We start from the raw sequence: 72,089 nt of genomic DNA on the forward strand, positions 1-72,089 counted from the left end.
TAGCTAAAATTTGATGGTTTCGTTGCACTTTCCGAGCCCGTAGGGTATCTGAGTGGCTTAAAAGTACAAGAAAACACTTCAAAAGTGACGTTTCAGAAGAATTTTAACAGTTTTCTTGTATCTACGAACGCCAGAATGCATAAAATTGACCTAAACGTCTCCTTTTCCTATTCTGAGTCGATTCTGCATGCTTTAAGTGTGTTTGGTGGCTCAGAACCATCAAAAAACCTTGAAATATAGTTCAAATTCAATAAAAATTGACAAAAATACAGTTTCTAGCTAAAATTTAATGGTTTCGTTGCACTTTCCGAGCCCGTAGGGTATCTGAGTGGCTTAAAAGTACAAGAAAACAATTCAAAAGTGACGTTTCTGAAGGATTTTAACAGTTTTCTTGTATCTACGAACGCCAGAATGCATAAAATTGACCTAAATGTCTCCTTTTCCTATTCTGAGTCGATTCTGCATGCTTTAAGTGTGTTTGGTGGCTCAGAACCATCAAAAAACGTTGAAATATAGTTCAAATTCAATAAAAATCGACAAAAATACAGTTTCTAGCTAAAATTTGATGGTTTCGTTGCACTTTCCGTGCCCGTAGGGTATCTGATTGGCTTAAAAGTACCAGAAAACACTTCAAAAATGACGTTTCTGAAGAATTTTAACAGTTTTCTTGTATCTACGAACGCCAGAATGCATAAAATTGACCTAAACGTCTCCTTTTCCTATTCTGAGTCGATTCTGCATGCTTTAAGTGTGTTTGGTGGCTCAGAACCATCAAAAAACGTTGAAATATAGTTCAAATTCAATAAAAATCGACAAAAATACAGTTTCTAGCTAAAATTTGATGGTTTCGTTGCACTTTCCGAGCCCGTAGGGTATCTGAGTGGCTTAAAAGTACAAGAAAACACTTCAAAAGTGACGTTTCTGAAGAATTTTAACAGTTTTCTTGTATCTACGAACGCCAGAATGCATAAAATTGACCTAAACGTCTCCTTTTCCTATTCTGAGTCGATTCTGCATGCTTTAAGTGTGTTTGGTGGCTCAGAACCATCAAAAAACGTTGAAATATAGTTCAAATTCAATAAAAATCGACAAAAATACAGTTTCTAGCTAAAATTTGATGGTTTCGTTGCACTTTCCGAGCCCGTAGGGTTTCTGAGTGGCTTAAAAGTACAAGAAAACACTTCAAAAGTGACGTTTCTGAAGAATTTTAACAGTTTTCTTGTATCTACGAACGCCAGAATGCATAAAATTGACCTAAACGTCTCCTTTTCCTATTCTGAGTCGATTCTGCATGCTTTAAGTGTGTTTGGTGGCTTAGAACCATCAAAAAACGTTGAAATATAGTTCAAATTCAATAAAAATTGACAAAAATACAGTTTCTAGCTAAAATTTGATGGTTTCGTTGCACTTTCCGAGCCCGTAGGGTATCTGAGTGGCTTAAAAGTACAAGAAAACACTTCAAAAGTGACGTTTCTGAAGAATTTTAACAGTTTTCTTGTATCTACGAACGCCAGAATGCATAAAATTGACCTAAACGTCTCCTTTTCCTATTCTGAGTCGGTTCTGCATGCTTTAAGTGTGTTTGGTGGCTCAGAACCATCAAAAAACGTTGAAATATAGTTCAAATTCAATAAAAATCGACAAAAATACAGTTTCTAGCTAAAATTTGATGGTTTCGTTGCACTTTCCGAGCCCGTAGGGTATCTGAGTGGCTTAAAGGTACAAGAAAACCCTTCAAAAGTGACGTTTCTGAAGAATTTTAACAGTTTTCTTGTATCTACGAACGCCAGAATGCATAAATTTGACCTAAACGTCTCCTTTTCCTATTCTGAGTCGATTCTGCATGCTTTAAGTGTGTTTGGTGGCTCAGAACCATCAAAAAACGTTGAAATATAGTTCAAATTCAATAAAAATCGACAAAAATACAATTTCTAGCTAAAATTTGATAGTTTCGTTGCACTTTCCGAGCCCGTAGGGTATCTGAGTGGCTTAAAAGTACAAGAAAACACTTCAAAAGTGACGTTTCTGAAGAATTTTAACAGTTTTCTTGTATCTACGAACGCCAGAATGCATAAAATTGACCTAAACGTCTCCTTTTCCTATTCTGAGTCCAGTTTTCTTGTATCTACGAACGCCAGAATGCATAAAATTGACCTAAACGTCTCCTTTTCCTATTCTGAGTCGGTTCTGCATGCTTTAAGTGTGTTTGGTGGCTCAGAACCATCAAAAAACGTTGAAATATAGTTCAAATTCAATAAAAATCGACAAAAATACAGAGAAAACACTTCAAAAGTGACGTTTCTGAAGAATTTTAACAGTTTTCTTGTATCTACGAACGCCAGAATGCATAAAATTGACCTAAACGTCTCCTTTTCCTATTCTGAGTCGATTCTGCATGCTTTAAGTGTGTTTGGTGGCTCAGAACCATCAAAAAACGTTGAAATATAGTTCAAATTCAATAAAAATCGACAAAAATACAGTTTCTAGCTAAAATTTGATGGTTTCGTTGCACTTTCCGAGCCCGTAGGGTATCTGAGTGGCTTAAAAGTACAAGAAAACACTTCAAAAGTGACGTTTCTGAAGAATTTTAACAGTTTTCTTGTATCTACGAACGCCAGAATGCATAAAATTGACCTAAACGTCTCCTTTTCCTATTCTGAGTCGATTCTGCATGCTTTAAGTGTGTTTGGTGGCTCAGAACCATCAAAAAACGTTGAAATATAGTTCAAATTCAATAAAAATCGACAAAAATACAGTTTCTAGCTAAAATTTGATGGTTTCGTTGCACTTTCCGAGCCCGTAGGGTATCTGAGTGGCTTAAAAGTACAAGAAAACACTTCAAAAGTGACGTTTCTGAAGAATTTTAACAGTTTTCTTGTACCTACGAACGCCAGAATGCATAAAATTGACCTAAACGTCTCCTTTTCCTATTCTGAGTCGGTTCTGCATGCTTTAAGTGTGTTAGGTGGCTCAGAACCATCAAAAAACATTGAAATATAGTTCAAATTCAATAAAAATCGACAAAAATACAGTTTCTAGCTAAAATTTGATGGTTTCGTTGCACTTTCCGAGCCCGTAGGGTATCTGAATGGCTTAAAAGTACAAGAAAACACTTCAAAAGTGACGTTTCTGAAGAATTTTAACAGTTTTCTTGTATCTACGAACGCCAGAATGCATAAAATTGACCTAAACGTCTCCTTTTCCTATTCTGAGTCGATTCTGCATGCTTTAAGTGTGTTTGGTGGCTCAGAACCATCAAAAAACGTTGAAATATAGTTCAAATTCAATAAAAATCGACAAAAATACAGTTTCTAGCTAAAATTTGATGGTTTCGTTGCACTTTCCGAGCCCGTAGGGTATCTGAGTGGCTTAAAAGTACAAGAAAACACTTCAAAAGTGACGTTTCTGAAGAATTTTAACAGTTTTCTTGTATCTACGAACGCCAGAATGCATAAAATTGACCTAAACGTCTCCTTTTCCTATTCTGAGTCGATTCTGCATGCTTTAAGTGTGTTTGGTGGCACAGAACCATCAAAAAACTTTGAAATATAGTTCAAATTCAATAAAAATCGACAAAAATACAGTTTCTAGCTAAAATTTGATGGTTTCGTTGCACTTTCCGAGCCCGTAGGGTATCTGAGTGGCTTAAAAGTACAAGAAAACACTTCAAAAGTGACGTTTCTGAAGAATTTTAACAGTTTTCTTGTATCTACGAACGCCAGAATGCATAAAATTGACCTAAACGTCTCCTTTTCCTATTCTGAGTCGATTCTGCATGCTTTAAGTGTGTTTGGTGGCTCAGAACCATCAAAAAACGTTGAAATATAGTTCAAATTCAATAAAAATCGACAAAAATATAGTTTCTAGCTAAAATTTGATGGTTTCGTTGCACTTTCCGAGCCCGTAGGGTACCTGAGTGGCTTAAAAGTACAAGAAAACACTTCAAAAGTGACGTTTCTGAAGAATTTTAACAGTTTTCTTGTATCTACGAACGCCAGAATGCATAAAATTGACCTAAACGTCTCCTTTTCCTATTCTGAGTCGATTCTGCATGCTTTAAGTGTGTTTGGTGGCTCAGAACCATCAAAAAACGTTGAAATATAGTTCAAATTCAATAAAAATCGACAAAAATACAGTTTCTAGCTAAAATTTGATGGTTTCGTTGCACTTTCCGAGCCCGTAGGGTATCTGAGTGGCTTAAAAGTACAAGAAAACACTTCAAAAGTGACGTTTCTGAAGAATTTTAACAGTTTTCTTGTATCTACGAACGCCAGAATGCATACAATTGACCTAAACGTCTCCTTTTCCTATTCTGAGTCGATTCTGCATGCTTTAAGTGTGTTTGGTGGCTCAGAACCATCAAAAAACTTTGAAATATAGTTCAAATTCAATAAAAATCGACAAAAATACAGTTTCTAGCTAAAATTTGATGGTTTCGTTGCACTTCCCGAGCCCGTAGGATATCTGAGTGGCTTAAAAGAACAAGAAAACACTTCAAAAGTGACGTTTCTGAAGAATTTTAACAGTTTTCTTGTATCTACGAACGCCAGAATGCATAAAATTGACCTAAACGTCTCCTTTTTCTATTCTGAGTCGATTCTGCATGCTTTAAGTGTGTTTGGTGGCTCAGAACCATCAAAAAACGTTGAAATATAGTTCAAATTCAATAAAAATCGACAAAAATACAGTTTCTAGCTAAAATTTGATGGTTTCGTTGCACTTTCCGAGCCCGTAGGGTATCTGAGTGGCTTAAAAGTACAAGAAAACACTTCAAAAGTGACGTTTCTGAAGAATTTTAACAGTTTTCTTGTATCTACGAACGCCAGAATGCATAAAATTGACCTAAACGTCTCCTTTTCCTATTCTGAGTCGATTCTGCATGCTTTAAGTGTGTTTGGTGGCTCAGAACCATCAAAAAACGTTGAAATATAGTTCAAATTCAATAAAAATCGACAAAAATACAGTTTCTAGCTAAAATTTGATGGTTTCGTTGCACTTTCCGAGCCCGTAGGGTATCTGAGTGGCTTAAAAGTACAAGAAAACACTTCAAAAGTGACGTTTCTGAAGAATTTTAACAGTTTTCTTGTATCTACGAACGCCAGAATGCATAAAATTGACCTAAACGTCTCCTTTTCCTATTCTGAGTCGATTCTGCATGCTTTAAGTGTGTTTGGTGGCTCAGAACCATCAAAAAACGTTGAAATATAGTTCAAATTCAATAAAAATCGACAAAAATACAGTTTCTAGCTAAAATTTGATGGTTTCGTTGCACTTTCCGAGCCCGTAGGTTATCTGAGTGGGTTAAAAGTACAAGAAAACACTTCAAAAGTGACGTTTCTGAAGAATTTTAACAGTTTCCTTGTATCTACGAACGCCAGAATGCATAAAATTGACCTAAACGTCTCCTTTTCCTATTCTGAGTCGATTCTGCATGCTTTAAGTGTGTTTGGTGGCTCAGAACCATCAAAAAACTTTGAAATATAGTTCAAATTCAATAAAAATCGACAAAAATACAGTTTCTAGCTAAAATTTGATGGTTTCGTTGCACTTTCCGAGCCCGTAGGTTATCTGAGTGGCTTAAAAGTACAAGAAAACACTTCAAAAGTGACGTTTCCGAAGAATTTTAACAGTTTTCTTGTATCTACGAACGCCAGAATGCATAAAATTGACCTAAACGTCTCCTTTTCCTATTCTGAGTCGATTCTGCATGCTTTAAGTGTGTTTGGTGGCTCAGAACCATCAAAAAACGTTGAAATATAGTTCAAATTCAATAAAAATCGACAAGAATACAGTTTCTAGCTAAAATTTGATGGTTTCGTTGCACTTTCCGAGCCCGTAGGGTATCTGAGTGGCTTAAAAGTACAAGAAAACACTTCAAAAGTGACGTTTCTGAAGAATTTTAACAGTTTTCTTGTATCTACGAACGGCCAGAATGCATAAAATTGACCTAAACGTCTCCTTTTCCTATTCTGAGTCGATTCTGCATGCTTTAAGTGTGTTTGGTGGCTCAGAACCATCAAAAAACGTTGAAATATAGTTCAAATTCAATAAAAATCGACAAGAATACAGTTTCTAGCTAAAATTTGATGGTTTCGTTGCACTTTCCGAGCCCGTAGGGTATCTGAGTGGCTTAAAAGTACAAGAAAACACTTCAAAAGTGACGTTTCTGAAGAATTTTAACAGTTTTCTTGTATCTACGAACGCCAGAATGCATAAAATTGACCTAAACGTCTCCTTTTCCTATTCTGAGTCGATTCTGCATGCTTTAAGTGTGTTTGGTGGCTCAGAACCATCAAAAAACTTTGAAATATAGTTCAAATTCAATAAAAATCGACAAAAATACAGTTTCTAGCTAAAATTTGATGGTTTCGTTGCACTTTCCGAGCCCGTAGGGTATCTGAGTGGCTTAAAACTACAAGAAAACACTTCAAAAGTGACGTTTCTGAAGAATTTTAACAGTTTTCTTGTATCTACGAACGCCAGAATGCATAAAATTGACCTAAACGTCTCCTTTTCCTATTCTGAGTCGATTCTGCATGCTTTAAGTGTGTTTGGTGGCTCAGAACCATCAAAAAACGTTGAAATATAGTTCAAATTCAATAAAAATCGACAAAAATACAGTTTCTAGCTAAAATTTGATGGTTTCGTTGCACTTTCCGAGCCCGTTGGGTATCTGAGTGGCTTAAAAGTACAAGAAAACACTTCAAAAGTGACGTTTCTGAAGAATTTTAACAGTTTTCTTGTATCTACGAACGCCAGAATGCATAAAATTGACCTAAACGTCTCCTTTTCCTATTCTGAGTCGATTCTGCATGCTTTAAGTGTGTTTGGTGGCTCAGAACCATCAAAAAACTTTGAAATATAGTTCAAATTCAATAAAAATCGACAAAAATACAGTTTCTAGCTAAAATTTGATGGTTTCGTTGCACTTTCCGAGCCCGTAGGGTATCTGAGTGGCTTAAAAGTACAAGAAAACACTTCAAAAGTGACGTTTCTGAAGAATTTTAACAGTTTTCTTGTATCTACGAACGCCAGAATGCATAAAATTGACCTAAACGTCTCCTTTTCCTATTCTGAGTCGATTCTGCATGCTTTAAGTGTGTTTGGTGGCTCAGAACCATCAAAAAACGTTGAAATATAGTTCAAATTCAATAAAAATCGACAAAAATACAGTTTCTAGCTAAAATTTGATGGTTTCGTTGCACTTTCCGAGCCCGTAGGTTATCTGAGTGGCTTAAAAGTACAAGAAAACACTTCAAAAGTGACGTTTCTGAAGAATTTTAACAGTTTCCTTGTATCTACGAACGCCAGAATGCATAAATTTGACCTAAACGTCTCCTTTTCCTATTCTGAGTCGATTCTGCATGCTTTAAGTGTGTTTGGTGGCTCAGAACCATCAAAAAACTTTGAAATATAGTTCAAATTCAATAAAAATCGACAAAAATACAGTTTCTAGCTAAAATTTGATGGTTTCGTTGCACTTTCCGAGCCCGTAGGGTATCTGAGTGGCTTAAAACTACAAGAAAACACTTCAAAAGTGACGTTTCTGAAGAATTTTAACAGTTTTCTTGTATCTACGAACGCCAGAATGCATAAAATTGACCTAAACGTCTCCTTTTCCTATTCTGAGTCGATTCTGCATGCTTTAAGTGTGTTTGGTGGCTCAGAACCATCAAAAAACGTTGAAATATAGTTCAAATTCAATAAAAATCGACAAAAATACAGTTTCTAGCTAAAATTTGATGGTTTCGTTGCACTTTCCGAGCCCGTAGGGTATCTGATTGGCTTAAAAGTACAAGAAAACACTTCAAAAGTGACGTTTCTGAAGAATTTTAACAGTTTTCTTGTAACTACGAACGCCAGAATGCATAAAATTGACCTAAACGTCTCCTTTTCCTATTCTGAGTCGATTCTGCATGCTTTAAGTGTGTTTGGTGGCTCAGAACCATCAAAAAACGTTGAAATATAGTTCAAATTCAATAAAAATCGACAAAAATACAGTTTCTAGCTAAAATTTGATGGTTTCGTTGCACTTTCCGAGCCCGTAGGGTGTCTGAGTGGCTTAAAAGTACAAGAAAACACTTCAAAAGTGACGTTTCTGAAGAATTTTAACAGTTTTCTTGTATCTACGAACGCCAGAATGCATAAAATTGACCTAAACGTCTCCTTTTCCTATTCTGAGTCGATTCTGCATGCTTTAAGTGTGTTTGGTGGCTCAGAACCATCAAAAAACGTTGAAATATAGTTCAAATTCAATAAAAATCGACAAAAATACAGTTTCTAGCTAAAATTTGATGGTTTCGTTGCACTTTCCGAGCCCGTAGGGTATCTGATTGGCTTAAAAGTACAAGAAAACACTTCAAAAGTGACGTTTCTGAAGAATTTTAACAGTTTTCTTGTATCTACGAACGCCAGAATGCATAAAATTGACCTAAACGTCTCCTTTTCCTATTCTGAGTCGATTCTGCATGCTTTAAGTGTGTTTGGTGGCTCAGAACCATCAAAAAACGTTGAAATATAGTTCAAATTCAATAAAAATCGACAAAAATACAGTTTCTAGCTAAAATTTGATGGTTTCGTTGCACTTTCCGAGCCCGTAGGTTATCTGAGTGGCTTAAAAGTACAAGAAAACACTTCAAAAGTGACGTTTCTGAAGAATTTTAACAGTTTTCTTGTATCTACGAACGCCAGAATGCATAAAATTGACCTAAACGTCTCCTTTTCCTATTCTGAGTCGATTCTGCATGCTTTAAGTGTGTTTGGTGGCTCAGAACCATCAAAAAACTTTGAAATATAGTTCAAATTCAATAAAAATCGATAAAAATACAGTTTCTAGCTAAAATTTGATGGTTTCGTTGCACTTTCCGAGCCCGTAGGGTATCTGAGTGGCTTAAAAGTACAAGAAAACACTTCAAAAGTGACGTTTCTGAAGAATTTTAACAGTTTTCTTGTATCTACGAACGCCAGAATGCATAAAATTGACCTAAACGTCTCCTTTTCCTATTCTGAGTCGATTCTGCATGCTTTAAGTGTGTTTGGTGGCTCAGAACCATCAAAAAACGTTGAAATATAGTTCAAATTCAATAAAAATCGACAAAAATACAGTTTCTAGCTAAAATTTGATGGTTTCGTTGCACTTTCCGAGCCCGTAGGTTATCTGAGTGGCTTAAAAGTACAAGAAAACACTTCAAAAGTGACGTTTCTGAAGAATTTTAACAGTTTCCTTGTATCTACGAACGCCAGAATGCATAAAATTGACCTAAACGTCTCCTTTTCCTATTCTGAGTCGATTCTGCATGCTTTAAGTGTGTTTGGTGGCTCAGAACCATCAAAAAACTTTGAAATATAGTTCAAATTCAATAAAAATCGACAAAAATACAGTTTCTAGCTAAAATTTGATGGTTTCGTTGCACTTTCCGAGCCCGTAGGGTATCTGAGTGGCTTAAAAGTACAAGAAAACACTTCAAAAGTGACGTTTCTGAAGAATTTTAACAGTTTTCTTGTATCTACGAACGCCAGAATGCATAAAATTGACCTAAACGTCTCCTTTTCCTATTCTGAGTCGATTCTGCATGCTTTAAGTGTGTTTGGTGGCTCAGAACCATCAAAAAACGTTGAAATATAGTTCAAATTCAATAAAAATCGACAAGAATACAGTTTCTAGCTAAAATTTGATGGTTTCGTTGCACTTTCCGAGCCCGTAGGGTATCTGAGTGGCTTAAAAGTACAAGAAAACACTTCAAAAGTGACGTTTCTGAAGAATTTTAACAGTTTTCTTGTATCTACGAACGCCAGAATGCATAAAATTGACCTAAACGTCTCCTTTTCCTATTCTGAGTCGATTCTGCATGCTTTAAGTGTGTTTGGTGGCTCAGAACCATCAAAAAACTTTGAAATATAGTTCAAATTCAATAAAAATCGACAAAAATACAGTTTCTAGCTAAAATTTGATGGTTTCGTTGCACTTTCCGAGCCCGTAGGGTATCTGAGTGGCTTAAAACTACAAGAAAACACTTCAAAAGTGACGTTTCTGAAGAATTTTAACAGTTTTCTTGTATCTACGAACGCCAGAATGCATAAAATTGACCTAAACGTCTCCTTTTCCTATTCTGAGTCGATTCTGCATGCTTTAAGTGTGTTTGGTGGCTCAGAACCATCAAAAAACGTTGAAATATAGTTCAAATTCAATAAAAATCGACAAAAATACAGTTTCTAGCTAAAATTTGATGGTTTCGTTGCACTTTCCGAGCCCGTTGGGTATCTGAGTGGCTTAAAAGTACAAGAAAACACTTCAAAAGTGACGTTTCTGAAGAATTTTAACAGTTTTCTTGTATCTACGAACGCCAGAATGCATAAAATTGACCTAAACGTCTCCTTTTCCTATTCTGAGTCGATTCTGCATGCTTTAAGTGTGTTTGGTGGCTCAGAACCATCAAAAAACTTTGAAATATAGTTCAAATTCAATAAAAATCGACAAAAATACAGTTTCTAGCTAAAATTTGATGGTTTCGTTGCACTTTCCGAGCCCGTAGGGTATCTGATTGGCTTAAAAGTACAAGAAAACACTTCAAAAGTGACGTTTCTGAAGAATTTTAACAGTTTTCTTGTATCTACGAACGCCAGAATGCATAAAATTGACCTAAACGTCTCCTTTTCCTATTCTGAGTCGATTCTGCATGCTTTAAGTGTGTTTGGTGGCTCAGAACCATCAAAAAACGTTGAAATATAGTTCAAATTCAATAAAAATCGACAAAAATACAGTTTCTAGCTAAAATTTGATGGTTTCGTTGCACTTTCCGAGCCCGTAGGTTATCTGAGTGGCTTAAAAGTACAAGAAAACACTTCAAAAGTGACGTTTCTGAAGAATTTTAACAGTTTCCTTGTATCTACGAACGCCAGAATGCATAAAATTGACCTAAACGTCTCCTTTTCCTATTCTGAGTCGATTCTGCATGCTTTAAGTGTGTTTGGTGGCTCAGAACCATCAAAAAACTTTGAAATATAGTTCAAATTCAATAAAAATCGACAAAAATACAGTTTCTAGCTAAAATTTGATGGTTTCGTTGCACTTTCCGAGCCCGTAGGGTATCTGAGTGGCTTAAAACGACAAGAAAACACTTCAAAAGTGACGTTTCTGAAGAATTTTAACAGTTTTCTTGTATCTACGAACGCCAGAATGCATAAAATTGACCTAAACGTCTCCTTTTCCTATTCTGAGTCGATTCTGCATGCTTTAAGTGTGTTTGGTGGCTCAGAACCATCAAAAAACGTTGAAATATAGTTCAAATTCAATAAAAATCGACAAAAATACAGTTTCTAGCTAAAATTTGATGGTTTCGTTGCACTTTCCGAGCCCGTAGGGTATCTGATTGGCTTAAAAGTACAAGAAAACACTTCAAAAGTGACGTTTCTGAAGAATTTTAACAGTTTTCTTGTAACTACGAACGCCAGAATGCATAAAATTGACCTAAACGTCTCCTTTTCCTATTCTGAGTCGATTCTGCATGCTTTAAGTGTGTTTGGTGGCTCAGAACCATCAAAAAACGTGTAAATATAGTTCAAATTCAATAAAAATCGACAAAAATACAGTTTCTAGCTAAAATTTGATGGTTTCGTTGCACTTTCCGAGCCCGTAGGGTGTCTGAGTGGCTTAAAAGTACAAGAAAACACTTCAAAAGTGACGTTTCTGAAGAATTTTAACAGTTTTCTTGTATCTACGAACGCCAGAATGCATAAAATTGACCTAAACGTCTCCTTTTCCTATTCTGAGTCGATTCTGCATGCTTTAAGTGTGTTTGGTGGCTCAGAACCATCAAAAAACGTTGAAATATAGTTCAAATTCAATAAAAATCGACAAAAATACAGTTTCTAGCTAAAATTTGATGGTTTCGTTGCACTTTCCGAGCCCGTAGGTTATCTGAGTGGCTTAAAAGTACAAGAAAACACTTCAAAAGTGACGTTTCTGAAGAATTTTAACAGTTTTCTTGTATCTACGAACGCCAGAATGCATAAAATTGACCTAAACGTCTCCTTTTCCTATTCTGAGTCGATTCTGCATGCTTTAAGTGTGTTTGGTGGCTCAGAACCATCAAAAAACTTTGAAATATAGTTCAAATTCAATAAAAATCGATAAAAATACAGTTTCTAGCTAAAATTTGATGGTTTCGTTGCACTTTCCGAGCCCGTAGGGTATCTGAGTGGCTTAAAAGTACAAGAAAACACTTCAAAAGTGACGTTTCTGAAGAATTTTAATAGTTTTCTTGTATCTACGAACGCCAGAATGCATAAAATTGACCTAAACGTCTCCTTTTCCTATTCTGAGTCGATTCTGCATGCTTTAAGTGTGTTTGGTGGCTCAGATCCATCAAAAAACGTTGAAATATAGTTCAAATTCAATAAAAATCGACAAAAATACAGTTTCTAGCTAAAATTTTATGGTTTCGTTGCACTTTCCGAGCCCGTAGGGTATCTGATTGGCTTAAAAGTACAAGAAAACACTTCAAAAGTGACGTTTCTGAAGAATTTTAACAGTTTTCTTGTATCTACGAACGCCAGAATGCATAAAATTGACCTAAACGTCTCCTTTTCCTATTCTGAGTCGATTCTGCAAGCTTTAAGTGGGTTTGGTGTCTCAGAACCATCAAAAAACGTTGAAATATAGTTCAAATTCAATAAAAATCGACAAAAATACAGTTTCTAGCTAAAATTTGATGGTTTCGTTGCACTTTCCGAGCCCGTGGGTATCTGAGTGGCTTAAAAGTACAAGAAAACACTTCAAAAGTGACGTTTCTGAAGAATTTTAACAGTTTTCTTGTATCTACGAACGCCCGAATGCATAAAATTGTCCTAAACGTCTCCTTTTCCTATTCTGAGTCGATTCTGCATGCTTTAAGTGTGTTTGGTGGCTCAGAACCATCAAAAAACGTTGAAATATAGTTCAAATTCAATAAAAATCGACAAAAATACAGTTTCTAGCTAAAATTTTATGGTTTCGTTGCACTTTCCGAGCCCGTAGGGTATCTGAGTGGCTTAAAAGTACAAGAAAACACTTCAAAAGTGACGTTTCTGAAGAATTTTAACAGTTTTCTTGTATCTACGAACGCCAGAATGCATAAAATTGACCTAAACGTCTCCTTTTCCTATTCTGAGTCGATTCTGCAAGCTTTAAGTGTGTTTGGTGGCTCAGAACCATCAAAAAACGTTGAAATATAGTTCAAATTCAATAAAAATCGACAAAAATACAGTTTCTAGCTAAAATTTGAATGTTTCGTTGCACTTTCCGAGCCCGTAGGGTATCTGAGTGGCTTAAAAGTACAAGAAAACACTTCAAAAGTGACGTTTCTGAAGAATTTTAACAGTTTTCTTGTATCTACGAACGCCAGAATGCATAAAATTGACCTAAACGTCTCCTTTTCCTATTCTGAGTCGATTCTGCATGCTTTAAGTGTGTTTGGTGGCTCAGAACCATCAAAAAACGTTGAAATATAGTTCAAATTCAATAAAAATCGACAAAAATACAGTTTCTAGCTAAAATTTGATGGTTTCGTTGCACTTTCCGAGCCCGTAGGTTATCTGAGTGGCTTAAAAGTACAAGAAAACACTTCAAAAGTGACGTTTCTGAAGAATTTTAACAGTTTTCTTGTATCTACGAACGCCAGAATGCATAAAATTGACCTAAACGTCTCCTTTTCCTATTCTGAGTCGATTCTGCATGCTTTAAGTGTGTTTGGTGGCTCAGAACCATCAAAAAACTTTGAAATATAGTTCAAATTCAATAAAAATCGATAAAAATACAGTTTCTAGCTAAAATTTGATGGTTTCGTTGCACTTTCCGAGCCCGTAGGGTATCTGAGTGGCTTAAAAGTACAAGAAAACACTTCAAAAGTGACGTTTCTGAAGAATTTTAACAGTTTTCTTGTATCTACGAACGCCAGAATGCATAAAATTGACCTAAACGTCTCCTTTTCCTATTCTGAGTCGATTCTGCATGCTTTAAGTGTGTTTGGTGGCTCAGATCCATCAAAAAACGTTGAAATATAGTTCAAATTCAATAAAAATCGACAAAAATACAGTTTCTAGCTAAAATTTTATGGTTTCGTTGCACTTTCCGAGCCCGTAGGGTATCTGATTGGCTTAAAAGTACAAGAAAACACTTCAAAAGTGACGTTTCTGAAGAATTTTAACAGTTTTCTTGTATCTACGAACGCCAGAATGCATAAAATTGACCTAAACGTCTCCTTTTCCTATTCTGAGTCGATTCTGCATGCTTTAAGTGGGTTTGGTGTCTCAGAACCATCAAAAAACGTTGAAATATAGTTCAAATTCAATAAAAATCGACAAAAATACAGTTTCTAGCTAAAATTTGATGGTTTCGTTGCACTTTCCGAGCCCGTGGGTATCTGAGTGGCTTAAAAGTACAAGAAAACACTTCAAAAGTGACGTTTCTGAAGAATTTTAACAGTTTTCTTGTATCTACGAACGCCCGAATGCATAAAATTGTCCTAAACGTCTCCTTTTCCTATTCTGAGTCGATTCTGCATGCTTTAAGTGTGTTTGGTGGCTCAGAACCATCAAAAAACGTTGAAATATAGTTCAAATTCAATAAAAATCGACAAAAATACAGTTTCTAGCTAAAATTTTATGGTTTCGTTGCACTTTCCGAGCCCGTAGGGTATCTGAGTGGCTTAAAAGTACAAGAAAACACTTCAAAAGTGACGTTTCTGAAGAATTTTAACAGTTTTCTTGTATCTACGAACGCCAGAATGCATAAAATTGACCTAAACGTCTCCTTTTCCTATTCTGAGTCGATTCTGCATGCTTTAAGTGTGTTTGGTGGCTCAGAACCATCAAAAAACGTTGAAATATCGTTCAAATTCAATAAAAATCGACAAAAATACAGTTTCTAGCTAAAATTTGATGGTTTCGTTGCACTTTCCGAGCCCGTAGGGTATCTGAGTGGCTTAAAAGTACAAGAAAACTCTTCAAAAGTGACGTTTCTGAAGAATTTTAACAGTTTTCTTGTATCTACGAACGCCAGAATGCATAAAATTGACCTAAACGTCTCCTTTTCCTATTCTGAGTCGATTCTGCATGCTTTAAGTGTGTTTGGTGGCTCAGAACCATCAAAAAACTTTGAAATATAGTTCAAATTCAATAAAAATCGACAAAAATACAGTTTCTAGCTAAAATTTGATGGTTTCGTTGCACTTTCCGAGCCCGTAGGGTATCTGAGTGGCTTAAAAGTACAAGAAAACACTTCAAAAGTGACGTTTCTGAAGAATTTTAACAGTTTTCTTGTATCTACGAACGCCAGAATGCATAAAATTGACCTAAACGTCTCCTTTTATTATTCTGAGTCGATTCTGCATGCTTTAAGTGTGTTTGGTGGCTCAGAACCATCAAAAAACGTTGAAATATAGTTCAAATTCAATAAAAATCGACAAAAATACAGTTTCTAGCTAAAATTTGATGGTTTCGTTGCACTTTCCGAGCCCGTAGGTTATCTGAGTGGCTTAAAAGTACAAGAAAACACTTCAAAAGTGACGTTTCTGAAGAATTTTAACAGTTTCCTTGTATCTACGAACGCCAGAATGCATAAATTTGACCTAAACGTCTCCTTTTCCTATTCTGAGTCGATTCTGCATGCTTTAAGTGTGTTTGGTGGCTCAGAACCATCAAAAAACTTTGAAATATAGTTCAAATTCAATAAAAATCGACAAAAATACAGTTTCTAGCTAAAATTTGATGGTTTCGTTGCACTTTCCGAGCCCGTAGGGTATCTGAGTGGCTTAAAACTACAAGAAAACACTTCAAAAGTGACGTTTCTGAAGAATTTTAACAGTTTTCTTGTATCTACGAACGCCAGAATGCATAAAATTGACCTAAACGTCTCCTTTTCCTATTCTGAGTCGATTCTGCATGCTTTAAGTGTGTTTGGTGGCTCAGAACCATCAAAAAACGTTGAAATATAGTTCAAATTCAATAAAAATCGACAAAAATACAGTTTCTAGCTAAAATTTGATGGTTTCGTTGCACTTTCCGAGCCCGTAGGGTATCTGATTGGCTTAAAAGTACAAGAAAACACTTCAAAAGTGACGTTTCTGAAGAATTTTAACAGTTTTCTTGTAACTACGAACGCCAGAATGCATAAAATTGACCTAAACGTCTCCTTTTCCTATTCTGAGTCGATTCTGCATGCTTTAAGTGTGTTTGGTGGCTCAGAACCATCAAAAAACGTTGAAATATAGTTCAAATTCAATAAAAATCGACAAAAATACAGTTTCTAGCTAAAATTTGATGGTTTCGTTGCACTTTCCGAGCCCGTAGGGTGTCTGAGTGGCTTAAAAGTACAAGAAAACACTTCAAAAGTGACGTTTCTGAAGAATTTTAACAGTTTTCTTGTATCTACGAACGCCAGAATGCATAAAATTGACCTAAACGTCTCCTTTTCCTATTCTGAGTCGATTCTGCATGCTTTAAGTGTGTTTGGTGGCTCAGAACCATCAAAAAACGTTGAAATATAGTTCAAATTCAATAAAAATCGACAAAAATACAGTTTCTAGCTAAAATTTGATGGTTTCGTTGCACTTTCCGAGCCCGTAGGGTATCTGATTGGCTTAAAAGTACAAGAAAACACTTCAAAAGTGACGTTTCTGAAGAATTTTAACAGTTTTCTTGTATCTACGAACGCCAGAATGCATAAAATTGACCTAAACGTCTCCTTTTCCTATTCTGAGTCGATTCTGCATGCTTTAAGTGTGTTTGGTGGCTCAGAACCATCAAAAAACGTTGAAATATAGTTCAAATTCAATAAAAATCGACAAAAATACAGTTTCTAGCTAAAATTTGATGGTTTCGTTGCACTTTCCGAGCCCGTAGGTTATCTGAGTGGCTTAAAAGTACAAGAAAACACTTCAAAAGTGACGTTTCTGAAGAATTTTAACAGTTTTCTTGTATCTACGAACGCCAGAATGCATAAAATTGACCTAAACGTCTCCTTTTCCTATTCTGAGTCGATTCTGCATGCTTTAAGTGTGTTTGGTGGCTCAGAACCATCAAAAAACTTTGAAATATAGTTCAAATTCAATAAAAATCGATAAAAATACAGTTTCTAGCTAAAATTTGATGGTTTCGTTGCACTTTCCGAGCCCGTAGGGTATCTGAGTGGCTTAAAAGTACAAGAAAACACTTCAAAAGTGACGTTTCTGAAGAATTTTAACAGTTTTCTTGTATCTACGAACGCCAGAATGCATAAAATTGACCTAAACGTCTCCTTTTCCTATTCTGAGTCGATTCTGCATGCTTTAAGTGTGTTTGGTGGCTCAGAACCATCAAAAAACGTTGAAATATAGTTCAAATTCAATAAAAATCGACAAAAATACAGTTTCTAGCTAAAATTTGATGGTTTCGTTGCACTTTCCGAGCCCGTAGGTTATCTGAGTGGCTTAAAAGTACAAGAAAACACTTCAAAAGTGACGTTTCTGAAGAATTTTAACAGTTTCCTTGTATCTACGAACGCCAGAATGCATAAAATTGACCTAAACGTCTCCTTTTCCTATTCTGAGTCGATTCTGCATGCTTTAAGTGTGTTTGGTGGCTCAGAACCATCAAAAAACTTTGAAATATAGTTCAAATTCAATAAAAATCGACAAAAATACAGTTTCTAGCTAAAATTTGATGGTTTCGTTGCACTTTCCGAGCCCGTAGGGTATCTGAGTGGCTTAAAAGTACAAGAAAACACTTCAAAAGTGACGTTTCTGAAGAATTTTAACAGTTTTCTTGTATCTACGAACGCCAGAATGCATAAAATTGACCTAAACGTCTCCTTTTCCTATTCTGAGTCGATTCTGCATGCTTTAAGTGTGTTTGGTGGCTCAGAACCATCAAAAAACGTTGAAATATAGTTCAAATTCAATAAAAATCGACAAGAATACAGTTTCTAGCTAAAATTTGATGGTTTCGTTGCACTTTCCGAGCCCGTAGGGTATCTGAGTGGCTTAAAAGTACAAGAAAACACTTCAAAAGTGACGTTTCTGAAGAATTTTAACAGTTTTCTTGTATCTACGAACGCCAGAATGCATAAAATTGACCTAAACGTCTCCTTTTCCTATTCTGAGTCGATTCTGCATGCTTTAAGTGTGTTTGGTGGCTCAGAACCATCAAAAAACTTTGAAATATAGTTCAAATTCAATAAAAATCGACAAAAATACAGTTTCTAGCTAAAATTTGATGGTTTCGTTGCACTTTCCGAGCCCGTAGGGTATCTGAGTGGCTTAAAACTACAAGAAAACACTTCAAAAGTGACGTTTCTGAAGAATTTTAACAGTTTTCTTGTATCTACGAACGCCAGAATGCATAAAATTGACCTAAACGTCTCCTTTTCCTATTCTGAGTCGATTCTGCATGCTTTAAGTGTGTTTGGTGGCTCAGAACCATCAAAAAACGTTGAAATATAGTTCAAATTCAATAAAAATCGACAAAAATACAGTTTCTAGCTAAAATTTGATGGTTTCGTTGCACTTTCCGAGCCCGTTGGGTATCTGAGTGGCTTAAAAGTACAAGAAAACACTTCAAAAGTGACGTTTCTGAAGAATTTTAACAGTTTTCTTGTATCTACGAACGCCAGAATGCATAAAATTGACCTAAACGTCTCCTTTTCCTATTCTGAGTCGATTCTGCATGCTTTAAGTGTGTTTGGTGGCTCAGAACCATCAAAAAACTTTGAAATATAGTTCAAATTCAATAAAAATCGACAAAAATACAGTTTCTAGCTAAAATTTGATGGTTTCGTTGCACTTTCCGAGCCCGTAGGGTATCTGATTGGCTTAAAAGTACAAGAAAACACTTCAAAAGTGACGTTTCTGAAGAATTTTAACAGTTTTCTTGTATCTACGAACGCCAGAATGCATAAAATTGACCTAAACGTCTCCTTTTCCTATTCTGAGTCGATTCTGCATGCTTTAAGTGTGTTTGGTGGCTCAGAACCATCAAAAAACGTTGAAATATAGTTCAAATTCAATAAAAATCGACAAAAATACAGTTTCTAGCTAAAATTTGATGGTTTCGTTGCACTTTCCGAGCCCGTAGGTTATCTGAGTGGCTTAAAAGTACAAGAAAACACTTCAAAAGTGACGTTTCTGAAGAATTTTAACAGTTTCCTTGTATCTACGAACGCCAGAATGCATAAAATTGACCTAAACGTCTCCTTTTCCTATTCTGAGTCGATTCTGCATGCTTTAAGTGTGTTTGGTGGCTCAGAACCATCAAAAAACTTTGAAATATAGTTCAAATTCAATAAAAATCGACAAAAATACAGTTTCTAGCTAAAATTTGATGGTTTCGTTGCACTTTCCGAGCCCGTAGGGTATCTGAGTGGCTTAAAACGACAAGAAAACACTTCAAAAGTGACGTTTCTGAAGAATTTTAACAGTTTTCTTGTATCTACGAACGCCAGAATGCATAAAATTGACCTAAACGTCTCCTTTTCCTATTCTGAGTCGATTCTGCATGCTTTAAGTGTGTTTGGTGGCTCAGAACCATCAAAAAACGTTGAAATATAGTTCAAATTCAATAAAAATCGACAAAAATACAGTTTCTAGCTAAAATTTGATGGTTTCGTTGCACTTTCCGAGCCCGTAGGGTATCTGATTGGCTTAAAAGTACAAGAAAACACTTCAAAAGTGACGTTTCTGAAGAATTTTAACAGTTTTCTTGTAACTACGAACGCCAGAATGCATAAAATTGACCTAAACGTCTCCTTTTCCTATTCTGAGTCGATTCTGCATGCTTTAAGTGTGTTTGGTGGCTCAGAACCATCAAAAAACGTGTAAATATAGTTCAAATTCAATAAAAATCGACAAAAATACAGTTTCTAGCTAAAATTTGATGGTTTCGTTGCACTTTCCGAGCCCGTAGGGTGTCTGAGTGGCTTAAAAGTACAAGAAAACACTTCAAAAGTGACGTTTCTGAAGAATTTTAACAGTTTTCTTGTATCTACGAACGCCAGAATGCATAAAATTGACCTAAACGTCTCCTTTTCCTATTCTGAGTCGATTCTGCATGCTTTAAGTGTGTTTGGTGGCTCAGAACCATCAAAAAACGTTGAAATATAGTTCAAATTCAATAAAAATCGACAAAAATACAGTTTCTAGCTAAAATTTGATGGTTTCGTTGCACTTTCCGAGCCCGTAGGGTATCTGATTGGCTTAAAAGTACAAGAAAACACTTCAAAAGTGACGTTTCTGAAGAATTTTAACAGTTTTCTTGTATCTACGAACGCCAGAATGCATAAAATTGACCTAAACGTCTCCTTTTCCTATTCTGAGTCGATTCTGCATGCTTTAAGTGTGTTTGGTGGCTCAGAACCATCAAAAAACGTTGAAATATAGTTCAAATTCAATAAAAATCGACAAAAATACAGTTTCTAGCTAAAATTTGATGGTTTCGTTGCACTTTCCGAGCCCGTAGGTTATCTGAGTGGCTTAAAAGTACAAGAAAACACTTCAAAAGTGACGTTTCTGAAGAATTTTAACAGTTTTCTTGTATCTACGAACGCCAGAATGCATAAAATTGACCTAAACGTCTCCTTTTCCTATTCTGAGTCGATTCTGCATGCTTTAAGTGTGTTTGGTGGCTCAGAACCATCAAAAAACTTTGAAATATAGTTCAAATTCAATAAAAATCGATAAAAATACAGTTTCTAGCTAAAATTTGATGGTTTCGTTGCACTTTCCGAGCCCGTAGGGTATCTGAGTGGCTTAAAAGTACAAGAAAACACTTCAAAAGTGACGTTTCTGAAGAATTTTAATAGTTTTCTTGTATCTACGAACGCCAGAATGCATAAAATTGACCTAAACGTCTCCTTTTCCTATTCTGAGTCGATTCTGCATGCTTTAAGTGTGTTTGGTGGCTCAGATCCATCAAAAAACGTTGAAATATAGTTCAAATTCAATAAAAATCGACAAAAATACAGTTTCTAGCTAAAATTTTATGGTTTCGTTGCACTTTCCGAGCCCGTAGGGTATCTGATTGGCTTAAAAGTACAAGAAAACACTTCAAAAGTGACGTTTCTGAAGAATTTTAACAGTTTTCTTGTATCTACGAACGCCAGAATGCATAAAATTGACCTAAACGTCTCCTTTTCCTATTCTGAGTCGATTCTGCAAGCTTTAAGTGGGTTTGGTGTCTCAGAACCATCAAAAAACGTTGAAATATAGTTCAAATTCAATAAAAATCGACAAAAATACAGTTTCTAGCTAAAATTTGATGGTTTCGTTGCACTTTCCGAGCCCGTGGGTATCTGAGTGGCTTAAAAGTACAAGAAAACACTTCAAAAGTGACGTTTCTGAAGAATTTTAACAGTTTTCTTGTATCTACGAACGCCCGAATGCATAAAATTGTCCTAAACGTCTCCTTTTCCTATTCTGAGTCGATTCTGCATGCTTTAAGTGTGTTTGGTGGCTCAGAACCATCAAAAAACGTTGAAATATAGTTCAAATTCAATAAAAATCGACAAAAATACAGTTTCTAGCTAAAATTTTATGGTTTCGTTGCACTTTCCGAGCCCGTAGGGTATCTGAGTGGCTTAAAAGTACAAGAAAACACTTCAAAAGTGACGTTTCTGAAGAATTTTAACAGTTTTCTTGTATCTACGAACGCCAGAATGCATAAAATTGACCTAAACGTCTCCTTTTCCTATTCTGAGTCGATTCTGCAAGCTTTAAGTGTGTTTGGTGGCTCAGAACCATCAAAAAACGTTGAAATATAGTTCAAATTCAATAAAAATCGACAAAAATACAGTTTCTAGCTAAAATTTGAATGTTTCGTTGCACTTTCCGAGCCCGTAGGGTATCTGAGTGGCTTAAAAGTACAAGAAAACACTTCAAAAGTGACGTTTCTGAAGAATTTTAACAGTTTTCTTGTATCTACGAACGCCAGAATGCATAAAATTGACCTAAACGTCTCCTTTTCCTATTCTGAGTCGATTCTGCATGCTTTAAGTGTGTTTGGTGGCTCAGAACCATCAAAAAACGTTGAAATATAGTTCAAATTCAATAAAAATCGACAAAAATACAGTTTCTAGCTAAAATTTTATGGTTTCGTTGCACTTTCCGAGCCCGTAGGTTATCTGAGTGGCTTAAAAGTACAAGAAAACACTTCAAAAGTGACGTTTCTGAAGAATTTTAACAGTTTTCTTGTATCTACGAACGCCAGAATGCATAAAATTGACCTAAACGTCTCCTTTTCCTATTCTGAGTCGATTCTGCATGCTTTAAGTGTGTTTGGTGGCTCAGAACCATCAAAAAACTTTGAAATATAGTTCAAATTCAATAAAAATCGATAAAAATACAGTTTCTAGCTAAAATTTGATGGTTTCGTTGCACTTTCCGAGCCCGTAGGGTATCTGAGTGGCTTAAAAGTACAAGAAAACACTTCAAAAGTGACGTTTCTGAAGAATTTTAACAGTTTTCTTGTATCTACGAACGCCAGAATGCATAAAATTGACCTAAACGTCTCCTTTTCCTATTCTGAGTCGATTCTGCATGCTTTAAGTGTGTTTGGTGGCTCAGATCCATCAAAAAACGTTGAAATATAGTTCAAATTCAATAAAAATCGACAAAAATACAGTTTCTAGCTAAAATTTTATGGTTTCGTTGCACTTTCCGAGCCCGTAGGGTATCTGATTGGCTTAAAAGTACAAGAAAACACTTCAAAAGTGACGTTTCTGAAGAATTTTAACAGTTTTCTTGTATCTACGAACGCCAGAATGCATAAAATTGACCTAAACGTCTCCTTTTCCTATTCTGAGTCGATTCTGCATGCTTTAAGTGGGTTTGGTGTCTCAGAACCATCAAAAAACGTTGAAATATAGTTCAAATTCAATAAAAATCGACAAAAATACAGTTTCTAGCTAAAATTTGATGGTTTCGTTGCACTTTCCGAGCCCGTGGGTATCTGAGTGGCTTAAAAGTACAAGAAAACACTTCAAAAGTGACGTTTCTGAAGAATTTTAACAGTTTTCTTGTATCTACGAACGCCCGAATGCATAAAATTGTCCTAAACGTCTCCTTTTCCTATTCTGAGTCGATTCTGCATGCTTTAAGTGTGTTTGGTGGCTCAGAACCATCAAAAAACGTTGAAATATAGTTCAAATTCAATAAAAATCGACAAAAATACAGTTTCTAGCTAAAATTTTATGGTTTCGTTGCACTTTCCGAGCCCGTAGGGTATCTGAGTGGCTTAAAAGTACAAGAAAACACTTCAAAAGTGACGTTTCTGAAGAATTTTAACAGTTTTCTTGTATCTACGAACGCCAGAATGCATAAAATTGACCTAAACGTCTCCTTTTCCTATTCTGAGTCGATTCTGCATGCTTTAAGTGTGTTTGGTGGCTCAGAACCATCAAAAAACGTTGAAATATCGTTCAAATTCAATAAAAATCGACAAAAATACAGTTTCTAGCTAAAATTTGATGGTTTCGTTGCACTTTCCGAGCCCGTAGGGTATCTGAGTGGCTTAAAAGTACAAGAAAACTCTTCAAAAGTGACGTTTCTGAAGAATTTTAACAGTTTTCTTGTATCTACGAACGCCAGAATGCATAAAATTGACCTAAACGTCTCCTTTTCCTATTCTGAGTCGATTCTGCATGCTTTAAGTGTGTTTGGTGGCTCAGAACCATCAAAAAACTTTGAAATATAGTTCAAATTCAATAAAAATCGACAAAAATACAGTTTCTAGCTAAAATTTGATGGTTTCGTTGCACTTTCCGAGCCCGTAGGGTATCTGAGTGGCTTAAAAGTACAAGAAAACACTTCAAAAGTGACGTTTCTGAAGAATTTTAACAGTTTTCTTGTATCTACGAACGCCAGAATGCATAAAATTGACCTAAACGTCTCCTTTTATTATTCTGAGTCGATTCTGCATGCTTTAAGTGTGTTTGGTGGCTCAGAACCATCAAAAAACGTTGAAATATAGTTCAAATTCAATAAAAATCGACAAAAATACAGTTTCTAGCTAAAATTGGATGGTTTCGTTGCACTTTCCGAGCCCGTTGGGTATCTGATTGGCTTAAAAGTACAAGAAAACTCTTCAAAAGTGACGTTTCTGAAGAATTTTAATAGTTTTCTTGTATCTACGAACGCCAGAATGCATAAAATTGACCCAAACGTCTCCTTTTCCTATTCTGAGTCGATTCTGCATGCTTTAAGTGTGTTTGGTGGCTCAGAACCATCAAAAAACGTTGAAATATAGTTCAAATTCAATAAAAATCGACAAAAATACAGTTTCTAGCTAAAATTTGATGGTTTCGTTGCACTTTCCGAGCCCGTAGGGTATCTGAGTGGCTTAAAAGTACAAGAAAACACTTCAAAAGTGACGTTTCTGAAGAATTTTAACAGTTTTCTTGTATCTACGAACGCCAGAATGCATAAAATTGACCTAAACGTCTCCTTTTCCTATTCTGAGTCGATTCTGCATGCTTTAAGTGTGTTTGGTGGCTCAGAACCATCAAAAAACGTTGAAATATAGTTCAAATTCAATAAAAATCGACAAAAATACAGTTTCTAGATAAAATTTGATGGTTTCGTTGCACTTTCCGAGCCCGTAGGGTATCTGAGTGGCTTAAAAGTACAAGAAAACACTTCAAAAGTGACGTTTCTGAAGAATTTTAACAGTTTTCTTGTATCTACGAACGCCAGAATGCATAAAATTGACCTAAACGTCTCCTTTTCCTATTCTGAGTCGATTCTGCATGCTTTAAGTGTGTTTGGTGGCTCAGAACCATCAAAAAACTTTGAAATATAGTTCAAATTCAATAAAAATCGACAAAAATACAGTTTCTAGCTAAAATTTGATGGTTTCGTTGCACTTTCCGAGCCCGTAGGGTATCTGAGTGGCTTAAAAGTACAAGAAAACACTTCAAAAGTGACGTTTCTGAAGAATTTTAACAGTTTTCTTGTATCTACGAACGCCAGAATGCATAAAATTGACCTAAACGTCTCCATTTCCTATTCTGAGTCGATTCTGCATGCTTTAAGTGTGTTTGGTGGCTCAGAACCATCAAAAAACGTTGAAATATAGTTCAAATTCAATAAAAATCGACAAAAATACAGTTTCTAGATAAAATTTGATGGTTTCGTTGCACTTTCCGAGCCCGTTGGGTATCTGAGTGGCTTAAAAGTACAAGAAAACACTTCAAAAAGTGACGTTTCTGAAGAATTTTAACAGTTTTCTTGTATCTACGAACGCCAGAATGCATAAAATTGACCTAAACGTCTCCTTTTCCTATTCTGAGTCGATTCTGCATGCTTTAAGTGTGTTTGGTGGCTCAGAACCATCAAAAAACGTTGAAATATAGTTCAAATTCAATAAAAATCGACAAAAATACAGTTTCTAGCTAAAATTTGATGGTTTCGTTGCACTTTCCGAGCCCGTAGGGTATCTGAGTGGCTTAAAAGTACAAGAAAACACTTCAAAAGTGACGTTTCTGAAGAATTTTAACAGTTTTCTTGTATCTACGAACGCCAGAATGCATAAAATTGACCTAAACGTCTCCTTTTCCTATTCTGAGTCGATTCTGCATGCTTTAAGTGTGTTTGGTGGCTCAGAACCATCAAAAAACGTTGAAATATAGTTCAAATTCAAAAAAAATCGACAAAAATACAGTTTCTAGCTAAAATTTGATGGTTTCGTTGCACTTTCCGAGCCCGTAGGGTATCTGATTGGCTTAAAAGTACAAGAAAACACTTCAAGAGTGACGTTTCTGAAGAATTTTAACAGTTTTCTTGTATCTACGAACGCCAGAATGCATAAAATTGACCTAAACGTCTCCTTTTCCTATTCTGAGTCGATTCTGCATGCTTTAAGTGTGTTTGGTGGCTCAGAACCACCAAAAAACGTTGAAATATAGTTCAAATTCAATAAAAATCGACAAAAATACAGTTTCTAGCTAAAATTTGATGGTTTCGTTGCACTTTCCGAGCCCGTAGGGTATCTGAGTGGCTTAAAAGTACAAGAAAACACTTCAAAAGTGACGTTTCTGAAGAATTTTAACAGTTTTCTTGTATCTACGAACGCCAGAATGCATAAAATTGACCTAAACGTCTCCTTTTATTATTCTGAGTCGATTCTGCATGCTTTAAGTGTGTTTGGTGGCTCAGAACCATCAAAAAACGTTGAAATATAGTTCAAATTCAATAAAAATCGACAAAAATACAGTTTCTAGCTAAAATTTGATGGTTTCGTTGTACTTTCCGAGCCCGTAGGGTATCTGAGTGGCTTAAAAGTACAAGAAAACACTTCAAAAGTGACGTTTCTGAAGAATTTTAAAAGTTTTCTTGTATCTACGAACGCCAGAATGCATAAAATTGACCTAAACGTCTCCTTTTCCTATTCTGAGTCGATTCTGCATGCTTTAAGTGTGTTTGGTGGCTCAGAACCATCAAAAAACGTTGAAATATAGTTCAAATTCAAAAAAAATCGACAAAAATACAGTTTCTAGCTAAAATTTGAGGGTTTCGTTGCACTTTCCGAGCCCGTAGGGTATCTGATTGGCTTAAAAGTACAAGAAAACACTTCAAAAGTGACGTTTCTGAAGAATTTTAACAGTTTTCTTGTATCTACGAACGCCAGAATGCATAAAATTGACCTAAACGTCTCCTTTTCCTATTCTGAGTCGATTCTGCATGCTTTAAGTGTGTTTGGTGGCTCAGAACCATCAAAAAACGTTGAAATATAGTTCAAATTCAATAAAAATCGACAAAAATACAGTTTCTAGCTAAAATTTGATGGTTTCGTTGCACTTTCCGAGCCCGTAGGGTATCTGAGTGGCTTAAAAGTACAAGAAAACACTTCAAAAGTGACGTTTCTGAAGAATTTAAACAGTTTTCTTGTATCTACGAACGCCAGAATGCATAAAATTGACCTAAACGTCTCCTTTTCCTATTCTGAGTCGATTCTGCATGCTTTAAGTGTGTTTGGTGGCTCAGAACCATCAAAAAACGTTGAAATATGGTTCAAATTCAATAAAAATCGACAAAAATACAGTTTCTAGCTAAAATTTGATGGTTTCGTTGCACTTTCCGAGCCCGTAGGGTATCTGAGTGGCTTAAAAGTACAAGAAAACACTTCAAAAGTGACGTTTCTGAAGAAATTTAACAGTTTTCTTGTATCTACGAACGCCAGAATGCATAAAATTGACCTAAACGTCTCCTTTTCCTATTCTGAGTCGGTTCTGCATGCTTTAAGTGTGTTTGGTGGCTCAGAACCATCAAAAAACGTTGAAATATAGTTCAAATTCAATAAAAATCGACAAAAATACAGTTTCTAGCTAAAATTTGATGGTTTCGTTGCACTTTCCGAGCCCGTAGGGTATCTGAGTGGCTTAAAAGTACAAGAAAACACTTCAAAAATGACGTTTCTGAAGAAATTTAACAGTTTTCTTGTATCTACGAACGCCAGAATGCATAAAATTGACCTAAACGTCTCCTTTTCCTATTCTGAGTCGATTCTGAATGCTTTAAGTGTGTTTGGTGGCTCAGAACCATCAAAAAACGTTGAAATATAGTTCAAATTCAATAAAAATCGACAAAAATACAGTTTCTAGCTAAAATTTGATGGTTTCGTTGCACTTTCCGAGCCCGTAGGGTATCTGAGTGGCTTAAAAGTACAAGAAAACACTTCAAAAGTGACGTTTCTGAAGAATTTAAACAGTTTTCTTGTATCTACGAACGCCAGAATGCATAAAATTGACCTAAACGTCTCCTTTTCCTATTCTGAGTCGATTCTGCATGCTTTAAGTGTGTTTGGTGGCTCAGAACCATCAAAAAACGTTGAAATATGGTTCAAATTCAATAAAAATCGACAAAAATACAGTTTCTAGCTAAAATTTGATGGTTTCGTTGCACTTTCCGAGCCCGTAGGGTATCTGAGTGGCTTAAAAGTACAAGAAAACACTTCAAAAGTGACGTTTCTGAAGAATTTTAACAGTTTTCTTGTATCTACGAACGCCAGAATGCATAAAATTGACCTAAACGTCTCCTTTTCCTATTCTGAGTCGGTTCTGCATGCTTTAAGTGTGTTTGGTGGCTCAGAACCATCAAAAAACGTTGAAATATAGTTCAAATTCAATAAAAATCGACAAAAATACAGTTTCTAGCTAAAATTTGATGGTTTCGTTGCACTTTCCGAGCCCGTAGGGTATCTGAGTGGCTTAAAAGTACAAGAAAACACTTCAAAAGTGACGTTTCTGAAGAATTTTAACAGTTTTCTTGTATCTACGAACGCCAGAATGCATAAAATTGACCTAAACGTCTCCTTTTCCTATTCTGAGTCGATTCTGCATGCTTTAAGTGTGTTTGGTGGCTCAGAACCATCAAAAAACGTTGAAATATAGTTCAAATTCAATAAAAATCGACAAAAATACAGTTTCTAGCTAAAATTTGATGGTTTCGTTGCACTTTCCGAGCCCGTAGGGTATCTGAGTGGCTTAAAAATACAAGAAAACACTTCAAAAGTGACGTTTCTGAAGAATTTTAACAGTTTTCTTGTATCTACGAACGCCAGAATGCATAAAATTGACCTAAACGTCTCCTTTTCCTATTCTGAGTCGATTCTGCATGCTTTAAGTGTGTTTGGTGGCTCAGAACCACCAAAAAACGTTGAAATATCGTTCAAATTCAATAAAAATCGACAAAAATACAGTTTCTAGCTAAAATTTGATGGTTTCGTTGCACTTTCCGAGCCCGTTGGGTATCTGAGTGGCTTAAAAGTACAAGAAAACACTTCAAAAGTGACGTTTCTGAAGAATTTTAACAGTTTTCTTGTATCTACGAACGCCAGAATGCATAAAATTGACCTAAACGTCTCCTTTTATTATTCTGAGTCGATTCTGCATGCTTTAAGTGTGTTTGGTGGCTCAGAACCATCAAAAAACGTTGAAATATAGTTCAAATTCAATAAAAATCGACAAAAATACAGTTTCTAGCTAAAATTTGATGGTTTCGTTGCACTTTCCGAGCCCGTAGGGTATCTGAGTGGCTTAAAAGTACAAGAAAACACTTCAAAAGTGACGTTTCTGAAGAATTTTAAAAGTTTTCTTGTATCTACGAACGCCAGAATGCATAAAATTGACCTAAACGTCTCCTTTTCCTATTCTGAGTCGATTCTGCATGCTTTAAGTGTGTTTGGTGGCTCAGAACCATCAAAAAACGTTGAAATATAGTTCAAATTCAAAAAAAATCGACAAAAATACAGTTTCTAGCTAAAATTTGAGGGTTTCGTTGCACTTTCCGAGCCCGTAGGGTATCTGATTGGCTTAAAAGTACAAGAAAACACTTCAAAAGTGACGTTTCTGAAGAATTTTAACAGTTTTCTTGTATCTACGAACGCCAGAATGCATAAAATTGACCTAAACGTCTCCTTTTCCTATTCTGAGTCGATTCTGCATGCTTTAAGTGTGTTTGGTGGCTCAGAACCATCAAAAAACGTTGAAATATAGTTCAAATTCAATAAAAATCGACAAAAATACAGTTTCTAGCTAAAATTTGATGGTTTCGTTGCACTTTCCGAGCCCGTAGGGTATCTGAGTGGCTTAAAAGTACAAGAAAACACTTCAAAAGTGACGTTTCTGAAGAATTTAAACAGTTTTCTTGTATCTACGAACGCCAGAATGCATAAAATTGACCTAAACGTCTCCTTTTCCTATTCTGAGTCGATTCTGCATGCTTTAAGTGTGTTTGGTGGCTCAGAACCATCAAAAAACGTTGAAATATGGTTCAAATTCAATAAAAATCGACAAAAATACAGTTTCTAGCTAAAATTTGATGGTTTCGTTGCACTTTCCGAGCCATACCTGAGTGGCTTAAAAGTACAAGAAAACACTTCAAAAGTGACGTTTCTGAAGAATTTTAACAGTTTTCTTGTATCTACGAACGCCAGAATGCATAAAATTGACCTAAACGTCTCCTTTTCCTATTCTGAGTCGGTTCTGCATGCTTTAAGTGTGTTTGGTGCCTCAGAACCATCAAAAAACGTTGAAATATAGTTCAAATTCAATAAAAATCGACAAAAATACAGTTTCTAGCTAAAATTTGATGGTTTCGTTGCACTTTCCGAGCCCGTAGGGTATCTGAGTGGCTTAAAAGTACAAGAAAACACTTCAAAAGTGACGTTTCTGAAGAATTTTAACAGTTTTCTTGTATCTACGAACGCCAGAATGCATAAAATTGACCTAAACGTCTCCTTTTCCTATTCTGAGTCGATTCTGCATGCTTTAAGTGTGTTTGGTGGCTCAGAACCATCAAAAAACGTTGAAATATAGTTCAAATTCAACAAAAATCGACAAAAATACAGTTTCTAGCTAAAATTTGATGGTTTCGTTGCACTTTCCGAGCCCGTAGGGTATCTGAGTGGCTTAAAAGTACAAGAAAACACTTCAAAAGTGACGTTTCTGAAGAATTTTAACAGTTTTCTTGTATCTACGAACGCCAGAATGCATAAAATTGACCTAAACGTCTCCTTTTATTATTCTGAGTCGATTCTGCATGCTTTAAGTGTGTTTGGTGGCTCAGAACCATCAAAAAACGTTGAAATATAGTTCAAATTCAATAAAAATCGACAAAAATACAGTTTCTAGCTAAAATTTGATGGTTTCGTTGCACTTTCCGAGCCCGTCGGGTATCTGATTGGCTTAAAAGTACAAGAAAACACTTCAAAAGTGACGTTTCTGAAGAATTTTAACAGTTTTCTTGTATCTACGAACGCCAGAATGCATAAAATTGACCTAAACGTATCCTTTTCCTATTCTGAGTCGATTCTGCATGCTTTAAGTGTGTTTGGTGGCTCAGAACCATCAAAAAACGTTGAAATATAGTTCAAATTCAATAAAAATCGACAAAAATACAGTTTCTAGCTAAAATTTGATGGTTTCGTTGCACTTTCCGAGCCCGTAGGGTATCTGAGTGGCTTAAAAGTACAAGAAAACACTTCAAAAGTGACGTTTCTGAAGAATTTTAACAGTTTTCTTGTATCTACGAACGCCAGAATGCATAAAATCGACCTAAACGTCTCCTTTTCCTATTCTGAGTCGATTCTGCATGCTTTAAGTGTGTTTGGTGGCTCAGAACCATCAAAAAACGTTGAAATATAGTTCAAATTCAATAAAAATCGACAAACATACAGTTTCTAGCTAAAATTTGATGGTTTCGTTGCACTTTCCGAGCCCGTTGGGTATCTGAGTGGCTTAAAAGTACAAGAAAACACTTCAAAAGTGACGTTCTGAAAAATTTTAACAGTTTTCTTGTTTCTACGAACGCCAGAATGCATAAAATTGACCTAAACGTCTCCTTTTCCTATTCTGAGTCGATTCTGCATGCTTTAAGTGTGTTTGGTGGCTCAGAACCATCAAAAAACGTTGAAATATAGTTCAAATTCAATAAAAATCGACAAAAATACAGTTTCTAGCTAAAATTTGATGGTTTCGTTGCACTTTCCGAGCCCGTAGGGTATCTGAGTGGCTTAAAAGTACAAGAAAACACTTCAAAAGTGACGTTTCTGAAGAATTTTAACAGTTTTCTTGTATCTACGAACGCCAGAATGCATAAAATTGACCTAAACGTCTCCTTTTCCTATTCTGAGTCGATTCTGCATGCTTTAAGTGTGTTTGGTGGCTGAGAACCATCAAAAAACGTTGAAATATAGTTCAAATTCAATAAAAATCGACAAAAATACAGTTTCTAGCTAAAATTTGATGGTTTCGTTGCACTTTCCGAGCCCGTAGGGTATCTGAGTGGCTTAAAAGTACAAGAAAACACTTCAAAAGCGACGTTTCTGAAGAATTTTAACAGTTTTCTTGTATCTACGAACGCCAGAATGCATAAAATTGACCTAAACGTCTCCTTTTCCTATTCTGAGTCGATTCTGCATGCTTTAAGTGTGTTTGGTGGCTCAGAACCATCAAAAAACGTTGAAATATAGTTCAAATTCAATAAAAATCGAAAAAAATACAGTTTCTAGCTAAAATTTGATGGTTTCGTTGCACTTTCCGAGCCCGTAGGGTATCTGAGTGGCTTAAAAGTACAAGAAAACACTTCAAAAGTGACGTTTCTGAAGAATTTTAACAGTTTTCTTGTATCTACGAACGCCAGAATGCATAAAATTGACCTAAACGTCTCCTTTTCCTATTCTGAGTCGATTCTGCATGCTTTAAGTGTGTTTGGTGGCTCAGAACCATCAAAAAACTTTGAAATATAGTTCAAATTCAATAAAAATCGACAAAAATACAGTTTCTAGCTAAAATTTGATGGTTTCGTTGCACTTTCCGAGCCCGTTGGGTATCTGAGTGGCTTAAAAGTACAAGAAAACACTTCAAAAGTGACGTTTCTGAAGAATTTTAACAGTTTTCTTGTACCTACGAACGCCAGAATGCATAAAATTGACCTAAACGTCTCATTTTCTTATTCTGAGTCGATTCTGCATGCTTTAAGTGTGTTTGGTGGCTCAGAACCATCAAAAAACGTTGAAGAATAGTTCAAATTCAATAAAAATCGACAAAAATACAGTTTCTAGCTAAAATTTGATGGTTTCGTTGCACTTTCCGAGCCCGTTGGGTATCTGAGTGGCTTAAAAGTACAAGAAAACACTTCAAAAGTGACGTTTCTGAAGAATTTTAACAGTTTTCTTGTATCTACGAACGCCAGAATGCATAAAATTGACCTAAACGTCTCCTTTTCCTATTCTGAGTCGATTCTGCATGCTTTAAGTGTGTTTGGTGGCTCAGAACCATCAAAAAACGTTGAAATATAGTTCAAATTCAATAAAAATCGACAAAAATACAGTTTCTAGCTAAAATTTGATGGTTTCGTTGCACTTTCCGAGCCCGTAGGGTATCTGAGTGGCTTAAAAGTACAAGAAAACACTTCAAAAGTGACGTTTCTGAAGAATTTTAACAGTTTTCTTGTATCTACGAACGCCAGAATGCATAAAATTGACCTAAACGTCTCCTTTTCCTATTCTGAGTCGATTCTGCATGCTTTAAGTGTGTTTGGTGGCTCAGAACCATCAAAAAACGTTGAAATATAGTTCAAATTCAATAAAAATCGACAAAAATACAGTTTCTAGCTAAAATTTGATGGTTTCGTTGCACTTTCCGAGCCCGTTGGGTATCTGAGTGGCTTAAAAGTACAAGAAAACACTTCAAAAGTGACGTTTCTGAAGAATTTTAACAGTTTTCTTGTACCTACGAACGACAGAATGCATAAAATTGACCTAAACGTCTCCTTTTCCTATTCTGAGTCGATTCTGCATGCTTTAAGTGTGTTTGGTGGCTCAGAACCATCAAAAAACTTTGAAGAATAGTTCAAATTCAATAAAAATCGACAAAAATACAGTTTCCAGCTAAAATTTGATGGTTTCGTTGCACTTTCCGAGCCCGTAGGGTATCTGAGTGGCTTAAAAGTAAAAGAAAACACTTAAAAAGTGACGTTTCTGAAGAATTTTAACAGTTTTCTTGTATCTACGAACGCCAGAATGCATAAAATTGACCTAAACGTCACCTTTTCCTATTCTGAGTCGATTCTGCATGCTTTAAGTGTGTTTGGTGGCTCAGAACCATCAAAAAACGTTGAAATATAGTTCAAATTCAATAAAAATCGACAAACATACAGTTTCTAGCTAAAATTTGATGGTTTCGTTGCTCTTTCCGAGCCCGTAGGGTATCTGAGTGGCTTAAAAGTACAAGAAAACACTTCAAAAGTGACGTTTCTGAAGAATTTTAACAGTTTTCTTGTATCTACGAACGCCAGAATGCATAAAATTGACCTAAACGTCTCCTTTTCCTATTCTGAGTCGATTCTGCATGCTTTAAGTGTGTTTGGTGGCTCAGAACCATCAAAAAACGTTGAAATATAGTTCAAATTCAATAAAAATCGACAAAAATACAGTTTCTAGCTAAAATTTGATGGTTTCGTTGCACTTTCCGAGCCCGTAGGGTATCTGAGTGGCTTAAAAGTACAAGAAAACACTTCAAAAGTGACGTTTCTGAAGAATTTTAACAGTTTTCTTGTATCTACGAACGCCAGAATGCATAAAATTGACCTAAACGTCTCCTTTTCCTATTCTGAGTCGATTCTGCATGCTTTAAGTGTGTTTGGTGGCTCAGAACCATCAAAAAACGTTGAAATATAGTTCAAATTCAATAAAAATCGACAAAAATACAGTTTCTAGCTAAAATTTGATGGTTTCGTTGCACTTTCCGAGCCCGTAGGGTATCTGAGTGGCTTAAAAGTACAAGAAAACACTTCAAAAGTGACGTTTCTGAAGAATTTTAACAGTTTTCTTGTACCTACGAACGACAGAATGCATAAAATTGACCTAAACGTCTCCTTTTCCTATTCTGAGTCGATTCTGCATGCTTTAAGTGTGTTTGGTGGCTCAGAACCATCAAAAAACGTTGAAGAATAGTTCAAATTCAATAAAAATCGACAAAAATACAGATTCCAGCTAAAATTTGATGGTTTCGTTGCACTTTCCGAGCCCGTAGGGTATCTGAGTGGCTTAAAAGTAAAAGAAAACACTTCAAAAGTGACGTTTCTGAAGAATTTTAACAGTTTTCTTGTATCTACGAACGCCAGAATGCATAAAATTAACCTAAACGTCTCCTTTTCCTATTCTGAGTCGATTCTGCATGCTTTAAGTGTGTTTGGTGGCTCAGAACCATCAAAAAACGTTGAAATATAGTTCAAATTCAATAAAAATCGACAAACATACAGTTTCTAGCTAAAATTTGATGGTTTCGTTGCTCTTTCCGAGCCCGTAGGGTATCTGAGTGGCTTAAAAGTACAGGAAAACACTTCAAAAGTGACGTTTCTGAAGAATTTTAACAGTTTTCTTGTATCTACGAACGCCAGAATGCATAAAATTGACCTAAACGTCTCCTTTTCCTATTCTGAGTCGATTCTGCATGCTTTAAGTGTGTTTGGTGGCTCAGAACCATCAAAAAACGTTGAAATATAGTTCAAATTCAATAAAAATCGACAAAAATACAGTTTCTAGCTAAAATTTGATGGTTTCGTTGCACTTTCCGAGCCCGTAGGGTATCTGAGTGGCTTAAAAGTACAAGAAAACACTTCAAAAGTGACGTTTCTGAAGAATTTTAACAGTTTTCTTGTATCTACGAACGCCAGAATGCATAAAATTGACCTAAACGTCTCCTTTTCCTATTCTGAGTCGATTCTGCATGCTTTAAGTGTGTTTGGTGGCTCAGAACCGTCAAAAAACGTTGAAATATAGTTCAAATTCAATAAAAATCGACAAAAATACAGTTTCTAGCTAAAATTTGATGGTTTCGTTGCACTTTCCGAGCCCGTAGGGTATCTGAGTGGCTTAAAAGTACAAGAAAACACTTCAAAAGTGACGTTTCTGAAGAATTTTAACAGTTTTCTTGTATCTACGAACGCCAGAATGCATAAAATTGACCTAAACGTCTCCTTTTCCTATTCTGAGTCGATTCTGCATGCTTTAAGTGTGTTTGGTGGCTCAGAACCATTAAAAAACGTTGAAATATAGTTCAAATTCAATAAAAATCGACAAAAATACAGTTTCTAGCTAAAATTTTATGGTTTCGTTGCACTTTCCGAGCCCGTAGGGTATCTGAGTGGCTTAAAAGTACAAGAAAACACTTCAAAAGTGACGTTTCTGAAGAATTTTAACAGTTTTCTTGTACCTACGAACGCCAGAATGCATAAAATTGACCTAAACGTCTCATTTTCCTATTCTGAGTCGATTCTGCATGCTTTAAGTGTGTTTGGTGGCTCAGAACCATCAAAAAACATTGAAATATAGTTCAAATTCAATAAAAATCGACAAAAATACAGTTTCTAGCTAAAATTTGATGGTTTCGTTGCACCTTCCGAGCCCGTAGGGTATCTGAGTGGCTTAAAAGTACAAGAAAACACTTCAAAAGTGACGTTTCTGAAGAATTTTAACAGTTTTCTTGTATCTACGAACGCCAGAATGCATAAAATTGACCTAAACGTCTCCTTTTCCTATTCTGAGTCGATTCTGCATGCTTTAAGTGTGTTTGGTGGCTCAGAACCATCAAAAAACGTTGAAATATAGTTCAAATTCAATAAAAATCGACAAAAATACAGTTTCTAGCTAAAATTTGATGGTTTCGTTGCACTTTCCGAGCCCGTAGGGTATCTGAGTGGCTTAAAAGTACAAGAAAACACTTCAAAAGTGACGTTTCTGAAGAATTTTAACAGTTTTCTTGTACCTACGAACGACAGAATGCATAAAATTGACCTAAACGTCTCCTTTTCCTATTCTGAGTCGATTCTGCATGCTTTAAGTGTGTTTGGTGGCTCAGAACCATCAAAAAACGTTGAAATATAGTTCAAATTCAATAAAAATCGACAAACATACAGTTTCTAGCTAAAATTTGATGGTTTCGTTGCTCTTTCCGAGCCCGTAGGGTATCTGAGTGGCTTAAAAGTACAAGAAAACACTTCAAAAGTGACGTTTCTGAAGAATTTTAACAGTTTTCTTGTATCTACGAACGCCAGAATGCATAAAATTGACCTAAACGTCTCCTTTTCCTATTCTGAGTCGATTCTGCATGCTTTAAGTGTGTTTGGTGGCTCAGAACCATCAAAAAACGTTGAAGAATAGTTCAAATTCAATAAAAATCGACAAAAATACAGTTTCCAGCTAAAATTTGATGGTTTCGTTGCACTTTCCGAGCCCGTAGGGTATCTGAGTGGCTTAAAAGTAAAAGAAAACACTTCAAAAGTGACGTTTCTGAAGAATTTTAACAGTTTTCTTGTATCTACGAACGCCAGAATGCATAAAATTGACCTAAACGTCTCCTTTTCCTATTCTGAGTCGATTCTGCATGCTTTAAGTGTGTTTGGTGGCTCAGAACCATCAAAAAACGTTGAAATATAGTTCAAATTCAATAAAAATCGACAAACATACAGTTTCTAGCTAAAATTTGATGGTTTCGTTGCTCTTTCCGAGCCCGTAGGGTATCTGAGTGGCTTAAAAGTACAAGAAAACACTTCAAAAGTGACGTTTCTGAAGAATTTTAACAGTTTTCTTGTATCTACGAACGCCAGAATGCATAAAATTGACCTAAACGTCTCCTTTTCCTATTCTGAGTCGATTCTGCATGCTTTAAGTGTGTTTGGTGGCTCAGAACCATCAAAAAACGTTGAAATATAGTTCAAATTCAATAAAAATCGACAAAAATACAGTTTCTAGCTAAAATTTGATGGTTTCGTTGCACTTTCCGAGCCCGTCGGGTATCTGAGTGGCTTAAAAGTACAAGAAAACACTTCAAAAGTGATGTTTCTGAAGAATTTTAACAGTTTTCTTATATCTACGAGCGCCAGAATGCATAAAATTGACCTAAACGTCTCCTTTTCCTATTCTGAGTCGATTCTGCATGCTTTAAGTGTGTTTGGTGGCTCAGAACCATCAAAAAACGTTGAAATATAGTTCAAATTCAATAAAAATCGACAAAAATACAGTTTCTAGCTAAAATTTGATGGTTTCGTTGCACTTTCCGACCCCGTTGGGTATCTGAGTGGCTTAAAAGTACAAGAAAACACTTCAAAAGTGACGTTTCTGAAGAATTTTAACAGTTTTCTTGTATCTACGAACGCCAGAATGCATAAAATTGACCTAAACGTTTCCTTTTCCTATTCTGAGTCGATTCTGCATGCTTTAAGTGTGTTTGGTGGCTCAGAACCATCAAAAAACGTTGAAATATAGTTCAAATTCAATAAAAATCGACAAAAATACAGTTTCTAGCTAAAATTTGATGGTTTCGTTGCACTTTCCGAGCCCGTCGGGTTTCTGAGTGGCTTAAAAGTACAAGAAAACACTTCAAAAGTGATGTTTCTGAAGAATTTTAACAGTTTTCTTGTATCTACGAGCGCCAGAATGCATAAAATTGACCTAAACGTCTCCTTTTCCTATTCTGAGTCGATTCTGCATGCTTTAAGTGTGTTTGGTGGCTCAGAACCATCAAAAAACGTTGAAATATAGTTCAAATTCAATAAAAATCGACAAAAATACAGTTTCTAGCTAAAATTTGATGGTTTCGTTGCACTTTCCGAGCCCGTAGGGTATCTGAGTGGCTTAAAAGTACAAGAAAACACTTCAAAAGTGACGTTTCTGAAGAATTTTAACAGTTTTCTTGTATCTACGAACGCCAGAATGCATAAAATTGACCTTAACGTTTCCTTTTCCTATTCTGAGTCGATTCTGCATGCTTTAAGTGTGTTTGGTGGCTCAGAACCATCAAAAAACGTTGAAATATAGTTCAAATTCAATAAAAATCAACAAAAATACAGTTTCTAGCTAAAATTTGATGGTTTCGTTGCACTTTCCGAGCCCGTAGGGTATCTGAGTGGCTTAAAAGTACAAGAAAACACTTCAAAAGTGACGTTTCTGAAGAATTTTAACAGTTTTCTTGTATCTACGAACGCCAGAATTCATAAAATTGACCTAAACGTCTCCTTTTCCTATTCTGAGTCGATTCTGCATGCTTTAAGTGTGTTTGGTGGCTCAGAACCATCAAAAAACGTTGAAATATAGTTCAAATTCAATAAAAATCGACAAAAATACAGTTTCTAGCTAAAATTTGATGGTTTCGTTGCACTTTGCGAGCCCGTTGGGTATCTGAGTGGCTTAAAAGTACAAGAAAACACTTCAAAAGTGACGTTTCTGAAGAATTTTAACAGTTTTCTTGTATCTACGAACGCCAGAATGCATAAAATTGACCTAAACGTTTCCTTTTCCTATTCTGAGTCGATTCTGCATGCTTTAAGTGTGTTTGGTGGCTCAGAACCATCAAAAAACGTTGAAATATAGTTCAAATTCAATAAAAATCGACAAAAATACAGTTTCTAGCTAAAATTTGATGGTTTCGTTGCACTTTCCGAGCCCGTAGGGTATCTGAGTGGCTTAAAAGTACAAGAAAACACTTCAAAAGTGATGTTTCTGAAGAATTTTAACAGTTTTCTTGTATCTACGAAGGCCAGAATTCATAAAATTGACCTAAACGTCTCCTTTTCCTATTCTGAGTCGATTCTGCATGCTTTAAGTGTGTTTGGTGGCTCAGAACCATCAAAAAACGTTGAAATATAGTTCAAATTCAATAAAAATCGACAAAAATACAGTTTCTAGCTAAAATTTGATGGTTTCGTTGCACTTTGCGAGCCCATTGGGTATCTGAGTGGCTTAAAAGTACAAGAAAACACTTCAAAAGTGACGTTTCTGAAGAATTTTAACAGTTTTCTTGTATCTACGAACGCCAGAATGCATAAAATTGACCTAAACGTCTCCTTTTCCTATTCTGAGTCGATTCTGCATGCTTTGAGTGTGTTTGGTGGCTCAGAACCATCAAAAAACGTTGAAATATAGTTCAAATTCAATAAAAATCGACAAAAATACAGCTTCTAGCTAAAATTTGATGGTTTCGTTGCACTTTCCGAGCCCGTAGGGTATCTGAGTGGCTTAAAAGTACAAGAAAACACTTCAAAAGTGACGTTTCTGAAGAATTTTAACAGTTTTCTTGTATCTACGTACGCCAGAATGCATAAAATTGACCTAAACGTTTCCTTTTCCTATTCTAATAAGATAAGATAAGATAAGATAAGATTTATTCGTGCCAAAATATAAAAAATATTTACACAAGTCATTACACAACTTAACATAACAAAATAACGAAATACATGGATTACACAACTTATCATAACAAAATAAAGAGATACATGGTAACAAAGGTAATCAGTAATTTTGAAATAAAATCCATTTCATTTAAAACTTAGTTGTTAAGTATTCCTCTATATTATAAAAGGCATTTTCAATTAGATGTGCTTTAATCCTTTTTAAGAACAACTTAGGAGTAAGATTCCTAATACTGATTGGTATTACATTGTAACATTTAACACAATAGTAATTAAAGCCTAATCTAGATCTGGTCAGTCTAAAACCACGTAGACAAATGTCATTTCCTCTTGTAGAGTAGTTGTGATAGGAATTTAATGTTTTAAATTTCTTACGATTTTTTACAAAATAATCTAAACATTTGTATATGAACAGACAGGGTACAGTCAGGAGATTCAATAATTTAAAATGTTCTTTGCAGTCGTCGCGATATCTCAGGTTTGATATAATTCTGATTACCCTTCGCTGGAGTCTGAAAACCCGCTCTGATAGTCCTGTATGGCCCCACAGGATTATCGAATATTCCACATGTGATTGGAAGGTCGCGAAATAAGCTATTTTTATGACGTCTATGGATACACATCGCGTTAGATTACGCAATAAATAGATGTTTTTACATAATTTCTTGCATAGATCATCAATTTGGTGGTGCCAGGACAGAGTACTATCAATGTGGACCCCCAAAAATTTTGTGAATTCTGTTGTATCTGTGTTTATTTGTTTGAGAGAAAAAATCATTTGAGTCGATTCTGCATGCTTTAAGTGTGTTTGGTGGCTCAGAACCATCAAAAAACGTTGAAATATAGTTCAAATTCAATAAAAATCGACAAAAATACAGTTTCTAGCTAAAATTTGATGGTTTCGTTGCACTTTCCGAGCCCGTCGGGTATCTGAGTGGCTTAAAAGTACAAGAAAACACTTCAAAAGTGATGTTTCTGAAGAATTTTAACAGTTTTCTTATATCTACGAGCGCCAGAATGCATAAAATTGACCTAAACGTCTCCTTTTCCTATTCTGAGTCGATTCTGCATGCTTTAAATGTGTTTGGTGGCTCAGAACCATCAAAAAACGTTGAAATATAGTTCAAATTCAATAAAAATCGACAAAAATACAGTTTCTAGCTAAAATTTGATGGTTTCGTTGCACTTTCCGACCCCGTTGGGTATCTGAGTGGCTTAAAAGTACAAGAAAACACTTCAAAAGTGACGTTTCTGAAGAATTTTAACAGTTTTCTTGTATCTACGAACGCCAGAATGCATAAAATTGACCTAAACGTCTCCTTTTCCTATTCTGAATCGATTCTGCATGCTTTAAGTGTGTTTGGTGGCTCAGAACCATCAAAAAACGTTGAAATATAGTTCAAATTCAATAAAAATCGACAAAAATACAGCTTCTAGCTAAAATTTGATGGTTTCGTTGCACTTTCCGAGCCCGTAGGGTATCTGAGTGGCTTAAAAGTACAAGAAAACACTTCAAAAGTGACGTTTCTGAAGAATTTTAACAGTTTTCATAAACATAAACATAAACATAAACATGGTTTTATTAGACAAGTACAGTGTACAACTTCTAAAAGGGCAACGATTCGCAAAGCGTTTTTCAACGTTCCCTATTAACTATATAACTAAAATAAATTACTTAACATAAGTATGTCCTGGTACTTCAATTTATTGTTGACAAAGAGATTTATTATTGATAAAGAGGTTTTCCTAATGTACATCGCGAAATTTCTCCAGTGATTTTCGTATAATCTGACTCTTAACACAATCAAACCTAGTGTTACATCTAAACAAAGTATCGTATTCATTCAAAATTTTCACAGATATATATGCAAAGCAACACTTAAATTTTTCATGCTTGTGGTACGGTATTTCATATGGTTCTTTATTTCTTAGAGTTAAATTTGTTGTATATTGACGTTTGACAAAGTACGTTACTAAATACAGAGGTTCACACATTTTGTAAACATTATACACTGATTTAGTTATTGCTAACATTATCCTCTCACTATATTTAATCATACCAAGCTTGTAATACAATGGTGTAACATGTTCACGTAAAGGCAAATTATAACTGTACCGTAAGCATGTATTTTGAAACACTTGGATTTTGTTTTTGTACTCTACAGTTAAATGAGCATAATAAACTGAAGAACAATAATCAAAGTTTGTAAGCATTAGGGTATTGCACAGTTTACATTTAGTACTACTATCCAAATACTGTTTAAATTGATACAAATATCCAAACTTAGCATAACATTTAGCCAGAACACTATTAACGTGATTTTGAAATTTTAATTCGCAATCAATGTACACACCTAAACTTTTAATTGTATCGTTGAACTCTAGTATATGGTCGTCAATCTTGATCAATTTCTTGATTTTGTGTAGAACAGCATTTCGATTTGTTGTTGACCCAATTATACTACCTCCACATTTCTGTAAGTTCAGCAGCAATCCATTTGCTCTGTTCCATTCGCTAATCGCCATCAGTTGTTTATTAATCATGGTAGATCCTAAGAGAGCAGAATGCAAATTAAATGATGTATAGATCTGGGTATCACCAGCATAAAAATGAAACTTTAGACCTGGTAAACGCCACCAGATGATATCTGCAATAAATAAAACGAATAATGTAGGACCTAACACACTTCCTTGGGGCACTCCTTCTGTTATGTCTTGTTTTCCAGAAACTGAATTACCAATTTTCACCACTTGCTTCCTGTCCTTTAAATAGTTTTGAAACCATAGAATAGCTAGATCTGAACATCCATAATATTTCAGTTTAGCTAAAAGCAAATTATGATTAATTCTATCAAATGCCTTGCTGTAATCTAATGTGATAAGTGCTGTAACTTCACCTGTGTCCATAGCTTGGACACAATCGGTAATAATTTTTAAAAGTGCGGTGTTTGTGCTATGATGAGATCGAAAACCAGATTGTATGGATGGAATTATATAATAATTTTTTATATAATCAGTAAGTCGACGCTTGACTATGGTTTCTATAACTTTAGACAAAATTGGGAGGATACTAATAGGACGAAGATCTACTAGTGAAGATGCATTTGGTTTTTTGGGAAGAGGAATAACCGTGGATAATTTCCACTGATCGGGGAAGGTGCCTGTTATAAAAGAATGGTTGATAATGTGTACTAAAGCTGTTTTACAGTAGGGTAGTACAATTTTCAGCATTTTTAAATTTATGTTATCTACACCAGCTGCATTAGATCGAATATTACTTATCACATTTTCTACCTCATTTTCAGTAGTTGGTTCGAGATTAAAATCTGTTGTAACACCTGGACGTCTATTCCTTTGAAAAAATGAAATGACATCGTTGTTTATGATGTGATTATTAGTTTGCTCAACAAGGTATCGATTAAATTGCTCAGGTGTTATGCTATCATCTATCGTCTTTGGTTTCTTTTTATGTACGTTGAACTTATTTAGTACTTGCCATAATTCTTGTGGGCGTTTATTTGTGGTCTTTATACGATGTTTCATGTAAGCTATTTTTTCTCTCTTGATTGCTTCGTTAATAATGTTGCATAATTCTTTATAATAAGATCTGTGGTTTTCTAATCCAGAAGCTTTATATTTTTGGTAAGCTTTTCTTTTGAGTTTTATCATGTCCTTTATAGCTTCTGTTATGTATGGACGATATTTACGAATTTTGGGTTTAACAAGCTTTAGAGGAGCATGAATATCGAAGAGAATTGTAATGGCATCATTAAGGAATTTTATTTTATCTTGTATATTGTCGAGGATATCTACGTTCATCCAGTTTACACTATTTGCATCAAACTGAAATTCATTCGCCATGAACATATTGTAGTCTCTCACATAAAAAGTAGTTGGTGGTCGCTTGTAGACCTCAACATTTAGCTTACAGTGTACCAGTCTGTGGTCCGAGATGTTTTCCATATCTTGTACTCCAGATTCAAGTATTTCAACATCTTTTGTAACACATATCACATTTAAAAGCGTTGCCGAGTGACTAGTTATTCTAGTGGGTTCTGTAATGATTTGCATAAAACCGAGGCTCTGCAACATCGGAAGTAACGGCTTGCCGTTATTGCTCAGTAAGTCAATATTTAAATCACCGAGAAAGATTATACGATCTGCTTTAGTATACATATGTGATAGAATTAATTCAAAATCCTTAAGAAAAACTGTACTACCAGAAGGTCGATATATTGATCCAATTGCATATTTAATTTTTTTATATTTAATTAAAATCCAAATATCCTCAAAGCCAGGATGAACAATTTCAGAAGAAAAAATATCATATTTAATATCGTCTCTAATATACATGGCTACACCCCCACCACGACTGTGTCTATCCGTGTGTATAAAATTATAATTTTTAAGGTTAAACAATGAGAATAAAGTAGATGAATGCAACCAAGTTTCAGAAAGGGTGATTTTGTCATAACTATTTTCAGAGAAATAATCAGCAAAATATTGAAATGTAGAATTAAGAGATTGACAGTTAAGATGACAGATTGTGAGATTGTGAAATTTCGATGTATACATTTCAGATTTACCTAGTCACGAAGAATTTGGATCTTGAGCACGCTCCGCATCACTTTCTAATTTTTCAGCAGTTAAAGTAATTGGTATGCCGAACAGATCGTGTTTAATTTTAGCCACAGCATAATGATAAGCAAAACAATTTTGCACGTCCCAAGCTGCATGATCAGTTTTTATATCTAATCTCTGTTTCTCACGGAGAATTAAACAATTGCGACATTGACGGAAATTTTCTTCGGCTGTAAATTTTCTTGTATCTACGAACGCCAGAATGCACAAAATTGACCTAAACGTCTCCTTTTCCTATTCTGAGTCGATTCTGCATGCTTTAAGTGTGTTTGGTGGCTCAGAACCATCAAAAAACGTTGATCTTCCTGTACCATTGTAAGTGATGAAGATAGGCGTTGTAAGAATTGTCTCAATCTGCGTGAAAAACAAAAGTTAGATGTTAATATTAATCATGCTGCTTTCGACACTAACAAATGCACTGCTTTACTGTTAGCGATTTCCAAACTCAAGTCTGATTTATTTGGAATTAAAACTGTCGTAGAAGTTAATAAGCTTGTTGATGATGTTGTTGCATAGCAATCATCTGTTAATGAATCAAACCTTTTTGCTACTAAACAGAAGTGTCTAAAAATATGTCATCTAAATTGTCAATCTCTAAAATCAAGATTTCATTATTTCATTGATTATTTCTCTGAAAATTCTTTTGATATAATCACACTTTCGGAAACCTGGTTAGGTTCATCTTCCCCTACTGAGTTATTTCATATCAATGATTATAATTTTATCCATCTTGATCGACATGGGCGTGGTGGTGGCGTAGCTATGTATATTAAGCGTGATATAAAATACAGTGTCCTCCCAAACATTACTCTTCATTCAAGTATCGAAAATCTTTGGATTTCAATTAAGTGTAATGGTGTCAGGTATGTAATTGGTTCATTATATCGCCCTCCCGATGGCACTATTTCTTTTCTTAAAGATCTTGAACTTATTTTGTCTCATATGTACTCAGAAGCGGATCATGTAATGTTTTTGGGAGATTTAAATGTAAATTTATTAAATGGTGATGATAAGATTCTACTTCCTCTGCTAGAAAGCTTAGGATTTTCTCAGATCATTAATGAACCCACTAGGATAACTAGCTCTTCCTCGTCATTGGTAGATGTAATTTGTGTTTCTAAAGATATTAAAGTCTCTGAATTCGGTGTTCAAGATATGGACAACATTTCGGATCATAGATTAATCCACTGTAAAGTGGATCTTAAAATGTATAAACTGCCTGCGGTCTCATATTTCATAAGAGATTATAGCTTGTTTAGTCTTGATGAATTTAACTTTGATGCAAATAGTGTTAATTGGACTTATGTAGAACAACTACAGGACCTGGACCAGAAGCTTGAATTTTTAAATAAAGCTATAAAAACTATTTTTGACATTCATGCTCCGGTTAAGCTTGTTGTTAATAAAAATCGTATACATAGACCCTACATAACTGAAACTATAAAGCAAATGATTAAAATAAAAAATAGAGCTTACGAAAAATACAAAGTTACTCGGCATGAAAATCATCGTATATACTATAAAGAACTGTGTAAACTTGTTACCGAAGCCATTAAAAAAGAAAAAATTGCCTATATGAGACATCGAATTCATGTTTGTAACAGAAGTCCGAAACAATTATGGCAAACTCTTGAGAAGCTAAATATTCACAAAAAACCAATTAAAATCATTTCAGAGAATATCACACCCGATCAATTTAACCAGTACCTAATTGAGCAAAACAATAACCATTCTGTTAGCCAAGACACAATGTCCTTTTTTGAGAATAACATACGTCCAGGCATAACAAATGAACTCCAGTTTGAACCAATTACAGAAGTTGAGATTAAGGATACCATCAATAGAATTCATTCAAATGCAGCTGGTGTAGATCAAATGACCCTAAAAATGGTAAAAATTGTTTTTCCTTACTGTCAATCAGCCTTAACACACATAATGAATCATTCCTTTAAAACTGGCATATTTCCAAATCAGTGGAAAATAGCTACAATTATTCCATTGCCTAAGAAACCAAAAGCATCTGTGGTATCAGATTTGCGACCTATTAGTATTTTACCTATTTTTTCCAAATTAATGGAAGCAATTGTAAAATCTCGACTTTTATATCATATGCAAATGTATAATATAATTCCTTCAGTACAATCCGGTTACCGCCCTAATCACAGTACAAACACCGCGTTGCTAAAAGTCATTAATGATTGTGTAGAGGCAATGGATAAGGGTCGGGTTACAACTCTCATTGCTTTAGACTACAGTAAAGCATTTGACACAATAAATCATGATCTTTTGTTAGCTAAATTGAACTATTACGGATGTAGTAATTTAGTTGTTAATTGGTTTCGAAGTTATCTTAAATGTAGAAAGCAAATCGTTAAAATTGGAAAGGAAACATCTGGAATAACCAACATTACTGAGGGAGTCCCGCAGGGTAGTGTACTGGGTCCTGTGCTCTTTACTATTTTCACAGCCGATATGCTTTGCTGCCTTCTACCGAAATTTGTGTTTCATTTGTATGCAGATGACACGCAGCTGTATACATCTTTCAACGTACAAGAAACATTTCAAGCGGCGGTTTCCATTAACAAACAAATCAATGACATCATTAGTTGGAACGGACGTAATGGGTTACATCTGAATAGGAAGAAATGTGAAGCACTATGCATTGGTTCAGTACATAATATTAGTCGTGTACTACCTGATTTAAAGAGATTAATCAAAATAGAAGATGATAATTTACAGTTTAGAGACAGTATAAAAATTTTAGGAGTCCACATAGATAGTCAATTAAAATTTCATCACCACGTGAATTATGTACTAAGCAAATGTTATCCAAAATTTGGGTATTTGTATCAATTCAAGAATTATTTAGATAGCAATGTCAAGTGGAAATTGTGTAATACTTTACTGATCTCTAATTTTGATTATTGCTCATCCGTTTATTATCAACACCTTACAAAGGAATTCAAATATAAATTACAGCTAATGCAAAACACATGTCTTCGATTTAGCTATTTATTACCATTCAGAGAACATATCACACCTAACTATTTCAAACTAGCCATTTTAAAAATTGAAGAAAGATTTAATTTGATATACATAAGGGCCGTATATAGCATAATCAAAAAGGGAGAACCAGTGTATTTAATAAAATGTCTAAGAAGGAGAGAAGATATACACCAGCGCAATCTTAGAAATAAAGAGCCCTATGATATTCCTAAACACGCTACAGAAAAATTTAAAGCTTCATTTTCATATATTTGTACAAAAATTTTAAATGAATACGGTGACAAAATTGTAAGTAGTAATAGTTTTATTTCTTTAAAAACTCAAATTGTTGCATATTTTCTATCGAAATATTTAAGTTAAAATAAAATAACATATTTGTTTTAAGTTTATTTAGGCTTTAGAGGGGATGCTGAAAAACGCACAAAGTGCGATGCATCATCCTTTTAGAATACAATCCTGTATTGTTTCTAATAAATATTATTATTATTATTATTATTATTATAAATATAGTTCACATTCAATAAAAATCGACAAAAATACCGTTTCTAGCTAAAATTTGATGGTTTCGTTGCACTTTCCGAGCCCGCAGGGTATCTGAGTGGCTTAAAAGTACAAGAAAACACTTCAAAAGTGACGTTTCTGAAGAATTTTAACAGTTTTCTTGTATCTACGAACGCCAGAATGCATAAAATTGACCTAAACGTCTCCTTTTCCTATTCTGAGTCGATTCTGCATGCTTTAAGTGTGTTTGGTGGCTCAGAACCATCAAAAAACGTTGAAATATAGTTCAAATTCAATAAAAATCGACAAAAATACAGTTTCTAGCTAAAATTTGATGGTTTCGTTGCACTTTCCGAGCCCGTTGGGTATCTGAGTGGCTTAAAAGTACAAGAAAACACTTCAAAAGTGACGTTTCTGAAGAATTTTAACAGTTTTCTTGTATCTACGAACGCCAGAATGCATAAAATTGACCTAAACGTCTCCTTTTCCTATTCTGAGTCGATTCTGCATGCTTTAAGTGTGTTTGGTGGCTCAGAACCATCAAAAAACGTTGAAATATAGTTCAAATTCAATAAAAATCGACAAAAATACAGTTTCTAGCTAAAATTTGATGGTTTCGTTGCACTTTCCGAGACCGTAGGGTATCTGAGTGGCTTAAAAGTACAAGAAAACACTTCAAAAGTGACGTTTCTGAAGAATTTTAACAGTTTTCTTGTATCTACGAACGCCAGAATGCTTAAAATTGACCTGAACGTCTCCTTTTCCTATTCTGAGTCGATTCTGCATGCTTTAAGTGTGTTTGGAGGCTCAGAACCGTCAAAAAACGTTGAAATATAGTTCAAATTCAATAAAAATCGACAAAAATACAGTTTCTAGCTAAAATTTGATGGTTTCGTTGCACTTTCCGAGCCCGTAGGGTATCTGAGTGGCTTAAAAGTACAAGAAAACACTTCAAAAGTGACGTTTCTGAAGAATTTTAACAGTTTTCTTGTATCTACGAACGCCAGAATGCATAAAATTGACCTAAACGTCTCCTTTTCCTATTCTGAGTCGATTCTGCATGCTTTAAGTGTGTTTGGTGGCTCAGAACCATCAAAAAACGTTGAAATATAGTTCAAATTCAATAAAAATCGACAAAAATACAGTTTCTAGCTAAAATTTGATGGTTTCGTTGCACTTTCCGAGCCCGTAGGGTATCTGAGTGGCTTAAAAGTACAAGAAAATACTTCAAAAGTGACGTTTCTGAAGAATTTTAACAGTTTTCTTGTATCTACAAGAAAACAAGAACTTGCTCTTTAGAAAATTCTCCAATAAGGTGGATGCAACAGACATACAACACTATCTTAAAAAGCCTACCAGATATTGATATATATTTTGACAAGAAGAGAGCAATTAAAAGAAAATTATTAAAACATTTTAAAACCTAATTAACGCAAAATCTAATGTCTATTCGTAATTTAATTATTTTCGTATTTTTTTCTTTTTCTTCTCGTAATTTTTCATAAATATATAACGATTATTCTCTGCCTTTCATTCGGACACCCTAATTGGGTTAGCGCCTATTGGTGTTCGCTTCAATAATAATAATAATAATAATAGCCATGACGATATACAACGCTCTAGGCCCGTGCCATTATTACACATCTTAGCAGGCGAAGGGGGTACACCGGCCTAAGAGTTTAATGGCTTTATAGTGATTCTACTCATATTCAGATGGCGATGAAGTTGGTAAGTCAGAAATGGCATAACACAATTTGTGTGTGTCTCAGCTAGTCTCTTAGGCCCGAATATTCTCTAGCCCCGTGGAACGTTTATGTGTTATCCTGACTGTGTTGAAAAATTTACCAGGATGTCTACTTGGACATTGACAACTCCACCATCATATTATAATTAACATTTATACAAAATATTGTAAACATGAAAGCTTGAATAAATCTATTTGATTTAAAATTCGGAAATTGATATGTTTTCATGTAATTAAACGAAAAATTGAGCAAGGTTGGTTGCATACTACATTCGCAATGATTTGCAACACTTACAACAGAACACAGCGGCTTTACAATTAAGCTTTCATCTTGAGAACAGCAATGCAAATCTTAAGTTTTATATTTTCGTTTATTTAGTCTCGAATTCAACGGTTTTGCAATTCTGCATTCCTGTTTGCAGAAAGCAATTACTTGCACGTTTGTGTTTACTCTCGAGTTAAAAATACGAGCTGTGAATTTAAGACATTTTTTATTATATTATAAAATTTAATACAATATTAACATGTAAAGTCAGTGTTTAAAATTACAAAAATATCAAAAATTATCACAACTTGTAAACAAAACAAAGAAAAAAACAAAAGAGACAGCTGATCCACTAGTTTCATCTTCGCTTAGTTCTCTGATACTGGATCCAGTTGTACACGTCTCGACCACTGCGATCAGAGAAGAGCTGGTTCGTTTCAACAAATTCTGCACACAGCTTCGGTGGTGCCAAATGACCCCTGGATATGTATTGCGAAAAATGTCTCTGCATTAAAGACATTTGCTCTGAGGTGAATGGTTTCTTTCCTCTTCTCTTTACAGGAGTTATTTGCAATTTCTGCTTTATCTCCGCGATTGTCGTTTTTCTTGGTGATTTCTGCGATTTTGGTGACTTCGTGTTCAAAGTTCCCCTGTGACTCGATATTTTTTTCTTTGGTGTTTCAATCCTCCGGTCTTCAGTACTGGCTCTCGCTATAAAAAATATCAGCAATGATATACAATTTTCTAGACTTTTCAGCATACGTACCCCCTACTTTTTCAGAAAGCGCTTCTTGTGTAGTATGTGTAACTTTGTCACACTTTCGACGATCCGAAGGCACTTCAGTAATATTGTCTGTAGTATAACATTCTATCACACCTGATTGTGAGACTTGAGTGTCTGTTGATACCTCCTGCATGAGGTTCGTTTCCATTCTGTTGATTGTACTTTCTGTTGAACAGGTAGTTTCAAACGAATCCAAACTGAGATTGTCTCCTAATAATTCTTCAGAGGTAATATGATCGTCTAACGCCGGATCCTCTTCAGGTACTGGTAAATCTTGTGCAATAGTGAGTATTTCGTCGAGACTTTTACCTCTGTATGAAAAGAGTTCTTCTCCATCTACGATAGTCAAAAATTTTGCCCACCCTGTTAGTTGAAATAAAAGTTCGTCTTGTCGATATACTTGTTCATGGACTTTCTGACTATGACCCATCAATTTTGCAATCTGACCGATTTCATTGTCATTCATTGTTAACAATTGGGAAAGGGTTGCGACTTGTTTTCTTAAATAAGTGGAACGTAAAAGATGCGGTTCTTCAGCACCACATTTCTCTGAGTAATCTCTTAAAACAACTGAAGCATCGATAAACATCGCTCTCGTAGGTATACCAAAAAGGTAATTGTTTGAATAGGGAACACCAGCTTCTTTTCGATATTGGAGAAACATATCTAGATACCTACAACACAATCAAAAATCTTTTAAAAAGTAGAAAAATCAAAGTACTCATTTACCTGCATTGATTTTCGTCCAACAGCACATGTAATATATGTAGACGCTTTCCAATCAAAGTCATAACTTTGTATTTATTCGCTAACTCCCGTTGATACATTGGAAGGGATTGAAGTATTTCATCATCAAGTTCGATTTTTTTGTTATACAATTCCAACGACATACTTGCAACTTCACTGACTCTACGTCTATTGTACACAATAACTCTTGCCAACGCAGCCTTTCCTAATTTTAGCCATGTGTCGAAATCGAAACCGTCCTGTAACCGTTGATACGCCTGCTCCGCTTCAGAAACTATCAATGTGGAAAATAATTTAACGTCCTTTGCCTTTGGTAAATTATGTAATTTGGCTGCTTTTCTTTGCAAGCTGGTTCGACCAGCTGACCTGCCAACATAGATTCCATAGTTTTTATCATGGAGAGTTTTGAAATTGTCGAAACGGCCACGCTCTTCACATTGTGTGGGAAGATTATGAGTTAAATAATCAACGTTAAGTGCGTCTAAAAGAAATGTAATACTCGATCGTAAAGCTTTTGCCAGACTTGGCTTTCCAAACTCGCCTGTTTCCTTGTCAAGTGAACACAAATTGAAAACTCCCTCTAGTAAGGCATCATAACCTCCATAGAGTATCAGATCTTCAAAATCCAGAATGGAGGGGTTTATGTCTTTAACATCTAAAATCAATCGTGCCATTCTACGCAAATGTTGGCGATCGTTCTTTAATGCGCTGTATGAACCACGATGCATTAAGGAATATCTTTCAGCAACAAGTTTCAAACATTTATCTTCTAATATCTCGTGTAGAATTAGCCCAACTTGAACAGGCTCTAAGAAAGCGAGAAAAAGTTTCTGACTGAAAGAATTCGCTGTAAATTCCTTCTGGATAATCTTAAAGCGAGCTTCTTTAAGCACATTTCTTCTATTTGGTGGCCGTCCAGTACATTTGCGTTCATGTCGAGCAAAGTTTCTGGTCATTATTTCACCAAAACAATTTGGGCAAGTAATTAAATTGGAGGCTTGTCCTGTCACTACTCTCCTTATAGCAATTTTTTCCTCACAGGTGGCATTTTTGTTAAAATTATAATCACCCTTTCGCCTGATCTCTCGTAACGCAGCATTCCGTTCCACACTATTAGCTTTCATAGTCATAATATTTTTCACTTCTTCCTGATCTTTGTGTTTTCGAAGAATATGTGAAGACATTTCAACAAAAAACTGTTCACAGAAATAACAACAATGGCGTTTTCCTTTGGTTTTTGACGTTAATGGGTTTACTAGGGCAGAAGAACCACAATCCATAATTAACGGTGTTATGAACTTACGTTCCTCTTCAATCGGCAGTTCCTCCCCTATTAATTTTCCGACGGGGAGACAGTAACGAACTTTCACTTGGATTTCACGTTCGCCAAAATTTCTAGACAGCAGCACAAGTGTTCTGTTTTTGTCGGAAAGTTTATTACCTACAACAAAAATTAAACTTCGATTTGCATTTTTTTGTTACTATACATACATTTATGGTCTGTCGCGGGCAAACCAGAATACAAAAATCCGCTGATGGTATTGTCATCTCCACTGCAAGCATCACAAACGTAATGCCCTTCATGTAAAACGGTGTGTATCTTCATTGAAACGAAACATTTCTTTATATAAATGGTCAAATGAGCGGAAATCCTGCAGTTTGATTCTTCAACAGGCGAAACCAATGGCGTAAACATCAAGTCAAAGTCTTCATTGCGGTTCGAGGTAGTGGGCATTGAAGAACTACTTGAACTTTGTCCTTCTATAAATATTTGAAAAATTATTAGAACATTATAAACGACTAATATTAGGTATAACGTAAGTTGTAAAAATCTCTACAGATGAGAGTAACTTACTTTTCAAATGGCATTGCATACATTATTTATTGGGTTGTTCCAAAGAATTATACAGGGTTAGTATAAAGTCCCGAAACGTTTGAATAACTTTGTTATTTGAAAAGTTTTTTTTTCTGAAATTTGCTTTGGATGTATAATTAAACATGGCAACTTTAATGGAACACCCAGATGTTGTTTCACTAGAAATAAACAAGTTGATAATTTCTGAAATTAGTTTTTTATTCTGCATCAGAAAATGCCAAAAAACCTGTATGTTGTAATCAATGCAATCAATGTTGTAGGTATATATCCAAAAAAAATTTCAGCAAAAAACTTTTCAAATAAAGTTATTCGCCCGTTCCGGGACTTTATACTAACCCTGTATATTAAAATATACTACATTTAGGTATCAGGCATAGCTAGAAAAAATTTTTCTAGTTATTTAAAAAAAAAAGTTTTGGTATGCCAAAAGTCTTATTTGCAACTTACATAACACCCGATTGGTGGTTTGGAGTTTAACATTTGAGTTAAGAAAAGATTTTTCAGATGGACGAATAAAAATATGTGATGGATGTGTGTAAGTTGTTTGTTTTCAAAAATGTGTAATATTGGTTTATGTTTATGCACGAAAGTATATTGGAAATAGCATATGTATAATGTATAGGTAATTAGTGTTACATGTGTTATGTAAGTTACGTTTATTATGTTAAGTTAGGTACTAATCATTTTTATAGCATCTTTGGAAATGTTAGCAAGAAAGCTAACGAAAAAAAATTGACATTTTAATAAAATTGATCAGAATCCGAGAAAATAGAAACCTGAGTTTAAGACAAGAGTAAAAAAATCTAAGTCGGCCATTAAAAAGACGTTTTGGATTTTTTTTACAAAAAGCCTGAATATTTCGTAATTATAATTACTTAATGAAATACCTACCTCCTTCAAACAATCTTTTCTTGCAAGTCTGTAACTGAGACTTCGTGTGCTCAGATGTTTCGCCATTTTCATCGCTTTCTTCTGACACTTCAGAAGTTGGCTCATATTCTTCGTCGGTAGCATTACTTTGGAAAGGTTCTTCGTCGCTGTCACTTATCTCGTATCGGCTGCAGGGTACGTATTCAAAAACGATCTCTTCTATTGGTCGCACCAAATCAACTTGCCAACATTCTGTGTCCTCTAAATGTTGTTTTGCCAATTTCAAAACATTCAGATCTATAGAAGAAGATTGACATGAAATAGATTGATTATAAAGAGTAGAAATGAGTTACCTGAACTACTCATTATAACATTGTCCAGCATCCTTTTTTTGAGTGTTTTATGCCATATTTGAAAGATTTTAGGAGTTCCCTCTGAATATGTCAGGTGATGGGTAAGACGTTTTTTTTTTCTGAAAAATAAGTGATGAACTCGTTAAGACCATAACACAAACACTGGTTCTAAAATTTCTTGGGCGAAACGAAAAAGAAAAAATGCGAAAACATGACAATTTTTTGCTTTGAGCCAGATACACCTTGCCACATATTGGTGTATCGAACTTTTGAAATATCGTGTTTTAATTTTTTTGTTTTGAAGCAAGAAAACAAAATTCCCGTTTTGTTTCTATTTTGAAACCGGAAAACGGGTTTTTCCTGCTTGTTAAGTATTTTTGTTTGAAGCGAATAATTACATAATTATAAGTACCAAATGAAGTTCCAAGATTCCACTACTGATCACAAGCTAAATTTCTAACAATTTTCTACGAAAGCAAAAAGCGAAACTACTTACCAATGCAATCTTTTGACTTCAGTCATTGAAGCGCACAAGGGATCAGGGCAGAAATATAAAACTGTGTTGTCCTCTTCTAAGACCACCACTCTGGCATGAGATAAGCATTGTTCACAAATAACATGCCCGCATGTGACTAAGTAGAAAGACTTACTGGGCAACAATGGCAATCTACAGGAGTGGCATACAATTTTTCCTAATAAAAAAAAGTGAAAAATAAAATGTCAAACACATTTTGTCATAACATACTCATGAGGGGCAACGGATAGTTTTCTTGAGGCTTACAGACTACACATGTTTTTCTTATACAAGTTTCTGTTCTTGTGAGCTCCCTTGTACACATATGATTCTGGATATCTGCTTTATAACTATTTGTTATAACATAGGCTAGCCGACGCAGTTCGATATTAATATTTTGTGAAAAAGGCATCTCCTCACTTTCAACCTGCTCTATTTCCTGCGGAGTTAAATTATGTACCATGATGCACTTTAAACTGCCCAAACATTGGATCTTGTTACATATAATAAATTCATGGCGGTATTTGCACTGAACCCTTCTACATCTCTTCATTAAGAACTCTCTGCAGGGAGTGGGTGTTAAAATTCTAAAAACGAGATCATATAGCACATAAAATTTCAGCGGATCGAACCGATGAGCTACTGAAGCTGATCGATTAAATTGGAGTCAAAGACGAAAAATTAAAAAAAAAAGTACCAATAAAAGAAAGTGGACAACTTCCCTCCTCTATTTGGCCTCTGCATACAGGGCATTGAGGCATATCACGTGCAATCAATTCTCTTAAACAACCTTCGCAAGTACTATGCATACAAGGGTTCAAAATGCACCAAGAGGTCATGCTTATTTCGGAGAAACAGACTGGACAAATAAACTTATCATTTTCTTGTTCCTCTATTGTCCTATGAGTAAATTTGCATTTGCTTCCGTATTTACAGTTGCCGAATTGTTTAAATTCTTGACAAATGCCCGAAATTTGTAATGTTCTCAACGTCTCGTACCTCATGGTGTCGCTTTGATATAGCGTTTCTCTGTACTGGATTTCATCTTTTGAGGACACATGAAGGTATCGACAGTACTCTCTATGACATCTCTCCATTTGAAAGTCCCGACAGAACTTATAGGGATGCTTTAAATTGCACATCGGATCTTTACATTCCCCCTTCGAGAATTTCGTACAATAACTACGACAAAAATAAATACTGAAACTTTGACTTGAAGTGTTGCACTTTAATCAAAATATAATCTAGTGTTGAAAAATTGTGACTTCAAAGAGATTAATTAAAAACTGTTTTCAGGGAACAATTTGAATATACACCGTTTTTTTAGGAGTTGCGTATTTTTTACTTTTATACAGGATGGCAGGTTTGAATTGCCAAACGTTAACGCAAGCTGTATCACTTCAAATCAAGCAAGAAATCATCCTTAAGAAGTTGGGGTCGCAAATGTGCTGTTATCGACCTTGCCAATTTTGCCGTTAGTACTCTTTCTGACCCTGCGTTAATAGATCCTCAAAAGCGTATTTTAATTCGGATTGGAGCAAACTATGGCCCCAACTTCTTAATAATTGTTGGTTTGTTTTGACGTGATAATGCAGCTTGTGTTATCGTTTGACACTTTGTATAACATAAAATTGTAAGTGAATTATTTTAAAATGAAATCAAAACATGCATGTTGAACTTACTATTTCTAAATTTCACGTAAACAATACGTTACTGTACTTTTTATCTTCTGTTAATGGGAAGAATATATCCAATAATTACAAAATTAAAAAAATGCTGATATGTACTTATCATTTTTGTTATTTTTTTGTTCTATATCGCTGCTTTTCTAAATGTGCATGTCCAGAGTTTCCCTCACTTTCAGAGTATTCTAATTTTTTTATTATTACCTATTCGTAGTTTTTTCAAAATACTTTTTAATGAGATATTACAAATTTCGCAGGGCGAGTCATTTACCGCGCGTTCCTTGATGTTTCATCAATTATTAGAAATGATAATTTATTTTTGAAATTCCGATGCCACGTTGGCACGCTATTCCAATTTTCTTCAATTTTTTTGGGAATGAAAGTATTCACAAATAAAATCGCAGCAGGGTTATTTTTTAAATTTGTGTAACAAGATTTTGTGGAAAGACGCGCTTTGTTGTGGTATAAATAAAATTAAATCTTCATGTACATAATGTTTATCAAAAAAATAAGTATTACAATTTTCAAATAACGATATTCCAATTTTTTCAAATACAACATCATGTATTTTATTATCGCATCTCATTCTATTTTTTGTTTTCTTCCCCATTTGTTAAGTATTTTCTATATTTAAAGTTGAGAGTTCCTATGTTTTTTTTTTACTTTTTTAAGAGACATTGACATATTGAAAAAATGAGCACAAAATTAGAATAAGATATCGTAATAAAACACTGTGTGCTAATGGAAAAATATAAATATCCATATTTGTAAATTGTATTAAACTATCAGAACTTTTTTAAACAATGGGTATTTTAAAATTTGATTTAATTGGTACGACAACAAAGTGCCAAATATTGTAACACACAATTTGCGATTTTTTTGATAACTCTTTCATTGTCGAAAGAATTAAAAAAAAAAGGAATAACGTGGCAACCTCGCAATCGATTTTAAATGATAAATTATGCTTATAAAAACCAGGAAATGGCTAGTAAATGTAGAAATATATGGGCGTTTCATTAAAAAAAAAAAAAAACAAGCAGTGTCCCAACCCTAATAAACTGAAGATTCTGAGTTAAATAAAAATAATTTTAGCATACAGCCCTCAAAGTATCGTAAATTTTGGTGCTTGACTTTTTTTCTAACAATTTATGAGTTATCGATGACCGCGTGTTTTGTGACTCACCCTGTATAATGATATGAAATTTTTGCGATAAAATTCAGGTCTGTTAGAAGAAGAAAGAAAGCAAGCCAATACAACTAGATTTTAATAACTACCCAAGCTCTAATCTACTCCCACTACTAGCACTATTAACATATACTCTTTTCTACTGTGTTGTTAAATAACTGCGTAACACATTAGACAAATTTTTTGATTAATTGAAGCCAATGGACTTAAAATATATTCAAATTGATAGCAGGGCGTTCCGATTTTATTGTTCTGTTGTATAACTGACGCGAAGTAGTTTTTATCATTTGCGAAAGTTGCAGACTCGATATTGTCCCTAGACCAGGGTTGGCCTGACTTTTTGATTTAAATCGTAATTTAAACCAAGTATTTTTTTTTAATCATTGATTTAAATCATTCTTGATTTTTTAAATTTTCTTTTTGAATTACGAGCATATAATGCATGTTACAGTCTTTTAAATGCAATTTAATTCAATAAGGGTACTACCTGAGTGCCGCCGCAATTTACGTAGATTTTTCCGGGACACCACGAAGGCGAAAGATCCGTTACAATTTACAAGTACAATCCAATTCTCCTAACTTTGGCAGTGTCGTAAATTAATAGCAAAAAACAAGCATCTGGCATGTTTACGTTTACGTCTACAATGGATGCAGACCCTTTCAAGCTTTCAATAAAAGAAACTGACAATGGTTTTACGACACTTTCCCAAAATTAATAGAATTAGACTCTTGGAACGTAAAGTATTTATTTCGTCAGCTGCAGTTTACATTTGCCGATAGAGGCACGATTCAAACTAGGCAGAGCCGCATTTGTGAATGTATGAAAATACCTAGAAAATGAAAATTACAACAACTACTAAAATATAGCTTTTAAAAACTGAATAAAAATAATTAAAAGTTAAAATTTAGTTACATAACTTTTAATTTTTGTCTCACTACTTTTGAAGTTTGAATTACTGTGGGTAACCGAAAAACTAAAAAAATCAAAGAAAAATTAAAAACATTAAAAAAAACAAAAAAAATGTAATTTAAAAACTAATCATTGATTTTTGATTTTTTTTTTAATCCGATTTTTTCCAACCCTGACATAGACATATATGTATTTATAAAAATTTAGCAAACTAGCATTAGCATTTTTATTGTTTTACTCTTAGAAAGCCATTTTTGTGAAAAATTTTGTTTTTGTCGTAGAAGCTTATCGATTGAAATCAAACTGTATCACTACAAGAGCAGCATAAAAATGCAAGTACTAAAAACAATCTACAACATTTTTCAACTTTCGTATTCCTTATGGGCAGCATATGTTTTTAAACTTTAACAAAAGCAATAGTAAGTTAAAAATTTGAAAAAGAAAAAAATACCAGGCTACGGCAAAAACGTTGAAACAAGATCAATTTAATAACACTAACAGAAAGATCGCTAAGAAATAAATATCTGAATTTTTATGATAACGGAACTTTAATGTTGTTTTAGATGTAATTTTTTTCAAGTCTGAGGTCATTGATAAATGAGCTTTTTTTCTTGATTACCAATATGGATCAACCACATAATTTAACAGTATTTCTAACTGAATTCAAAAAGATGGCACACTGAAATACATTTACTTTTAAATATGAAAGTATTCTCTATTCAGGCCCTTATTTTACGCCACCCGACTCTACGACTACTTTTGCGTTAAAATTAAGTTTTTGATTTTTTTTATAATTACTTTGTGTGGTTAATGGCGGTCGTCATTCAACAAATACATCGGACTAATGATACACAACTAAAATGTATAAAAATCTAAGTGAAAAAATGACCACCAAACCACTGTGGCCGGAACTCCCCTAGCGTTATCTGCACAACACGTTTTGTTCAACAATTTAAGCCAAAGTATAGAATCACCAGAAATTATTGTTATTGAAGTGCGTAATAAAAAAAATTATTCACCTACCTTTCTCTAGAACGACCTAGGCCAGAACTTCCTGCTTCCGAGTCACACATATTGTGATAAAATTCACTTTTTTTACGTAACAACGATGGCAGAATAAACAACGATGGCAGAATAAACAACGATGGCAGAATAAACAACGATGGCAGAATAAACAACGATGGCAGAATAAACAACGATGGCACAATAAACAACAATAGCGTGATTACAACAACAGCGGCTACATTCGACTCTTCGTTACAACTACAAATTGGAGACTGACGGGACGCGGTGGTAGGCTGGTAGGTTGGCGGCAAGTGCAGTAGACAGTATTGCACAATATTATTACACTTGCTACAGATTTCCAAGGTCAACGAGACAACGCTGGATGCATCAGATGCAGATGCATCAGATGCAGATGCATCGTTCCCTAATTTGATTTAAATGTTTGCAGTAAAATAACGATGAGTAACATTTTCATGCTGGCATATAACGCAGACAAATAAACTTTAAAATTATTCAATACGCTACGATACTGCTATCAATGGTTACCTATTTATCAGTAAAAAATTAGAAATTTGTCATTCTCGTTAATATTTTGAGCCTCAATAAAGTGGCAACAGCGCTGAAAATTTCAATTCAAGTCAATTTTTAATTAAAAAAGCGATATTCTGTTTAACATTAAAATAACAGAGACGTTAATCTCTTACTATCTTATTTGTAAATATGCAAATTAAGTTTCGCATTGCTGTTCGCAATATGAATGGAAAATTGCAACACCGTTTTGGTAATACCAAACGAGAATTCTAATAATATAACCTATAAATTTTTGACTTTATTTCTGCTTTCAGGACTAAGAGACTTCTCTTAGCGGTGTTACGGGGATAAGCACGTTATGATACGATTTCACCTTTGATGCCTAAATAATTATTACTTAACAAGATATTCCGCTTCCTTTTAGGGATGAATATTAAATTTTGATTTGGAACTTTTGAAAGTCAAGTTCTTACTGAAAATTCTATTTTTATGAATCATTACAAAAAAATTGTTACAAAACAACGAAAGCGGCTTCATAAATTTACGTATCTATTCTAGAAATTGGTATATTCAGAAAAATGCAGTTTGTTGAGTTAACTATTAAAATTTTGGTAATGACGGAACGCGTCCTATGAAAAAAAATGCTTCTTTAATTTCAAAACGTGTATTTAACTCGAGAGTAAATAAACGTAAAGATAAATATGCAACTTAAGTTTAGCATAGCTGTTCGCTTCATGAATGCAAAATTGCAACACCCTTTTGGCAATACAAACAGAAATGCTAATAACATAACTTCAAAATTTTTGGCCCAATTTACGTTTTCGATCCAAATAGCCGTCTCTTATCGTATGAGGATCGCGGAAATAAAGCACCTTAAGCAAATTTATAGACGTTTACGAATAAATGATTATTTAATCACACATTCCGTTTTTACATTCTGACTGTTAGACAGATTTTGAAAACTCTGAATATAGCTGCTAATATAAGTTAGTATAAATTTTGGACGCTGTGACTTACAAACGATGAACGCCGTACTTTATACATTCTGATTTATAACCAACGCGCGGAGTTGTGTTTCATACGCTCGATCCAGTGCTGTCGCGGCGATAGTTTGATTACAAATATATTTTTCTTTTGGACTACATCAACATAATATAACATTTTGGAGACCACAAATGTGTGGTCCTGTGTTTGAAAAATTAAAAATTGCACCGAGTATTTTTATTTGAAGTAATATAGTAATCAGTGTTGGGGACAGATACTTTTAAAAGTATCTAGATACAGATACAGATATATGGAAGATAAAAGTATCTAGATACAGATTGTTTTCCACTTTTTCGAAATGTATCTAGATACAAGATACAAGAAAACAGATACTTTTTGAAACTTTGGCGAATAAAATAACTGAAAACTTTTTATGTATTTTTTTATGTATTGTTTAATGAATTTTTTAAAATTAACAACATTTCAAAAGTATTATCACCTAAATTATTTCTTCGTGGTGTCAGAATTTGGTTTCCAGTACTAAACACCCGTTCCACAGGTGCAGAAGAAGGGATTGTGGTATTAAATTTAAAAAATAAACATTTTACAGTTGCATAGTTATGCAAGACTGAAAAATCTTTTCTTTTTTCCTGCAAATAGGCCATCGCTTCGCTATTCGCCAAATTTTGTACCGCTTCCTCGGATACGTAATTGCGAATAATATGATTCTTACATTCAATCTTTTGAATATGAAATTATGAACCATGCAGATGATATATATTAATTAATGACACTGATGACAGTAATTTATTGTAGACACTACTGTTTCCGTCGGATATTATTTTGCCATAAATTAGACCATACATACATAATTTCCTAAACCCTTCTAAAACAACGTCCACTTCCATAGCAGTAGAAGTGCCTTTATAATGTTTAGAACATGTGAAATTTATTTTTAAACTCTCATTGATTGATGTGTCGCAAATTGTCCAATATTTATTACGTACGCTTAAAAAGAATATGTTTTTTTGTTTTTATTCCCACACTGTCCAAATTGTGTTTGAGTATATCTAATAATTATCTCCAGCATTAAAATTATTATTTCAAAAGAATACCGGAAATGATTATTCTGTGCTGAAGGTCTGTTGGCGGCAACCTGTCATAAATTATTATTCTTCAATATCGGCTTACGATGTTTTTATGACCATGTCCGGTATTCGTCTATCCCGGTGCCGCAGGTATATACATTTTATGAAGCATTGCTGGTTCCGTTTAAGGCAAAATAAGTACAATTTCTTAGAAAGGTATTTAAATCCCTTATAGGATCAAAGGCTGCCTGGCAGGCAGAAATCGCCAGAGTGCAACTTTAAATTTTCAGATTTTTGTTGAAACTCATTTTATTTTAATCTCGTTTCACGATTTCTGAGAATATATCACGAATCACGATAAATTATTCTACGGAAGGTTGTAAAAATATTAATTTTATTGCCCAAGATAATTAATTACATTTAAACATAATCGGCACATTCTAGGGCAAAACGAACCTGCCAAGCCCGCCTCGCGTTAGGTCCAACAATGAAAAAGTGAAGAAATGACACATGTGGCAACAGGAAAAGGTGCTACATTTGTCCGAAAAATAAAGATATAAAACAGTAACAAATATGCAATTTATGCGAGAGAAATGTATGTATTGAACATTCGATTAGTCGATTACAAACTAATTTGTGCTAATTGAAAACATTAATCATTATGTAACACGCAATTATTATTTTCTAAAAATAATAACATACCTTAAACACATATTTTCACTATTAAAATTACTCTTATTTTTAATAACACAAATACAAACAGCGGGCCTACCGGACCCGGGTTGCTCAGGTACACAGCAGGGGCGGCTGGTCAGGGGCGGCAGGGTCGGCCACGCCGTACCAGTCATTTTAAAATACTTAGTAAGCGTTGAAATTAGAAAATAAAAAAAGAAATAAAGTTTGAATGTACGTTAGGATAGATCATATATATTAAAAATATATTTTATTATGTTGTAGGTACAAAATAAAGCATTTGTTGCTAATTTTAAATGCTGATAAACACGCTTTGCCGGCGAGATTTCGGCAAGCCGTACCCAGGAATGCATTATGCTCGATGTTTCGACTTCGTAGCAGCTTACGGTTTCATCGTTCTCTTTGTCTAGTACACTGTAGTAGACAAAGACCTGGCGGAACGTATGTTGTGCCAGGTCCGGCGAAATCCTCCTTCGCCGTACCCAGCAACGCGAATTTAGTTTTTAAAACGCTTAATATTTAAGATAGCTAACCAAATTACAAGACAATAACGGCTTCGATGTTCTTCAGTGCATACTATTTTTTTTTAAATAATAATTGTCGATTTAATACATTTTTCTGTGTATGAATAATAAACGAAAAAAATTACATTAAATTATCTAAAATTTTATTTTTCGTACATAACTTAGCTACACCATAAATGCGCTTTTTCTGTATTTTTAGCATCTAAGCGTTTTCAGATATTTCAGAAACGAATTTAAAGTTTTAAATCATTTTAATTTTTCAATTATTCAATTAATTTATTTGACAATTTGTCATATACATTAAAAATAAATAAATGTAAATGAAGATAGTTAACAGTTGGTACTTTTATTATTACTTTTTTTATATTTTTTAACTGCATGTCATTATTTAATTATTATTATTTAATTGTGGATGTCCGGGGTCGGCAAGCCGTATAGCCGCCGGTCGACGCGGAACTCAGTAAAAATAATGTTTTCGGTGGTTCTCAATTAATGATAAAGCAGAACAAGTAGAATTAAGGATTAATAGTATTTGGAATCAAACTGACATTGTCAATTTCCTATAAAAAATTATTTTAACAGGTCGAAACATTTGAGATGTTTTGTACATCCTGGCACGTAAAATGTCAGTGGTTAATGAGTAGCAGCCATACATTACGAAAATATATAACACCAAGGTGTAGACTCAAAATATTTGGCCGACCCGAAATTTTGACCCACCAGCCGCCACTGGTACACAGATAAAGTACATTGCCCCGACAAGGGTAAAACGCAGTGAATAGTGAATTGCGGTTTATGGTTTTTAAAATATCTTCTTACGATGGCTTAGATTTATTACCCCTCAGGATTATATTTAAAGATGTATAAGTACTGAAGGCTACCATGTAGGAAATGATGGTATTTAAAATATGAAAATTTCCGTGACAGAACACTATTAGTGTACCTCTTACCTCTACTTTTGTTTATGTGACCAAAATCACCAACATGAAGTATCAAAAATTACTACTAGTAGTATAACTCAACTAATAATTACTGAAAAAAAAAGTGAAATAAAAAAATGTATCTGTATCTGCGCCACTAATTTTGTATCTAGATACAGATATTTAGTGCTTAAATTCGATTGTATCTAGATACAGATACTAGATACCCAAAAATGTATCTAGATACTTTATTTAGATACAAGTATCTAGATACTGCCCAACACTGATAGTAATATAGAAGTAGTTTTTTAACAAGTTGTAAACACTCCTAGCGACGCACTGGCTACGACCTTGTGGACCAGATCAAAGCGTCCCCGCTACTCGCCGTAAAACACACATTGCTTCAACTGGGGAATTGCATCCGTAAGATACTTTTCCGCCTAGTGTTTATAACATAAATGATGACTGCCATCCTTCACGAATGACGAAGGTCGTAGTTTAACAGCGAATTGAACTCTGTCTTTTGTAATAATAATTTTAGTTCTGGTAATAAAAAATTTGTAAATTTTGAGAGTTGTAGTTTCAATTAAGAATTGCTTATATATGCTGGTTGAAAAGACTATAAAATTAATCAGTTTATTTGAATGAGCAAACCAAAAATGGATTTCCCCATCTTATCGAAAATTTGAAAATGCTGTACCGTTTCGGTTATTTTTGAACCGCGCATACCCAAACAGATGCACGTGTCTTTGAGACAATGTTGATGACGTTATCAGAAAATTTTCTTTTAACAAAATTTGCATGAAATCTGCTCTTACTATTTTTTTTATCTGTACATTAACAGATCATTTATGTTTTTTTTTATTTATCAGGATATAAAAACCAAAAAATAAAATTTTAAAATTCTGCGATTGACTGAATTGTTATACATCGGGTAAGGAAGATCTGTACAATACCACGGACAATTTGGGTTAATGGTAAATGCTAAATTACAAATTTGAAGTTGATACCTTAATGTAAATTTCAATTCACAGTTTATTCCAAAAAATATATTACAAAATTACGGCACCAGGTGTTAAAATTTACGTATGTATTCTACAAATTGGTTAAATGAGAAATATTCATTTTGCTCCACGATGAAAATTTTGGTCGGGGCAAAGCACGCTATATATTGAAATAAATGTTTCTCTAAATTCTCATGTGTTTAATTCGAAACTTAATAAACAGAAATATGCAACTTAAGTTTTCCATTGTTTGTCGCAACACGAATGTCAAATTGCAACACCGTTTTGGCAATACCAAAAGAAAATTTTAATAACATAACCTCCAAATTTTTGACTTTATTTCTGCTTTCGGGCCTAAGAGACTTCTCTTAGAGGCGTTTCGGGGACAAGCACGTAATGATACGGTTGCTTTTTTGAAGCGTAAATTATTACATAGCAAAATATCGCGCTTCTTTTTAGGGATGAATATTAAATTTTGCCTTTGCTGTTAACATCTTATCGTAAATTTCAACTTGAGGGTTTATAACAAAAAAGGTATTTCAAAACACAAAGGCTTTACAAATTTACGTATCCATTCCACAAATTGGTATATTGAGGAAAATTTAGTTTGTGTAGGTAACCATTAAAATTTTGTTGATGACGAATCACCAGGGTGCCCAGATCAGTTGTCACAGCAATCGCCAATAGAGGGACTCGAAAGCCGCCAAAATCGCCAACCCAAAACCATATATTAAATATAGGGACTATAGCCCCTAGAAATACCAGAGATATAGAGAAATACATAGTACCGTTATCCATTGTTGTACGAGTGGAGCAAACGGAGTTGGTAACGCAAAAAATTTCCCTGGTTTAGAACCAAATTGTGTCAGCAGAGAGTTGACAGCGCGTAAACCGTTGTTGTCACGTGGTCTTGGCGTGGTCTTTTTGTTTAAAGTCAATTAATTGTCAATTAATATAACTAATAATTATTAAATAAGATTTTATTGATTAAATTTTATATTTTATTCATATTAAAAATCCATATTTTGTACATAAACTACAAACTTTAAATCCAACATAAAACCATTTTAAATTTCGCGATCTGTCAAATGGTGTTAATAACTTTTGTTTTTGTTAAGTTTCCGCCAGGTTTGCTCCACGGTGACGATACTATGTGTTTTCTAGAGGCTATAATAGGGACTTTGCCAACAAAATATATTGTTGAAATCTAATGAAAGCACTTATCCTTTTTTTAATATTTATTTTAATTAAAAAATGCATTGACCCTTTCAGTGTGATGAACTGACGAGTGATGACTAATGACTGACGAGCGACTGTGAGGGGATGAGAGTGAGAGTGATAGTTGATTGTTGACTTTTTCGATTTTTTTCATTACTTAACTGTACACAAAAATGGAAAAATAATAGAGTCCCCAAAATTCGCCAAAATCGCCAACTGGCGCCGACATTAAAAAACAGCGCTAATCTTGGGCGCCAAGTCGCCAAAATGGCGATAAATCGCCAAATCTGGGCACCCTGCGAATCACGCTTAATGGAAATAATTGCTTCTTTAAATTCAAAACGTGTATTTATCTCGAGAGTAAATAATCGGAGTTATGCAGCTTAAGTTATGTATTGCTTTCCGCAATTCCAATGCAAAATTGCAACACCGTTTTGGCAATACCAAACGAGAATTCTAATAACATAACCTCCAAATTTTTTTATCTTATCTACGTTTTCGACCCTAAGAGCTGTCTCTTAGGCGGGTTGCGAGGATAAAGTACCTTAAGCAAATATAAAGATGTTTATGAATTAATGATTTTTTAATTACACATTCCGTTTTGACATTCCGACCGTTAGATAAAAGTCTAAATTTAGTTCTTTATAAATTTGGAAGATGTGACTTACAAACGATGAACGCCGTACTTTGTACAATCCGAACGTCATGATTTATTTATAAATGCTGGCCGCGGTCCTTCATGAATGACTAAGATCATAGTTTAATAGCGATGGACGGCGCAATCCTTTATTCTGAACTCTGTATTTTGTACTGAGCGACTAACGCCATAATTTTAGTTCTCGTAATAAAAAACTGATAAATTTTGAAAGTTGTATTTTAAACTAAGAATTGCTAATATATGAGGCTTGAAAAGATGAAAGAATTAATCAGTTTATTTTAAATAGTAACTCAAGAATGGTTTTCCCCGTCTTAAGTAGTAATGTAATGATGGATCACAAGTATAAACTCATCATATTTTGCATATCTTAGATATTTATTCGTAAAAATTTTGACATGACGTCATCAATTTCTTGAGGAGATAGAGATATATTTTGATTAAAAATTTACCATGCTGCAATACCTTCAAAATATCTGCACGATTTCAAGGCATTCGGTTTTGCAGTTGTTGATTTCATCAATAAACTAAATTGAGTCATTCATTATTTTTTTTGCATCACCCTGTATCAGCAAATTGAAAAAATAATAATGCAAATGCAGTAATTTCAAAAGTGTGCGGTACACTTTTAAAATTATTGAACTATATGTAGGAGAGAAAATTTGGAGAAAACATGTTTTTTATGTGTGTGTGTGTGTGAGGGCGTTACATTATTTTTTTACCATTTATCTACATTATCAAACGTCAGATTTTGATATAACATAAATTATAAATTCACTTTTAAGTCATTGCAAAGTGTTTAATTACATCTCACGAACACATAAATCACATTTTTAATGATAATATTCTATACTAACATAAATAGAACAAATTAGAAAATAGTAGTAATTGACTATTTAATTACTATTTTGGTAACAGTAATGCAGGTGGCTGCTTGGCTGGAAGTCGTATGTGCCAACAAACGCTCAGTTGAAAACGAAATAGTAATTTTGTAATAATCAAATTAAAAACAAATAAATTTTATATTCCGTTACATTTGAGCCAGAAGGGCTTGAGCAGCATATCCGTCTTGTTTGTTAGCGCCGCTGACGATGTGTTGCGACTCGAAACTCAAGGTTGAACTTGCGCTAATCGCCCGACGAGTAAGATGACCAATTTTGCAAGGTCAGGAGACGTGCCAAGAAATTCCCACAGACTGACTGTTCCATGCGTCAAGCGTCATTCCATATCGGAGACTGCACGGAGTGTTCGGAATCCGTTGTAAAAAGGGAGCAGCGAATAAAGCATTTGTTAAGACGCTGTGTTTTTCTAAATTTGGGGAAAAACAAGCTAGTAGTATAAACAGTCTCTGCACAAGTTCAGACATAGTAAAATATTATACAAGACGATAAACAATCTTAATCTAGTCGTGAAAAATAATCCACTCATGGCTATTGCCACTCGTGAATTAACACTTTTCACTCATAGATAAAGAATTTGTTTATCGTCTTGTATAATACACAACTATTAGTCAGCTGTTTTGAGGCGATAAACTTATTCAAATCAAAGAAGTGTCTAACTGACATTCTTCCGATGTATAAACACAAACATTTTTAACACCGCGCATGATGTTGAAATACTCGTATTGCAGTTGGTAATGTGTTGTAAATGTATTTTATTTTATTTTGTACCAAATTTTAAAAATATTCCAAAGCGACTGTAGCAATACCTACTTTCAATACGCCGCGCTGGCAAAAGAAAACGCTGGCTCGTCCGGTTCTTTATCATAATTGTGTTTATAATGTATTAAAGAATTTTTAATGTAATACTTTCAATTATGCAATTTAAAAATTGGTAAAAAGAGTTTAGACAGTAAATACAAAATGTTGTCCTCAATTCTCAAAATTGTTGATTTTTAAAGTTAAAATTACATATTAGAAATAATTTATGAATAAATAATAAAACTTCGGTTACTTACATCACAGAAAATTTTATTATGTTGATCATCTTATGAAAATAGTAGATTTTTTTGGAGATTCTTTTATTATAAACATGATCATGAATGTGAAATGACTTAATTAAAAGAAACATTTAAAAACTGATTAATGCTATAAAAGTTATCCTCAATTCTCAATCTTGTTTATTTTTAAAGTTAAAATTACATATTAGAAATTATTTTGGAATGCTTCTTTAATTTCAAAACGTGCAGTTAACTTGAGAGTAAGTGAACGTAAAATCTGCAACTCAAGTTTCGCATTACAGTTTGTAACATGAATGCAAAATTGCAACACATTTTTGGTAATACCAAACGAGAATTCTAATAACATAACCTCCAAATTTTTGACTTTATCTCTGCTTTCGGGCCTAAGAGACTTCACTTAGAGGCGTTTCGGGGATAAACACGTTATGATACGATTTTATCTTTGATGCATAAATGATCATTACATAACATAATATTCCGCTTCCTTTTAGGAATGAATATTAAATTTTGCTTTGGAAGTCAAGTTCTTACTGAAAATTTAATTTTTAAGATTCATTACAAAAATTTGTCACAAAACAACGAAAACGGTGTCTTAAATTTACGCATCCATTCTAGAAAGTGGTAGGATATTCAGAAAAATTCATTTTGTTGAGTTAACTATTAAAATTTTTGTAATGACGGAACATGTCATATGGAAAAAAATGCTTCTTTAATTTCAAAACGTGCAGTAAACTTGAGAATAAGTGAACGTAAAATCTGCAATTTAAGTTTCGTATTAGAGTTTGTAACATGAATGCAAAATTGCAACACCTTTTCGGTAATACCAAACAAGAATATTAATAACATAACCTTCAAATTTTTTACTTTATCTCTGCTTTCAGGCCTAAGAGACTTCTCTTAGCGTTGTTACGGGGATAAGCACGTCATGATACGCTTTCGTCTTTGACGCATAAATAATTAATACTTAACAAAATACATATTCCGCTTTCTTTTAGGGATGAATATTCAATTCTGCTTTGGAAGTCATGTTCTTACTGAAAATTTTATTTTTATGATTCATCACAAAAAATTTGTTACAAAACAACCAAAATGGCTTCTAAAATTAACGTATCTATTCTAGAAATTTGTATATTCAGAAAAATTCAGTTTGTTGAGTGAACTATAAAAATTTTGGTAATGACGAAACACGTCATATGGAAAAAAATGCTTCTTTAATTTCAAAACGTGCAGTTTACTTGAGAATAAGTGAACGTAAAATCTGTAACTTAAGTTTCGCATTACAGTTTGTAACAAGAATGGAAAATTGCAACACCTTTTTGGTAATACCAAACGAGAATTCTACTAACATAACCTCCAAATTTTTGACTTTATCTCTGCCTTCGGGCCTAAGAGACTTCTCTTAGAGGCGTTTCAGGGATAAGCACGTCATGATACGGTTCCATTTTTGATGTGTAAATTATTACTTAACAAAATATCGCGCTTCTTTGAGCGACTAACGTTATAATTGTAGTTCAGGTACTAAAAAATTGTAAATTTTGACAGTCCTCTTTTCAATTAAGAATTGCTTTTATATAGTGATTGAAAAGATTAAAAAATTAATCAGTTTATTTGAATAAGCAAACCAAAAATATTTTCTCCATCAAATTGAAAATTTGAAAATTCTGTACAGTTTCTGTTATTGTTGAAAAACGCATACCCAAACATATGCACGTGTCTTATTAGCGACGGTTTTGATGACGTCATCAGAAAATTTTCTTGTAGCAAAATTTGCATGAAACCTACTCTTACTATTTTTTTATCTGTACATTAACAGATCGTTCATGTTTTTTTTTATTTATCAATATATAAAAATTAAAAATAAAATTTTAAAATTCTGCAATTGACTGAATGGGGTAAGGAAGATCTGTACAACACCACTGACAATTTGGGTTAGTGGTAAAAGCTAAATTACAAATTTGAAGTTAATACCTTATGTAAAATTTAACATAGTCAAATCCGGTAGCTTCGAAGATTATCTGTCTAAGAAAAATTCATATATTTTTTTAAACAATTCAAGGCGGATTCATAAACTACACGTGCAGGAGTATGTTATTTCATGAAACTTAATCAACATATATTATGTCAAATTTTGGTGTGACGTCATCACAGCATTGGTGGCGATGATTGGACAAAATGGTTAGCGTTTTACCATCTACACGATATGTATAACATATGTGCAAAATTTGAGAAACATCGGTTCGGTAGTTTCGAAGATTATCTGTCTAACATCAATTCATAATTTTTTTTTTCTGAAACAAATCAAGACGGATTCATACACTAGACGTGCTGGAGTATGTTATTTCATAAAATTTAACCAACATATATTAAGTAAATTTTTGGTGTGACGTCATCACCGCGTTGATGGAGATGGTTACACAAAATTTGATTATCGTTTTACCATCTACATCATATGTATAACATATGTGCAAAATTTGACAAATATCGGTCCGGTAGTTTCGAAGATTATCTGTCTAACAAAAATTTATGAACTGTATTTTTTTTCTAAACACTCGGAGGTCTGAGGTAAAAATTGAAGACGGATTCATAAACTACACGTGAGGGGTATCTTATTCCATAAAGTTTAACCAACATGTGTGAACTAAAATTTGGGTGTGACGTCATCACACGGTGGGGATGGTTAGACAAGGTTTGATTAGGGTTTCACCATCTACACGATATACGATATGCGTAAACTTT

General features: G+C 34.4%; 1 protein-coding gene and 1 long non-coding RNA gene across 5 annotated transcripts; one reads left to right on the plus strand and one right to left on the minus strand.

The window, feature by feature from the left end:
* Positions 1-49,431: 49,431 nt before the first annotated feature.
* LOC135121889 (uncharacterized) lies at positions 49,432-49,795 on the plus strand. Its single transcript, XR_010279149.1, has 2 exons — positions 49,432-49,565; positions 49,619-49,795. It is a non-coding gene; the product is annotated as an uncharacterized LOC135121889 (long non-coding RNA).
* A 260-nt stretch (positions 49,796-50,055) lies between these two features.
* On the minus strand, positions 50,056-59,993 carry LOC135121888 (uncharacterized). Of its 4 annotated transcripts, none has more exons than XM_064046167.1 (10): positions 59,795-59,993; positions 55,688-56,172; positions 55,222-55,577; positions 54,973-55,168; positions 54,477-54,595; positions 54,145-54,420; positions 52,869-53,138; positions 51,360-52,818; positions 50,613-51,304; positions 50,056-50,557 (listed from the first exon to the last, which is right to left on the minus strand). In XM_064046167.1, exons 5-10 carry the CDS (start codon positions 54,505-54,507, stop codon positions 50,205-50,207), a joined length of 3,081 nt encoding a protein of 1,026 aa, XP_063902237.1. In that variant the 5' UTR covers positions 54,508-54,595; positions 54,973-55,168; positions 55,222-55,577; positions 55,688-56,172; positions 59,795-59,993; the 3' UTR covers positions 50,056-50,204. The 4 variants fall into 4 exon arrangements, with proteins under 4 accessions (XP_063902237.1, XP_063902240.1, XP_063902238.1 ...); XM_064046170.1 differs by having other exon boundaries at positions 51,360-51,858; positions 51,919-52,818; positions 55,222-56,172; XM_064046168.1 differs by lacking the exon at positions 55,688-56,172.
* Between the last annotated feature and the right edge of the window lie 12,096 nt (positions 59,994-72,089).

The sequence above is a fragment of the Zophobas morio genome, unplaced genomic scaffold (genome assembly GCF_036711695.1).
Source record: "Zophobas morio isolate AGI-343-1 ecotype UQ-CSIRO unplaced genomic scaffold, CSIRO_AGI_Zmor_V1 ptg000770l, whole genome shotgun sequence".
Taxonomy (NCBI): Eukaryota; Metazoa; Arthropoda; class Insecta; order Coleoptera; family Tenebrionidae; genus Zophobas; species Zophobas morio.

Coding starts and splice junctions, on each gene's coding strand:
- LOC135121888 (XM_064046168.1), bottom strand. CDS start 54,507: ATGCTGGACAATGTTATAATGAGTAGTTCAG. Junction 54,421..54,476: donor TGTTATAATGAGTAGTTCAG/GTAACTCATTTC, acceptor CTTCTTCTATAG/ATCTGAATGTTTTGAAATTG. Junction 53,139..54,144: donor GAAAAGATTGTTTGAAGGAG/GTAGGTATTTCA, acceptor AAATATTTATAG/AAGGACAAAGTTCAAGTAGT.